At 47.7% G+C, this 69,774-nt stretch overlaps 2 protein-coding genes and 3 long non-coding RNA genes across 5 annotated transcripts; 3 read left to right on the top strand and 2 right to left on the bottom strand.

Annotated features, from left to right (window-relative positions):
• Positions 1 to 33,522: 33,522 nt before the first annotated feature.
• On the bottom strand, positions 33,523 to 36,767 carry LOC117004199 (melanocortin receptor 3-like). Its single transcript, XM_033074787.1, has 2 exons — positions 35,751 to 36,767; positions 33,523 to 35,253 (listed from the first exon to the last, which is right to left on the bottom strand). The coding sequence occupies exons 1-2, from the start codon at positions 36,093 to 36,095 to the stop codon at positions 34,309 to 34,311; spliced, it is 1,290 nt and encodes a 429-aa protein (XP_032930678.1). The 5' UTR covers positions 36,096 to 36,767; the 3' UTR covers positions 33,523 to 34,308.
• Positions 36,768 to 43,717: 6,950 nt separating this feature from the next.
• Positions 43,718 to 44,647, top strand: LOC117004201. Its single transcript, XR_004419599.1, has 2 exons — positions 43,718 to 44,198; positions 44,313 to 44,647. It is a non-coding gene; the product is annotated as an uncharacterized LOC117004201 (long non-coding RNA).
• Positions 44,648 to 44,656: 9 nt separating this feature from the next.
• Positions 44,657 to 47,179, bottom strand: LOC117004442 (melanocortin receptor 3-like). The gene is made up of 3 exons (XM_033075221.2): positions 46,695 to 47,179; positions 45,429 to 46,197; positions 44,657 to 44,706 (listed from the first exon to the last, which is right to left on the bottom strand). Exons 1-3 carry the CDS (start codon positions 47,037 to 47,039, stop codon positions 44,657 to 44,659), a joined length of 1,164 nt encoding a protein of 387 aa, XP_032931112.1. The 5' UTR covers positions 47,040 to 47,179.
• An 11,020-nt stretch (positions 47,180 to 58,199) lies between these two features.
• Positions 58,200 to 60,799, top strand: LOC117004202. Its single transcript, XR_004419600.1, has 2 exons — positions 58,200 to 59,887; positions 60,292 to 60,799. It is a non-coding gene; the product is annotated as an uncharacterized LOC117004202 (long non-coding RNA).
• Positions 60,800 to 65,080: 4,281 nt separating this feature from the next.
• LOC117004200 lies at positions 65,081 to 66,153 on the top strand. The gene is made up of 2 exons (XR_004419598.1): positions 65,081 to 65,705; positions 65,819 to 66,153. It is a non-coding gene; the product is annotated as an uncharacterized LOC117004200 (long non-coding RNA).
• Positions 66,154 to 69,774: the final 3,621 nt, after the last annotated feature.

Here is a 69,774-nt window from a genome sequence, read left to right as displayed (position 1 = left end):
GCTGGGTGCAGGTGCTGAGCGCAGGGCACAGAACAGACGGGCTCCTCCAGGGAGGATCTCGGGGCAGCAGAGGCAGAGCTGTGCTGGTGCTGAACGGATCTGTTCTGTCCCAGCAGCACTGCCACATCAGGGCTTCACACTGCCTCCAGTTCTTCATAAATCCAGCCCCTCTCTGCATGCTTTGGAATAGATAGTTTCTCAGAACACAATTTCAGTGTTTATTACTGCTCCAAAGTCTTGACAGAGGTTAGTTTTTTTTTTCTTCTGTCTTCACTCAGAGTCAGGATTGAATGCTCAAGAGACGGATTTCTTGTTCAGACTTGGCTGTTTATTAAATCTTATCTATAGTACAGAGAATTCTGCAACACTTCCAGATATCAAGCCAAAAATGAGAAAATGGAGGGGAATCTAGCTAGTTACAAGGTCTTTTAAAGGCTAACTATTCAATAAAAAACTACTATCTATATTATTTATATTTTTGACCCCGTGACCAAACACCTGTGACTCGCACTTGTTATCCAACCAAAAACTACTGCCTGAAACCAGGAAGAAGAAGGAAGAAAGAAAGAGACAACACCCAAGAACCCCCATCTTGTCCCATACCTATTATTATTCTAAAAATCCCAAATTCCAAACCCTTCACCATGTGAAATCACACACTTCTATTCTAACTACACACCTGTACTTTAACTCCATCACTCAAATTTGGAACCTTCTCCAAATCCAAAGCAGTGTTCTCCTGGGGTCAGTGCCAGAAAGCACAGAAAGTTTAAAACTCCCAGGCTCCTTGGTTCCAACACCAAAAGAGTTTGCTGTGTGTTTTCTGTGGCTGTTGACACCCCAACACCACCAGGGCAGACAGATGGTGTTGGCATGGCAGAGCACACCACAACTTTGCCCTTTTTCTTTCTGAATAATAAAAAAATCCCAGGAGTTCATTCTGGTCTCAGTGAAGGAGCTGCACAGGGACACTGAGCACTTCCCTGTGTCTGTCTGGCAGATCCATCAGAGCTGTTGTGGGACAGAAACCACGGAGCTGCTCTCCTGTGACAGATGTGCTGCTGCTGCTGGACATCCAAAAATCCTGGGCTAGTGCAGAAAGGAGTAGGAGGTCACTTAATGAGGCATGAAAGCATTAGGGCTGGCAGTTGTATGTGCACAGCCTGGCTGGCTGCTGCCTCCAAATCTCAGTGGGAGGTTTGGCTTGGAAGCAGGAAGGAACAATATGATAAACACCCAGTGATAGATGCTCAGTGAAAAAGGAGCACACAGCCAGGCTGGAGACACCTTAATGGGAAGATGGTTTGTAAGTGCAGCCACAAAGACATTAGCTCTGTCCTGCTCATTGGAACTAAAACAAGGGAGAAGGTACAGCTTTCAGAAACAGCTCAGCAAAAGGCTTCTGCACAGACACACGTATTTACAAACACATCTCCAAGTGTTTTGGTGTCTACACTGAATATGAGATAAACTGAAAAAAGGGGTGCTGCAAAATGCTATAAAATTACACAGATCTCAACAGTGTGTTCTGCAGTTCTGAAACAAGGGTGTGGAGATGTGAACCCCAAATCCAGATGGGCCAGGGATGTGTTATTTAAAAATAACCTGAATTACTGATGCACTTCATTTACTGCATTTGTTCTCTGTCTGAACCCCTGCTCCATCTCTCTGCCTGTCTCTACATAAATATACTCTTATTTTCCATTTGCAATTTTCCATCAGCCAGAGAGTGCTGCTCTGGTTTTGTGTTATTTGTGTTATTGCAGTCACTGTTTATCATCAGTAAGAGGAAAGCTGGGGATTGAGCTGAGAGCTATTGAAGAGGCAGCAGGTATAATGTCACCAGGAGATTCATTTGAATTCCTGTGAGGCAAAGTCTTTTCCATAATGACCATTCTCTATAATTTGTCAGAAAGGTTTGCCATGTTTTTATCAGAATGTCTATAATGTAGTGACATAGGGGGTACTCTTTATCAAGGTATCTATTATAAACCTCTTAGATAACCATTTCCCTTCCATAATTTGACTTTCTGAAGTCAAAATCTCTCTTTGACAGCACTGTAGGAACAGTGACAATACTGAAGTGTGCTCCAATGTGTAATTTCTGTAAGCAGAAATCCAGGATCAGAGTTGTTCAGTCTGTGGTTTGCTGAGAGCCCAAGCTAAATAGAACCACTGCTGCCTGGGGGACTCTGCAGTGAGCTGGTTTAGGAGTTAAATCCATTTGCAGGGATAAATGTGATCAGTAATTCAGTACCAGCTTGGGTGGATGGCTTAGCCAAACTACAAGGATATTTTGATGATGAAGAAATCTTAGAAGTCTGCTAAGTTTTCTAAATTGCATAAGAGAAGATTCATTACGTGTTTTCCAAATTATTTACGTAATCTACAATAATTCAGGGATTGTGAATTTGCTGCTACCAAAATTTAATGTCTTCTAATGGACATGTAGGAATTGGTTCCTGTGTGAGAGTGGGAGGCAATTTCTCCTTCGTGCTGGGAGCTGTGTCATTTAGCATTATTACAAATGTTGTAATGTCATGCACATAAATATAATGAGAGGAGCTGTGAACTGATCATGAACCTCATTTAGAACAGAAGCAAAGGTAAATTTTTTCATATTGTAGTAAATTAAGGGCATGGCATGTGAACTAGTTTTAAGTGGCCTTGTTCTTTAGTACATTGGCTTTTTCACATCATGTTCCAAGAGAGTTTGAATCATAAAGATGACATAATGGGGCTAGTCAATAAGATGAATAAGAATAAAAGTGATAGAAGGAAAGGAATATCCATATGCAGTTGATAAATGTATTTATTAGTGAATTCTGGGTCACAGATCCTCAAGTACATGCAATCAACTTTCAGGGATCTTTCTTCTCAAGCAAAACCAGTAGAAAGTCATTAAATCTTGATAAATTCTATTCAAGTGCTAGGACTGCTAAATCCAATTAAAGCCAGTCCAGGTATTTTCATTTCTGAGACGACTTCAGGGCAAGAAAAGTTTCTAAACAGGACAGCAAAGAAGGAATGACTCGTTTAATTTACCTGGAAATCCTTAAAGAATGGGGCTGTGTGGTACTGCCCTGGAGATGTGTGGGAATCTGTGATGGTCCAAGCAAGGGAACTTCGGGTTCAGCTCAAATCCTCCTTTACCAGGGAATTCATGTGGGAGCCTCTGCACAAAGGGGAATTTCCCCTCTGTAACTCCTTAGTCTGGATGGGCAAAAAGAGGCGCAAAGTCAGAAGAGAAGAGAACAGAAATGAGAATATCCATGTTGCTGGATGGGTTTTGCTGCTGATTCCCTGTGCATGTATGTGAGGGAGCAGGTTGGTGTTCCTCCCTTTCTGTGGAGGAAGCAGAATCCTTTCAGCAGCTTTTCCCTTTGTCACCGAAGCTTCAGGAAAAGCAAAGACCTTCCAACAATATTTGTAGTGTTAAAGATTGAAGGCATTACTTTATTTCTGACCAGGATCTTGTTCTGGCCAGGATGTACCACAGAAATAATTTCATTTACACATAGCCCGGGTATGGAGAGAAAAATCATTCCGTGACACACGGATTTTACTGGATTTTTCACAAATTTTATGCAGCCGAAACCCACAGAGACTCATTGGTTCAATGCTCATGGGTTCCAAGTTACACAGTTCATAGGATTTGGTTTCCTATGGGTGACAGATCGCTTCTGATGCTAATTAGATCCTCATTCTTATCTCTTCTTTCCCAGACCAGGTGTCTGCCACCGCTGCAGGGGTGTTGTTTGGAGCTGATGGCTCATTAATAGCCCTGGATTTTATCCTTTGAGTATCTGTGCTACTCTCGGTCTGTTCAGACAATGCCCTTGGAAAGAAACTCTAATTCCCTTCCCCCGGGGCAAAAGCAAACATAGGTTGGACTTGATGATCTCAAAAGTCTCTCCCAACCTAGTTCATTTTGTGATTCTGTGAACACTGACTAAAGTTATAAAATAAAAAAATGTTAAACTTGGTCTATTTTCCAGCACCTTGGTTGACACAAACCAGCAGCATTCATTCTCCTCTCCACAAGATCCTCCCCAGTGATCCTCTGATGAGATGTTTTTCCATTTGGCTGGTGTGATGTGCAGCTTTTTGGATGTGTGTGAGTGCAAATCACATCCTGCTGGGTGTGGGATTGATAGCCTGGGTTATTTCCTCACAGAGCAGCTGAGCTGCAGGAGTGACACAGAATCCTCTTCCTCAGCACCCACTGTGTGTGGCTCAGCTCCTGGTGCCCTGCCTGGAGCTCAGGGCACACAAAACTCCCTGCACCTTGCTCTAACCATCCACCTGGCTTGTGTTGGAGGAGCAATAATTGCTGCACCCATCGCTGCTTCCTTGAGATGTGTTTGTCCCACTGGAACACAGGTTTTAACATATAACTCATCTTTTGTGGTGCCCAGCAAAACTTCCTTAAGTCACGTCTGTGAAGAATTTATCATCTTCCACCCTTAGATTGATATTTATGTTGCAGTGAAGTGCAAACAGTCATTCCTGTACCTGGGGTTTGGCATTTGGAGAAGATATTTGATGGTTATTTATTTATCACTCAGTGCTGCCCACTCAGAGGAGAGGTGTCTGCTCCAGACCTGCAGCTCTGGAAAGGAGTTTCAAACTTCCACACCAGATAAAGCCGAGTAGCCCAGCAAAAGTGCAAACTCTTGTGCTGATGGTGCTGCAAATGGTGCTGTTTGCTGAGTTCTGTTCAACATACTCTACCACCAACATGGGTATTTTGAGGAGTGAAAAAAAGCCTTTCACACCTCATCTGATTCCCGTGGACTTTCAAATTTGCACAGAGATTCTTTACATTTAAGAACTTCTTATTTAGATTTAGGTTTTGATTCCTCTCACTACTGATGATAATTTAGCTTAATGAGAAGTTAGGAAAAATTAGTGAAAAAATGTTCCAGGCAATTAGGGAAGAGATTGTCCAAGGCTGGGTTGGAAGGGGTTTGGAGAAACCTGGGATAGTGGGATCAGTCCCGGATGATCCTGGAAGTCCCCTCCAATCGAAATCACTTTATGTGGTTTGTATTTATTTTTCTAAATGTCCAGCAATTTCAGATTGCTTTCACAGTATAAAAGCCAGTTGTCCTCTTCCCCTTCAGGCTTGAAAGCTGTTGTAAATAGTTGATAACATCCTCTTGTAGCAGCCCATAACTCCATTCCCAAGGGCAGATTTTGTGCCCTTTGCTCCTCACCAATATTGCTGTAAAGCCAATTGTCAGTCCATTTAGATGGAACAAGCAACAGCCAAGGCCAGACTCCCTCTTTTCCACCTCTCACTGCATAATGCCATAATGACATTCTGGTCAACCTCAGTGCAATGCAATATTCAATCTGCGCTCAGAAAAGGCTGCTGTGAATTGCTGGGCACGGTGATTAGCCCCTGTTTGTCCGAGGTTATTGCAAATTGTCACATCTTGCAGGTGGAGGAGTGACGCACACACTGAGGGCATGGAAGGGAACAGCTCCTGGTGGGAAAAATCCACCTGTGAACTGCCCTGGAGCAGGGAAAAGGGACCAAAAATCCTCAAATCCTGCTGGCTGTGTGCTCAGCAGAACAACCAGCAGGAGAGTTTTGCACAGGGGGTGTCCCCCTGCTTGCACCTTAGCTCTGTTCTTGCACCTGGCAGAGTTTAGATGGGATATTAGAAAAATATTCTTGTCTGTGAGAGAGCTGAGGCCTCAGAGAAGCTGTGGCTGCTCCTGGATCCCTGGAAATGCCCAGGGCCAGGATGGACAGGGCTTGGAGCAGCCTGGGACAGTGGAAGGTTCCAACCCAAACCATCCCCTGTTTCTCTGATTCTGAGTATCCTGACACCAGCAGGAGAGATGCCTCCTTTTGGTGTCTTCTTCTGCTCTTCTTTTCAGCCAGAATTTGAGATAACACCAGAATTTGTACTACTAGAATGACCAGACTTTAAATATTGATAATATTGCATCTATGCAGGCATTTCATAGATGTGAGTAGCTTATAATGAGACCATAGCTAGGGAACAATGTTGATTACAGCCACAGCTACAAGCAGATTTTTGGTCTGCTGATCTTTCTACCATTTAACAATGGGAAACATTCTTTTAAAGCATCCAACCTATCATTTATAAAATGTTTATGTCAGGTTTTCAAGTGTGAATTGGTGAAGTAGAACCACTATAAATAGAGTCATTGTGTCTGAGGTGGTCAGCTTTGAGATCTTACAAAACAAGGAATCTTTTTTGGTACTTGTGGTGCCCTGCTCCCAGCTGTGCTACAGTGCCAGGAGTGCCTGGTGCTGCTCCTGCTTTGTGGTGGTGGCTTTTGTATGATCTCAGGAGGAGGGAAGAGCCTGTTCTGTGCCTCTGGGAGTGTGACTTGCTGTGTTCTCTGGCACAAGGGCCAGCCCTCACCGTGGCTGTGAGCAGAGATGTCCTGTCTGTATCTGGGGTGATGTTCTGACTGTACCTGAGATGATGCTCTGTCTGTACCTGAGATGATGCTCTGTCTGTACCTGAGATGATGCTCTGTCTGTACCTGAGATGATGTTCTGTCTGTACCTGAGATGATGTCCTGTCTGTACCTGAGATCCTCAAACATACCTGACAGCCTGAGAGAAGCACTGCAGGAACTTGTTCCAGAGCAGGCTCTGCTCAAGGAGACTTTGCCAATCCCCTGCAGCAGCAGCAGGGCAGAGGGGAGGGATGCCAGCCTGCTGTTGGCATTTCTGCCCAGCCAGGCTCATGCCTTACATCCTTCAGTCAATGGATGGCACTGCTGGCTTGGCACACTGGGCAAAGTGGGGAGCTGCCTTCTCCAGGCAGCTGTGACTCATTGCTGGTTTAAAACCAGGCTGGTGGAACGGGATTCCTGCAGAGCCAGCTCCCAGAGGCTTTGGCCTGTGCCAGCGGGTTACTGGGCTCCAGGCAGCCCCATCCTCACTCCCCAGTTGGTGCTGGGAGCAGGGCTGAGCCAGCTGTGCACTCACAGCCCAAAGCACATCCTGCTGCTGGAGCTCAGCCTGCTTGGGCTCAGCCTGTGTGAGCAGATCTGGGAATGGCATGGGGTCACACCAGAGAATCATGCAGTGGTTTGGCTTGGGAGGGAACTTAAATCATCTCATGACACCCCTGTATGGCAGGGACACCCCCCTGTGCCAGGCTGCTCCAAAACTGTCCCCATCCAGCCTGGCCTGGGATCCAGGGGCAGCCACGGCATCTCTGGGCACCTGTGCCAGCAATTTTTCCCCAATATCCCATTATTCATTATTTCTTATTAATAATGAGTAACAGATTCTTCATTATTTGTTATCCCGTGGGATAGAGCATGAAAATTCACTTCTTATTCATGGATTTAGCAACTTTATTGGTTTGTCACAGACTTCTCACTTGAGCTTGCTGAGGCAAATTCTTAATTACACTGTTGTGGTCCCAGAATTGGTAAAATGGGGAAGAAGAGCAAGGAGATAGAGTAATGCGAATTTAAAAGGAGAATCAGAAGGTAGAGTTGAAAATTTGAAAGCTATAAGGACCTTGAATGTTGTACAAAGGTTGTTAAGCACAAAGCAAAGGAAGGGGAAGGTTAGAAGAAAAGCTCTCTGTGAACAGAACTTTTTCCAGCAGCCTGGGTAAGTCCTGAAAAATAACCTGATTCCTAAAGCTGCTGAAGAAACAGCCTGAAAACTCTCTTGGTTTAGCTGGGTACAGCTCAGAGCCGTGAGTAGTGCTACAATTACGAATTGGGTGTAAATCAGAGTGTTCTGTGCTTTAATTACCAGTCTGCCACAGCAGCAGATCCAGTCCTGTGGAAACCCCAAGAGCTTTCTGTGGTGTCTCACCCCACAGACTAATTGGTCACTTGCCTTCTAGAAAGGCTCTCAAGATAATTAAGAAAAACAATGAATTGGGAGAATATTTTGCTTCTAATTGGGTGTCAGATTTATTAAACCCTTGAAAATCTGAAGGTTCTGCTAATAACCAGAAACTCTCAGCTTTCTCTGGTGCTGCCTGCTTTGTTCTGAGTTGTTTGTGGAATAATCAGGTTTTAATGGATGTGACATTCACCAAGAGGCTTTGGTTTGGGAGAAGCTCTTGTGCTGACAAAGTGAGTCTCAATTTTGCTGGCCTGAAAAGAAAGAACTCCTCTTTTGGCATTACAAAACCCAATTTTGCCTGTTATTTGAAAAGCCTTCTGACAGTACTGCAGGCAAAGCAATTGTACTGGAGAAAAAGGCCTAAAATACACATTGTCAGCTCTAAACTTCTCTGGGTTAAGCAGCTCTGTTTTCTGCTGGCTTGGGAAGTAAATAAACATCAGTGTGCATCAATTGCTGGGAGTGGACCTCAGGAATTCAGTTTATTGATGCAGCCTTTGGGATCTGGAGTTCCTGGATGATGCTTGAACCCACAAACATCAGGCATGCACTTGTAAGTGGTTTCCATGGAAATAACATTAAAAGCTATTTAAAGAATGGAAGAGCAATGCACACATCTTTTAGGGATTTTTATGCCAAAATAATTCATTCTCAAAGCTGGTGTGAAGCAGTTCACACTCTGATGCAGTGAGGCTCAGAGCTGTTTAATTCTGCTTTTGTGAGGGCTGAAGTGCTTCCAAACACTCATGACAGGAAAATACTGTGCAGACAGAAGTTTGTAATTCTGTTTTATCTTCACTTTACTTGCAGGGGAGCTGTGCTGATGAACATGACAGTCTTTTGTAAGCCAGTGTTTAATATCAGTATTTCATTCTCAGTGAGCAGAAAGGGCTCAGATTCTGTTTTGTTTTCAGAATAAACTCTGAATTTAGGAGGAAATGATGAACTCCTTGGTCCATTTTGAAGCTGAGGAGATGGCACTGAAATGACAAACCAGAGCATTCAGCACTCACAGAAACCACAGAAAAATGACCTGGCATGTAGAGACAGTGAAAAAAGGAGGAAATCTGGAAAACTCTCTGCTTTTCCTGGGCAACTGCAGGGCCAGGGAAGGGAAAGGAGAGGGTGGAAATGGGGCAGAAGTGATTTGAGAAGCAGAATCCCAGTACAGCTTCCAGGGGCTACAAAAATACCCATTATTCATGCAACAAGAGTGGAAGTGCCTGGGCAGGGTTGTGTTGGGCTGGGTCACTGCTGCTCCAGTGTTACATCACCACAGGGCTGGAGATGATGAAATTAATAGAAACTGGGAATGTTAATTAAGAGCCAGGTCATCTGTCCTCAGCTCTTAGTGCCAGTGTCATCCAGCTGTGATACCTGAGTAATTTTCTCACCCACCAGTGGCAGACAGGAATTTTTAGCAGCTCACAGACCCCAGATCAATAACTTACATAAAGCAGCTCCTGAGTCACCTACAACAAGTGCACACATGTGAAATTGGGAAGAATTGAGCTTGTGCTCCTCTGGAATCACAGAGTGGGGGAGTTTGAGGGGGCTCACAGTGGCTCCTCTGCTGCAGTTCTTTATTCCAGTCTCCCACAGCTTCTCTTGGAATAGCATTTCTCCCCAGATGTGCCCACATCTGTTTCTATTGGAATAGGATTTATCCCCAGGGGTCTCCCACAGTTTCTTTGGGAATAGGATTTCTCCCCAGATGTCTCCACAACTGTTTCTCTCAGAACCAGATGTTCTCCCCAGATGTCTCCCACAGCTTCTCTTGGAATAGGATTTATCCCCAAATGTCCCCGCATCTGTTTCTCTGGGAATAAGATTTCTCCCCAGATGTCTCCCACAGTTTCTCTGGGAATAGGATTTCTCCCCAGACGTCTCCACAGCTGTTTCTCTCAGGTGTTGTCCCCAGATGTCTGCACAGCTGTTTCTCTCAGGTGTTGTCCCCAGATGTTGTCCCCAGATGTCTGCACAGCTGTTTCTCTCAGATGTTGTCCCAGGTGTTGTCCCAGATGTTGTCCCCAGGTGTCTCCACAGCTGTTTCTCTCAGATGTTGTCCCAGATGTTGTCCCCAGCACTGTGTCCCTTGTGCCACTCTGGCAGCACCTCCTGCCCCCCTGCTCTGTGCTGCCCTGAGCAGCAGCAGCCCTGCAGTTGGAATTTCCCTCTGCTCAGAAAGTTTCCCTTCCAGGCTGGAGCAGGTAGAAAATGTGACCCTGGAAGCACATGGCAACATTTGCCTCTGCCCACGCTGCCAAACACAGCTGAGCAGGGCCTGGCCTTGGAGCAAACCATGGTGTAAGCATGAAATGCTCAAAAAACCTTGAGACTTTTCAGATTTTTTAGTGGAAGGAATGAGAGGGTAATTAGTTCACAGAAAATACTTCTGTGAACAAAGCCAATCCAATTTCAGTTTTAAGGTGTGTATTCATGCTCAGCAGTAGATTATTTTTTTTCTCAAATGATGCAAAATGCCAGCTAGAAAAGTGTTTTCCATCTGGGTTGACAATAGGGGTTCTTGCATAAGCCACTGAAGCTTTCAAAAATTGCTTAAAAATAATTTCCTGCAAACTTTAAATTGATTGGGCTGAAGATAAATTTTTGAATCATTTTTGTTATGTTTAACTGTTGATATCAACATCTGGGTTGAGTTTCTAGGGCAGCAGCTAAAGGTGCTCACAAGTTAGGGTCTATATTACATGCTTTTATTTTAGTTGTGACAAATGCTCCAAATGAATGGAGGGACCTTTATTTTTAGGAAAAAAAATTCCTAATGCTAACTTAAAATCCTCACCTTGTCCAGCTTTTAATTTCCTGCTGTAGAATACCTGAGGCCAACTTTACATTTTTATTCTGTAGCTGGAGCATTTGTGTATTAGAAAGGTCAAGGATGCCAAATATTCAACTTTCTGGACATTTTTTGAAGATCATGGAACACTTCCAGCTTCTAAATAAACAGTTTTATTCCAAACATGCAGTTGTACATTGAATAAAGGTCACAGAATTTGTGACATTCCCATTCTCATATCTTTGTTACCATGAAAGGACCTGAAGGTTGCACATGAGAGTGCTCAGAGGTTGGCAACTAGAAATCAAACCCAGGTGAATAACCTGTGATCAACACTGGTTTTACTTTGGGTTTTTTGGGGTTTCTTGGGGTGTGTGAGCACGGGAAAAAATCTGATTAATAAATTTGGCTCTGATTTCCCAAAAATTCAGAGTTCTTCACTTTCTTTCTGAAAACACAGTGTAAGACTGTGAGCTCTCAGGCTTAATTGCACCTGAGAAGAATTTGGTGACTTTTTGAACATTCCTTGAAGCACATAAGATAAAAAGAATTCTGGTGGTGAGCAAATACTTTAAAGCCATATTTGGTGCCCTGTAAAAAACCCAAATTAAGATTTTCCTCTGTGCAGAAAAGTTTGATGGTAGCTGCTTCCTCATTCAGACGAAATTTTATTTTTATGGCAAAACTCCATCCTTTTGTAATGTATTTTCTAATGAGCACTGAGGGCTGTGTGTGGTGTGGCTGCTGCCACCCTGCTGACTGCACACAGGGGTGTGGGACAGCTCCTTGCTGGCCAGCTGCTTCCCAGCATTAATCCAATATGCAGATCTGAACCTTAATGAAGGGCTAATTAATGATCTGGCAGTGGCTGAGCCCGGCTGCACCTCCAGGCTCTCACTGTCACACTGGGTTTTACCTCCTGAGCTCCTGGCTCAGCTCAGTCACACCCTTGGTTCCAGCAGACCCAGAGGTGAAGGAGGAAAACATCAAATCCTTTAAATTCAGTTCAGTTCTGATGACCTGGAGGTGATTCATCCCTTCTCAGATAATGTGGATTTAGCTGAAGTGATTGAGGGGCTGAAGGCAAAACCCTCATCTCCTTGAACAAGAACTGCCCATAGAAACCAGCAAAGAATTTGATGATAACAACACTCTCAAAATTAAAAAACTCTGGCTGCTTTGGACTGCTCAGTGGAAGCAAAGCTGAAGGAAATCTGATTTCCCATGGCTTAAGATGGGTTTTCTGGGAATCTGGGATTCTCAGTAAGGCAGAGAAGAGGCTCACACACATTCTGGAATATCTGGGAGGGAACAGGTCGAGTGCCTGATCCTGTAACTGAGGTGACAGCAAAGCTCATATGAAATGCTGGCTTTTCCATGGATTCATAGTCTGGCAGAGTGCTAATAAGTAAATCAATCATCTCTTGGTTTTACAAAGCTGAGATCACTGCATGAGCAGTTCCATGTCTCATTTTATGTACCTGGATGAGAATGGAGCCTGGAAAGTGCTCTTAAAATTTTAATTACTTTTGTATTTGTAAAAGAGCACATGGATGAGACATGGTTTTGGAAGAAGCAGAGAATATTTAGAATTTTGTTTTGTTTTCCCAGGACATCTCTCTCATATGAATCACCCTCAGTCTGAAGTTAAGTAATACTGAAGATTTCTCCCCTGCATCACTCCTAGGTCATTTGTTTCTTTGTCTGTTTGTTTGATTTTCATCTCCCATTGATGGAACCTTGCACGAGCTCTCCAGGGTGGCTGCCCCAGCTCCCAGACTAACACAAACAACATTTGTCTCCCTCCCTTGTTTTCTTTGCCATTTTTTAATTTAAGCAGCCCCATCACACACAGGGCTGGGATTGAGCTGGTGATCACTCCCTGCCTCCTCCACATCCATTCTTTGTTTTCTTCTTCCCTTTCTGTGCTCCTGTAGCTTTGAACCCTGGGGTGACAGAACTGATCTCTGCAAGTTGCCACTTCTGGAAGAGTCCTTAAAAATGCTTTGTGTGACTAAAGAGAAATTCCTGCCATGAGCCCTGGATTACTTTTTTGTCAGCACAGAGCAGCAGGCTGAGTGTGGGATGCTGAAGTTGAGTGCCCTGGCTGTGCAGGAGGGAGTGAGGAGGGGCTGAAGAGGGATCCTTCCCATGGACACAGAATATTCCATGGCAGAGGGCAGGAAGGAATTTCACTCCACTTGAAACCATGGCTGTTTCTTTGAATCAAGTTGTGAAGTCACCCTTAGAGAGGAGGAGGAAAGAAGAAAGAAATAATCTGTGGGTTTCTTCCACCCACCTTGACCCCACAAACAGGGATTATTTTTTTTTGTGCTTTTAAAAACCAAAAACGAACAAAACAACATGAAGAACTTCTCAAACAATCTCCTCTACTAAAATAGCTCCTTTTTTGCTGTTATGCTTTGCTAGGGCTGAGATTAACTATGCAGCTGCCAAGCAACTGAGCAGCAGAGGTTTCAAATGTTCCACGTTATTTTCTCTATCACACCAAGGCAAAAGAACCATTTCACACCTTGGAGCGGTCCAGCTCCATCATTTGAGGATTAAGTGAAAGGTTAAATGATACAAGAAGCCACAGATGATGCAGAACAATCTCTTCTTCTGAATTCTTATTAACTCTTTGGAAATCTTGCCTTTTTGCCACAGATTGGCTCAAACTCTGAATTCCTGGCTCAGCCCTGCTGTGAGACTTTGTGGCTGTGTCCTGTTGAAGGTCTGCATCCCCCCAGCATCCAGCAGGATTCCTCTTCTCCCAGCCTTGCCTGCAATCTCAGCAGCTGAGAACAGACATTTAGGCCCTGGTAATTCCAGGCTGTATCAAGATGAACTCTGTACTTTCAATCTAATCTAATGTTTGATCTTGCTGACCCCAAATCAAAGCTATTTTCTGAAGCATTGCCATGGTGATGAACAACACCGGGTGTTGTCATTGCCAGGGCTTTCAGAGCTTTATTGAAATGCTTTTGAGCTGCAGAAAAAGATCTATGGGAGCTAATGGTACTTTATGTCAGAGATTGATTTACAATGGGCTGCTCTATAAAATATTTAATAGAATATCTAAAATTATATCAAGACAAGTTACCAGAAAATTAAAAATGCTGAAGTATATAGAGCTGCAGACATGGGCATTAGTGTGGGAGTACAACCAGGCCTCTCCTTCCAGAGCTTGGAAGATAAATATGTTTGCTGGCAAATTGAGTAATTGTTTCTGAAAATTGGCAGCTCCCTCGATGCTGGGCAAGCCTTCAGCATTACCTATTCCTAAGACACCTCTTTGTATTCAGAGTGCTTACTATTGTCAGGCTAATAGATATGTTTTTGATGAACACATTTTTCCATTTGAACTGTGAGAGCAGTAATCTTTAGTCATCCACAGACAAGATCATTTAAATTCGAGGCTCAGTGCAGCAAAATTGCTCAATTCAGAATCTGATATGCACATTGGCTTAATTATTTTTGAGTTTGGCTTTTTTTTTTATTGTAATGAATCTTATGTGATGTTTTAGTGAAGTTTATTTTACCTGTGTGACAAATTCATTTGTGAGTTTGTTTCTCCCCTTTTCAACCCTACTCTTTAAAAATACACAGGTTTGCTTTTATTGCTTTTTTCAGAGCATCCTTTGCAAGCATCACATTCTGTACATGCAACTGCATCTCTCCCAAAACCCAGCAATGGGTGTGGGATGTGAGATCCTGACCCTGCTGAGGATTCAGCAGAATCTTTCAGCATTACCAGGCAGTTCAGCCTCAGTGGGAATGAGAAGAACCAAACCCCATCCAATTCCCAGGTCAGGCCAGGCTCCCCCAGCTGCTCCTGAGAGGTGGGAGGTGATGAATCAGTGTCTGGGATTCAGGCTGCCAAAACAGCAGCCAGTGCTCTACCTTTCACCTTGCAGAGCATTAATTTGAACATATTCTGTCATTTCCTCTCAAACTTCATTAATGGCAATAGAAATGTTAAATTTGCATACATCAGTTACTGAGCAGTTATGTTAACCAGATTGTTAAGCTCATTAATACTGCTTGAAAGTGAGGCTAATTATATCCTGCTTCCCATTTGGGGCATTGTTTCTGTCTGAATTGTAATGTGACTAAATTATTATTTTGATTATGCTGATGAGTTAGTTCATTCTCATTTATCTCCTGATTCTTTTCCTTCAGAAACCTCTGAAATCTGCACAGATGCTGCAGTCTGAGCAGCCTCCCACTAAAATTCAAGCAATACAGCTCTGCTCTTCCCAGGACAGAGCTATTGGAAACTGGGAGAGGAAGAGAATGGGACATTCTCCATCCATAAGGATCTATTAGGTCATCATACTGGATTTCCTGAGTGAGTTTGGGCAAGTTATTACAAATCAATGCAAATTAGTTCAGCTCTGCATCCAAGCAGCCCAATAAATGGATTGGAGCAGCAGATTTGAACTTGCTTGTGCTAACAGTCACCCTTTTCCCTGCAGGCCCTCCCCAGGTCTGGAAAAATCCTCTTCCAAGGATCTTTGTTCTCCATTCCATGTGAAAATCCTCTTCCAGGGATCTTTGTTTTTCATTCCATGTGAAAAAACTCTTCCAAGGATCTTTGTTTTCCATTCTATGTGAAAAAACCTCTTCCAAGGATCTTTGTTTTCCATTCCATGTGAAAAAACCTCTTCCAAGGATCTTTGTTTTCCATTCCATGTGAAAAAACCTCTTCCAAGGATCTTTGTTTTCCATTCCATGTGAAAAAACCTCTTCCAAGGATCTTTGTTTTCCATTCCATGTGAAAATCCTCTTCCAGGGATCTTTGTTTTCCATTCCATGTGAAAGTCCTCTTCCAAGGATCTTTGTTTTCCATTCCTGTGTCATTTCCTGAGCCTGACGCTCTGCCCATCTGTAAAACGCTGAAGGAGGCACCTGACACATTCAGGGGCCATTTCCTAAATAATGGCAAAGATTGCACAAGTCCTTTGATGATTAACAAGAGCTCTCAGTGGAGGCTGGCAGAGCACTCCTGCCTGTCCTTGTTCTCTCCCTGGTGTCAGTGCAGCTCCAGGGGATCAGCAGGGAGCAGAGAATGAAACTCAGTGCCAGGACAGTCTCCAATCCAGCACACAGAGTTTGCCTTACCTGAAGAAGTGACACAACTTTTCCTTTCCCCATCCATGCACAAGGCTCACTAGCACTTGGTTTACTATGGAAAAATAAAATAAAGTGAAAGCAAAGCAATTAAGGAACAAATTGGGAATTATGGAGATGTGTCAGAGCCCTGGAGCTCACTTGGTCACTCGAGGGCTGTGGCTTTCCTGTTCTGGCTGTCCTGGGCTGGTGCCACTCTGCTTTTGCCACCTCTGGACATATCCCAGAACACCTGGATGTGGCACTCTGTGGGTGACAAGGTGGGATCAGGCACAGGTTGGGCTCTGGGAGGTTTTTTCTAACCTCAGTGATTCCATGATTTTGTAACACCAACAAAATTCTTCAGATACTGCTGAGCTTTGCCAGAGCTCTCTTGTTCCTGGCTGTGACATCCAGAGTAGCCACGAGCTACAGAAAAGTGCCACCAAAAAAAAAAAAAAAAAACAGTGCCACAGCCACCACAGCTGTGCTCCCACCCTGTGTCTGACCTGTGCATTTGTGCCATTGACTTCTCCATTCTCAGTGAACCATGAGGGCAAACCACCAGCCACGATAATATATTAATTAAACCAATAAATGGATTAAGCACTGCATTGCTTTATATGGAAAAAAAAAATAACAAAAACCTTCAGATTATCACAGAGTTTTTTGTGTGTTGGCTATCTTGAGCCCAGTCCTGCTGCCAGAGTAGTTGTAGCCAGGCATTCTGTGGTTGCAGGCTGTATCCTCCCCCAGGAAGACCCATTCCTATTCCTATTCCTATTCCTATTCCTATTCCTATTCCTATTCCTATTCCTATTCCTATTCCTATTCCTATTCCCATTCCCATTCCCATTCCCATTCCCATCCCCATTCCCACTCCCACTCCCATTCCCATTCCCATTCCCATTCCATTCCCATTCCCATTCCCATTCCCATCCCATTCCCATTCCCATTCCCATTCCCATCTCCATCCCCACTCCCATCTCCATCCCCACTCCCATTCCCACTCCCACTCCCATTCCCATTCCCATTCCCATTCCCATTCCCGTTCCCATTCCCATTCCCATTCCCGTTCCCATTCCCATTCCCATTCCCATCCCCATTCCCATCCCCATCCCCATTCCATTCCCATTCCCATTCCCATTCCATTCCCATTCCCACTCCCATCCCCATTCCCATTCCCATTCCATTCCCACTCCCATTCCCATTCCCATTCCCATTCCCATTCCCATTCCCATTCCCATTCCATTCCCATTCCCACTCCCATTCCCATCCCATTCCCATCCCATTCCCACTCCTTTGTTTTGCCCCTCACAGCTCCATGCAGCTGTGCTCCATCCCTGTGTCCCTTGGCAGGCTGGATAAATGCAGAGTAACTGAATTAAGGATGCTCTGGGGGGAGAAGCAGAGTCTGCAGCAGCCAGATGAGAGCACAACAAAGCAGAGCATCCTCTGCAGCTAAATGATCAGTTAGATGGCTCAAGGAATAACAGATTTCCTGGAAAAAAAGCAGTTTGGATAAACTCAGGGATGCCATGTGATGCTCAGGATCAGGACCCAGCTCGTTATAAAAAAGCAGAACAAGTGTTGTGCCTTGGTGCATGGCTTCATCTCTCTAACTGGGCAGTGACATCTAATGGAACTCTGATTTTCCCCCTCACTAACAATGCAAAATATTGAAACAGTGTGTAGCAGTGCTTTCAGAGGCTGTGCTGATCTTTTGTGTAGCTCGAGGCAGGGCTGGTTACCCTCGGTGAGTAAGAGCTCGTTCTGCCCATGCCATGCAGGTCAGAGGCTGCAGGGCTGCTGCAGGAGCATCTCCAGCTCTGTTTTAAGGAGCTCGTTCCTCCCAGGCTGTACAAACAGCTCTGCCACCCTGCCAGCAGTGTCCCTGAGTGTGGAGCCATCCTCCAGGAAAGCTTGGTGGGACTGCCCAGAGGTGTGGGCACGTCTTCCACCTTGGCATGGATTAACTCCTTTTCTTTTTAGGACTTTTATCTCTGTGTGTGGCACAGGATGGTGGGTCAGAGATTGAACAAGGCTCCATTTTGTTACTTAACTTCTCTCATAAAACTTCCTGATTCCCTGAGGCTTTTAGAGGGAGAAATGGCCTCTAACTTGTTTTTGGACAGAAAATAAAATGCCCACATTCTCTCAACGCTGCTTGAGGCATCGTTAAGGCATCTATAATTGGACTAATTTTAGTGGAAAGGAACCTACTTCAGTTCTGTCATTGCAGCAGGAGTTTTGAGATTGTTGTGATGCTGAAAAGGTTTTAAAAGTTGAGCACTGCAGCTGTTTCAGAATCTGGCTTTAAAAAACTGTAAATCCAAACTCATTCTGATGTTTATTGCACTGAACTACGTACTGAGCTAATTGAAAGCTTTTAGCTGTTCTGGTTGTCCATGCATTCCCCACTTCCTTGTTCAGAAGTCCCAAATTACATATAATGAAAAAAAATGAAAGCATTAAATGGTTGCTGCAAGTGCTTGGAGTGCAGTGTGCCATAACATCCACGTCACCAGCACAGGAAACAGCAAATGTTGTTGTCTGGAACATTTCCATTCATAAATGATTTGCTTTGAGAAGGAGCTTAAAGAAATCTCCACCCCTGCCATGGCAGGGACACTTCCACTGTCCCAGGTTGTTCCAAGCCCATCCAGCCTGGCCTTGGGCACTTCCAAGGATCAGGGGCAGCCAGAACTGCTCTGGGCACCCTGTGCCACCCCACCCTCTGAGTAAATCAAGAATTTTTTGTTTGTAATTAATTCCAGTCTGTCAGCTTGAAGCCATTCCTCTGTCACTCCCTGTCCTGTGAAAATCCTTCTCCAGCTCTCTTGAAGCCCCTTCAGGTACTGGAAAATAAAGTTCATCTACAAGACATGGGGAAGGATTTACACTTGTCTTTTACATGAAAAATTCTTTCATCTTTAGATACCACGAAACAAACAGAAAAAAAATTTCTTAGCATGTATTTGTGATTCTGGAAGGTTTCTGAAAGCTGCAAATTTACAGTTGAGGGCTGCAGATTCAGGAAAAAAAAAGCAAAAAGAAGTCTGAGAAAAATAACAGAAATTCCTCAGTGTTGGTGGTTAATATTGAAGCACCATAGAGAAAGGGGAGGCACAGCACGTTGTCCTTTCCAGTGCATCATTGCAAACTTTTAAGTGGCAGCATGGCTGAGGTAGAAATGTTATCAGGTTGGCACAGCCAGAGTAAATCAGGATGGTCTCTTGCCATTGCTCACAAACACCACTGCGAGCCTCACAGCTGCAATTTTTGGCTTTGCAGGAGCCCCCAGAGAGAGGACAATCATCTATTGTCCAAAAATCCCGCATTTTCTAACGAGAGCAGGGGAACCAGAGGCACGGATGTGGAATTGTGGCAGCGTGTCACAAACCAGAGCAGCCAGAGCACAAATCTGCTGCCCCAGGGAAGCAGGGCAGGAACAATTGGCATCATCCAAGACAATCAAAGCAGCACAAAGAATCACTGCTGATATAAGAGGTGCATTGGAAATGTCTTTCATTCATTCTCTCTGGCCATCAGCTGCTTAATTTTGTTTGGAGAGTGTAAATGGAGAATTGGGAGTTGTAAATATTCACATTTCAGAAGGCAGACTTTGGGAAATGGGGCCCTGGTGTGGATTGTGGCTGCTCCCATTCCCCCTGCTCCAGGTTCTGCTCCCAGTGAGGCTTCCAGCAGCCCTGAGCCCTCTGGGAATCTCTGACACATTTTGGGAGCAGTTTTTGGGCACTCCCAAGCATTTTTGTTATTGAAGTGGGCCAGTGTAACAAAGCACAGCTTGCCTTGGTTTTTATTATTTTTTTTTTCAGACTAGAAATCCCCTGCCAGTGTCTCACAGCGTGCCATCAAGAAAGCTTTCATTAGCATGTGCTTGACAGTAAGAGGTAATTGATTTGTAATTTGTCTTGGGTTTGTGGTTTGGTTTGGGTCTGGCTTTTAATGAGGAATTTCTCTAATTGCCATTTAATGTGCACTGATCCATCCAATGCTTATATTTTTCCACTTGATTGACTCTTCCCATAGTGGTGTGTGTTTAAAAGGAAGTTTTTTGTCAAAGCAAGATTTGTGGTGGGTCATAATCTTCCTCTCTTGAAAAAAAGCAATTATTCAGCCAAAATCTGTACACTCTGGTGATTATGTCTCTGTATCACTTCCTGCTGGGTATTAAACTGTATTATTTCTGCAGTCTGAACTGGGAATATGATTAATAACAGCTTCTGATACAGCAGATAGCAAATGAAGGCCGAGTAATAGTAATTTCTCATTTGAATCACAGCCAAATTGGCTGTTTTGCAGTACTTGTCTGTGGCAATTATTTGTTGTTCTGCTTCCTAATGCTGATTTCCTTCCAGAATTGATCAGCATGAATCTCAGGGAAACACTGGCACATTGCTGCTGCCTGTGAACACCTGTGGCCAGGTGGAGAAGGCAGAGCTGCTGCTCAGATCTGTCTGGATCCAGGCAGGACAGGGCTTTTTGGAGAGCCTGATCCTGGTCCTGGTCCTGGTACTGCTTCTGTTTCTGCTTCTGCTTCTGGTCCTGGTCCTGGATCTGGATCTTGTTCTGGATCTGGATCTGGATCTGGTTCTGGTCCTGGTCCTGTTCTGGTCCTGGTCCTGGATGTGGATCTGGTTCTGGATCTGGTTCTGGTTCTGGTCCTGGTCCTGTTCTGGTCCTGGTCCTGGTCCTGGATCTGGATCTGGATCTGGTTCTGGATCTGGTTCTGGTTCTGGTTCTGGTTCTGGTCCTGGTCCTGTTCTGGTCCTGGTCCTGTTCTGGTCCTGGTCCTGGATCTGGATCTGGTTCTGGATCTTGTTCTGGTTCTGGTTCTGGTCCTGGTCCTGTTCTGGTCCTGGTCCTGGTCCTGGATCTGGTTCTGGATCTGGTCCTGGATCTGGTTCTGGATCTGGTCCTGGTCCTGGTCCTGGTCCTGGTCCTGTCCTGTTCCTGGTCCTGGTCCTGGTCTTGGTCCTGGTCCTGGTTCTGGTTCTGGTTCTGGTTCTGGTGCTGGTTCTCGTGCTGGTCCTGGTCTTGGTTCTGTTTCTGGTTCTGGTCCTGGTCCCGATCCTGGTCCTGTCCTGGTGCTTGTCCTGGTCCTGGATCTGGTCCTGCTGTTCTGTTTCTGCTTCTGCTTATGATTCTGATTCTTATTCTGATTCTGATTCTGATTCTGATTCTGATCCTAGCCCTGGCCCTGGTCCTGGCCCTGGCCCTGGTCCTGGTTCTGGTCCTGGTCCTGTCTTGGATCTGGATCTGGTTCTGGTCCTGGTCCTGGTCCTGCTCCTGGTCCTGTCCTGCTCCTGCTCCAGCTGCTGCCCTGGCAGAGCAGTGTCCCCGTGCCCACACTGACCTCTCTGTGGTGATTTGGGCTGCTTGGGGTCAAGATCCTGTTCTCTTCCAGAGCTCAGTGTTCCCATTCTCTGAAGAAATTCCATAAAATCACTGAATTCTTCCAGTTGGAAGGAATTTAAAGCTCCTCTCATTCCATGCCATGGACAGGGACACCTTCCATGCCCCAGGCTGCTCCAAGTCCTGTCCTTGGGCTCTTCCAGGGATCCAGAGTTTAAGTACACAGAGAAATTAAAAGGGAGAAAAATAATTTAAAAAATAAAAAGTCACCTCCATTTTCTAATTTCTCCATCCAATTTCTCTAGCTGTGTTTTGTAGCTCCAGAAAATAAGATAAAAATCGTAAGGTTGGATTAAGTTGATAGAATGTCTACAAGAGAACCATTTGTTCATCTTTCTAAGTAAATTATAAATTGCTTTGTGCCAGTTTGTCTTCAAATGACCCTTGCAAATGTGTGGATCTTGTTTGTTTTCCACATTTTAATTGAAACTAGCTGGGTGTAAGACAGCAGAACGGAGGGTGCTTAAATTCTCATTAAAACAACATAAACAAAAACAACTTTCCCATGTGCAAGGACAAACGTGACTTCAAAACCCAGATAATTCCAGATTTTCTATGAATTATCAGCCACTGATTCTGAGTGTGGACCCAAAAGGAAAATGAAGCATGGCTTGTACATCTACAGGTATAAATGTATATTTATGTGTGTAAATATCTATAAATGCATCTATAACTCACGATGACTGGCAAGTTCTGAACAAGCTGCTGGTTTTGACTGTGAGCTACCAACTGCAGGATGTGGAAATTCCCATTTTGGCTGCTCAGAGCCCATGGAGGGCCAGCCAAAGGGGCTGTGATCGCCCAGCTTCCAGCACACTGGGCAAGGCGCTGCTGGATTCACAAAGGAAACAAAATGATGTTTGAAATCTATTCATTACAGCATTAACGTGAGCCTGCTAAGCAGTTTTTTGGGAACAATTACAACTTTTCAATCAGAAGAGGCTTTTTACCAGACTTTTCTCCCTTACAGAAATGACTCCTTGCTTTTAACACACTGATTATGCAGATGGCTTAATGACCTCGCATTCATTGCTGCTTCAATGGGGAGCTGTATTCTTAGTTAATTCACTCCTTGCCTTTATTTATAATATCAGATTGCTCCCAGTTCTTTGATGTGGTGGTTTTGATCATGCAGGGCTCTTGCTCACCATTTACAGAGCAGTCTTGATGTACTTATCTCTTCAGAAAAAGTAATATTAAACCTTGTGTTGCATGTCCTGCTCATTCCAGCTCCCAATAAAGCAGGGAAGGGGCAGTCCAGCAGTGATTTAATTTGCCAAACAGCAATATTTGTGTTTATGCCTCAGAAGTTATTTGCCTTTTCTGATCAGCAGTTAGTCAACAAATTGGTAGCAATTATCACATTAAAAGGAAAGCATTACTTCAGGATAGCTGAATAATTTTTCATTAAGGAGAACTTCCAAAGGGACAGCATTTAAGAAAACAAAACACAAAACTGTCACATAGCTCCAGCTCTCCCGGGGAATTCTGTTCCCTGGGCTAAACATCCTCCCTGCCAACTTTTCTGGTTTCATTATCTGATGTGATAAAGGCGTGGGGTCCCCTGCATGTTTTGTGATCCAGGATGAGAACTCCTGAGCAGCAGGTTTTGGTGGCTAAATAAGAAATCCTGCTCCTTTAGGAGCAGCAAGAGATGTTTCTGTCCTTGGTGTCACTGCAGTCCCATCCTGGTCTCAAGGCATCCACCAGAGCACAGCAAAGCCTTTCCTCCAGTTTTCCTGAAGAAAACCAAACCTGGGGAGCCCGGTGGGAAATCCAACACCTCTCCTCATATTGCTCTGCACATAATAATTGAGCTGGGCTTGAATATTTCTGCTACATTGAGCCTGTCAGTAATTTAACAGCTCTTAGGTTCTGCTAAGGAGCTGCTCGTAGGTCAAAAGATGATATTAAAAACCCACCCTGCCTGAGAAATAATGAGTTCCATTTTGAGGGAGAGCATTGATTTTCACTGTGCTTGTGCTATCACACAGAATTCAGATACCTGTTTGAAGATATTTTTTTTTGTTATTTGAACAAAAAAAAAATTAGTTTTTATTGAAATTTGTTATTTGGTCTTGGGTCCTTTGTTTTAAAGGACTATTGGCTCATTTATCATTTAACCCTTAAAAGAACAATATGCTTTTAGCTGACACAAATGAACAATACCAAAACAGAGAGGCCAAAGCCATGGGGCAAAACTTCCTGGAACTTTTTGGAGGTTTTCCTTTGGGGAATGAGCAGTGGTTGGGACTAATTCCCATCCAACCAACTGGAGGCTGGATAAAACAATAGAAAATCTTCTTGCTAAGAGAGCAGGGTGGGGGCAAATGTTCCCTTGTCTCATTTCTGTGTTTGCCTCTGGAAACAGCTGAGCATGGGAGGTGCAGCTGCTGGAGCTTTTTCTGTCATCCAGCAAAGGAAATATTTTAATACAAGAGACAAAACCCTTTAGAAGAAGTCACAGTGTTGTGTCAGCTCCAGGTGAAGCTGCAAAATAAACAAGCACAGAAGGCAAAAATCAAATCCAAACCAAGTTAGGGGAATATGAAATGAGAAAAGAAAGCAATGAACTGAAACTCGGAGAACATCATGTTTTTTCTGCTTGGTGAATTGGTTTTTAAATAGAATATTTGGTCATTTATGTGTGCCCTGTCTGATTCCATGTATGCCTGGTTTAATTTCAATTTTCTACATGTTTATTACCCACTCATAGAAATTCTGAAAAAGAAAGAAATGCAATCTTTTATCTCTTGATAAAAACCTACTGTTCTATGATGATTTGCTCATTTCCCATGTCATTCCCATTTTTCCAGCTTATTATTTAAGACAGGATTTAGTATTTATTATCTTTGTAATCGAATTTATGACATGTCTGGTTTCTATTTTAAAGAACAAAAGAACAAAAGAATCCATGGCTTTTGGGCAATAACAATGGGATAGACTTATCAAATCAGATCTCCCACAATAAAGCTGAATTCCATGAATCACTGATGGAAACAACTCTTGCACTGTTATTACACCCACAAGTCCACTCGTTCTCACTGTGATATAATTTCAGTTTCAACTTCTCTTGCTTAGTTAAAAGCAAAATCCCAGAGTTTTTTGATCTAACTGCAGGTAGCAGAAGAGAACAATTGCTCATTAGTAAGAGCTTTTTACCACTGAAATATGCAACTGTCCCTTTGTCTACAAATACAATTCCTGATTTAACATCCTCAGTGCACATTTTTCTGCTGCTTCTCCTTTTAATCAAAGGAAGATTTGATTTGATTTCACCAAGAATCCCCTATGGGGTCATGCTGCCTGACTGCATTTACCTGAGCTGGTTTAAAATGTTTATTCTGGACTCTCCAAAGTGGATTTGCCAAGAAGAAGTTGCTCAGAGCTCCTCCTGGGCACACATCTGCATTTTTTTGGGAGTAGGAATGACAGCAACAGGAGCCACACAGCTGCAGGTTTATTTATGGAATGGCAGGTTTGTGTACACATGGATGATTGATTTTTAATTTTTAGACTCCTTCCAGCATTAAACAGTGAAGCAAATAGTGCTAAGGGAATTATTTATCTGCTGAGTTTTGTTTGAGGAGTGCAGAGGAGAAGGATGAGAGATCTAGGGAGAGGCAGAACCCAAAAACCTCAGCAGCACCTCCCAGCCCTGGGGCTGGTGGCACTGTGGTGTCTCCCTAAGCTTAAACAAACCTGAGAGGAAAATTGATTTTAGACAATTGTAGCTGATTCTGCTTTGAAAAAAACAGATCTGTTTTGGTGTTCACTGATGGGCGCTCTGTCCATTTCTGCTGTTCCCTTCCCCTGGAGCTGAATGTTCAGGTCACAGCACAATGCAGGATTGGTATTTTCCCTTGATTTGTGCTTTTAAATAGCTCCTGCTTTCACTGAGACAGGCAGTTGTCCTTCAGAAGAAATAGATGGTCTGTTACATAAACATCAGAGATCATGCAGTTCACTTGGTGATGACAACAATCAAGTGCTTGGTTTAATTTTTATACATCAAGTTGGATATGCAAGCACATTAATTACTTTCTTAGAGATAAATTTTTTTCATGCCTCATATTTGGTCCTGCCTCCTTTCTGTTTTGTTTTGCCAAAAGTTTTGGATTCCCCAAGCCTGCCTCAGTCCCTTTCATGCAGAGAAATTTGAAAATGAAAGATGACATTTATTTACTGTCCCTGTACCATTTCAAAACCTGAAATTACGAGTCCTTGGTTTTGATTTAGACCTTTCCAAGTACATGCTGTACAATTTTGAGATTACTAAAGGCAGATCTCTTCACAAGTAACACATAATTGACTGCACATAGAGGCAATAAAAGCCTGCAAGTACAAGGTCTGGTGTTTTGCCCAAGTGAAAGAAAAGCTCAGAGTCGTTTTGAGACACAAGTGTTTTGTGAAGAGGTGCTTTGGTCTTGAAGGCTGAAGACAGGAGTAAGGTGTAGGCTTTGTGAAATCAGACAGGAACAAGGACCAAGCCTGTCCTAATTAGCTGCAGACTCTTGATTTCACACTCCTTGTCTCCTGATTGGCACCAGAGATTTCCCTCTCAGCCCTGATCCTCTCCCCATCTCAGACATCACCTCAGCACCCAGGGCTGTCTGCACAGCTGGCCAGGCTCTGTCCCCCTCCCAGCCTGCTCTGCCTCTTTTTTCACTGATGTTTCCTTAGAGGTGTTCACCCTGGGGTGAGGAAAATCTGCACTGCACTGCCAGGAGCAGCTCGTGTGTGTTAACATTCCATGGGATCATGGAATGGTTGGGGCTGGGAGGGACCTTAAATCCCACCCAGTGTCACCCTGCCATGGCAGGGACACCTCCCACTGTCCCAGGCAGCTCCAAACGCTGTCCTTGGACACTCCAGGGATCCAGGGGCAGCCACAGCTGCTCTGGGAATCTGTCCCATTCCCAGGGAATAATTCCTGCCCAATATCCCATCTAACCCTCCTCTCTGTCAGCCCCAGGTCTCCCAGGGTTTGGGCAGCCTTTGATCAGATTTTCTCTGGTGTTCAGAGGTGATGGCATAGCTGGAGGGATAGAGGTGCCTCTGCCTGACCCTTTCCATCACTTCAGAAAAAAACAATTTTTTTAGTCTCCTATCAATTTTGGGAAGGTCAAGGTCTACAATTGGACAGAAATCCACTGTCTTTCACTGAGGTAAAGATGAAAAGACTCCTTAGTCCTCAAACAAGTTACTTTTTAAAAAATCATTCTCCTTCTCTGCTTTTTCCTGAATGCAGAATTTTGTGTGACCCCTCACCTTGACAAAACCAGCAGTTAGGTAAAAACCTTTTAACCTTTAGGCAACAAACCTTCCTGCCCTGCTCTGTTAAGGAACCCCTGATGGACTGGGGGATAAAAGGCTCCCAGGCAGGAAAAGTGATTCCAGTGATCCTCCAGCACCTTTCCATGAGGTTATAGTGGAATGGCCCCTCTGGGAGAGGTTATTCCTGTGGTACAGCTTTGGGGAGAGGGTGGGATTGATGGGGAGAGGGTGAGATTGATGGGGAGGGTGGGATTGATGGAAGGAGGGTGGGATTGGTGGAGAGGATGGGATTAATGGGGAGAGGATGGGATTGATGGGGAGGGTGGGATTAATGGGGAGAGGGTGGGGTTGGTGGAGGGAGGGTGGGACTGATGGAAGGAGGGTGGGATTGCATGGAGAGAGGATGGGATTGATGGAGAGGTGGGACTGATGGGGAGAGGGTGGGATTGATGGGGAGAGGATGGGACTGATGGGGAGAGGGTGGGATTGACGGGCAGGGTGGGATTGATGGAGAGGATGGGATTGATGGGGAGAGGGTGGGATTGAATGGAGAGGGTGGGACTGATGGGGAGAGGGTGGGATTAATGGGGAGAGGGTGGGATTGATGGACAGAGGATGGGATTAATGGGGAGAGGGTGGGGCTGATGGGGAGAAGATGGGATTGATGGAGAGGGTGGGATTGATGGAGGGAGGGTGGGATTGAAGGAGAGAGGGTAGGATTGATGGGGAGAGGATGGGATTGGTGGAGGGAGGATGGGATTGGTGGAGAGGATGGGATTGATGGGGAGAGGGTGGGATTGATGAACAGAGGATGGGATTGATGGAGGGAATGATAGAAGGAGGGTGGGATTGCATGGAGAGAGGATGGGATTGATGGAGGGGATGGGATTGATGGAGAGAGGGTGGTGGGATTCATGGGGAGAGGGTGGGATTGCATAGAGAGGATGGGATTGATGGAAGGAGGATGGGATTGATGGAGAGGATGGGATTTCATGGAGAGGATGGCATGTGCAGCAGCACAATTCTGCTGTTGCTCTCTCTCACCTGCACTTTCTTGTCCCTCTGTGGATATCTAAGCCTAAAGAAGTGTTCATTCCTCAGGATGTCTCTAGGTTTGTACTTAGATGTTAATTCATACCTAATTACTGAGTTTAAATAGCTGGGAGTGCTCCTGATCCTCTGTGTGTGTTTATGTCACAAACCCACAAATTTTCATGCTGTTAATTTAAATTACACTCACTTTTTGCATCGATAAATAGCTGTTTATGCCATTTCTGTGTTCATACAGAGCAGTCCCACATCCATCAGGTTTGGCCTCTGGCTTTGTGGTTCAATTGCAGCTGGATTAACCCCAATGTTCACCCTGACAATTGCAGCAATCAGATCTCTTGTGCTGGGAGTGTTGTGCTGCCCGTGTTCCCCTTGCAGTGAACAAGGGCTGCTCTCTGTGCTTTAATTTCCTTTTAAAATGCCCATTCTTGGCCTTGAACCAGCAACAGGCACAGAACAAATCCGAGCTGCAGCAGTGAGGCTTGGAGGTGGATTCTGGCTGTTTGTAGCTAATGGAGACATTTGGAGCTGTAGAATTTGGGTTTGCAGATTTTCTGAGTAAATCTCACTCCAGCAGGGATTTTGTTTGTCATCACAAGGGATGGACAATCTTAAATAAAAGCTGTGTGGTTTTTTCATACACAAATAAGTGAAAAAACATAAAACAAGCCAAAAGAAGCTTGGAAATCACTAAGTGCTTAGGGCAGGGCCTTAACTGTGGGATTGTGAAGATGTCAGATTATTTATTTTGCCAGATAATAAATTTGCCTCCATCACCATCCCAGAACAAGGGGGTTTGTCCTGTTCTCGTGCAGAGCACGTGGATCTACATTCCATGAGTGTTTTCAGAATGATGGAATATTGTACAAATTTATCTTAACTCTCTGAAATCAGTTCAAGTTTTCTGATAAAATGCCAGCTCCTGCCCCACTGGCCACACCAAATTTCCATGTTCCAGTGTGATGGTTTCTGTTTCAGAGGCATTTCTGACTTGCCTGTGATATCCAACCCTGTCACACCAGGCAGGTTTAGGGCTGCTCTCTGTAGTGGGATGGAAAATGTGCCTTTTGTTCAAATCAACACCAGGAGCAAGGCCTGTGTTGGGCCAGGCCCAATGTTTTTAGGCTGAGTCTAACAGGTTTGTATTTGTGAGTGATGAATGAACAGAGCCCTGCGCTGCAATTTGAAATCCTTTTGAAATCTCTAATGACTGTGATGAAGAACAAAAAGATGTTTCTTTCCCAAGTGGATTTAAAGCATCAAAAGCTGTGTTTTTCTCTTTGGAGTGAGTCTGGCTGAGGTTGTTTCCATCATCAGTGAGGGCTGGCTGGAGCTGTGACCCCCCTGCCAGCCTGGCAAAGGACACAGGGCAGCACCACTGCCAGGGGTCACCTGTGGCTCTGGCCTTAAAAATCTGCTTTATCTTCCTTCCTCAATGCCTCTGCCCACTTAATGTGCATTTTGAACTGAAAATCCAGCCTGTGTTTGTATCTTCTAAACCTTAACCTCCAGAACTGAGCAGAACAGCACATCTGAAAGCTCTCCACAGAGATATTTACGGACAGGAATTTGTTTGAGTCTTTGCAGTGCTCTTTGAAAGCTCTTTCCTCCCTCTGCCTTCCACCTGAGAGAGGATTGATGGAGGGCTCTGTGTCACAGCTGTGATTGAAGAGCTGGGTTTGTGCCTGTGCTGGGAGCTGATCTGCAGGGAGTTTTGTGGGGCTCAGCTCAGCCCTGGCAGGGGCTGTGGGGCTGTTCCACGAGCTGGGTGAGCCCCTGCCCTGTGTCCTGCAGCTGAGTGCTGCCCAAATCCCTTGTTTAGCAGGGATAGGATGGAATGGTTAGGTTGGAAGGAGTCTTACAGATGATCTCATCTCACTTTCCACTGTCCCAGGTGTCCAGCTGGGCACTGCCAGGATCCATGGGCAGCCACAGCTGCTCTGGGAATTCCATTCCAGGGAACAATTCCTCCCCAGTATCCCTCCTCTGTTTCAGTCTGAAGCCTTGAATCACCCCACAGGGCTGGGTTTTGCCCCTGGGTGTGGGGCAGGGAGCAGTGGAGCAGCTGCTGTGCCCTGCTGGGTCTCAGTGTCCCTCGTGCTGTCCCAGGTGGAGCTGGCAAACACCAAAGGGGCTCCCAGTGTCCCTGGTTATGCTCCATTCCTTTGTGGATTCCTCACACATCTTAACTCTTTGAAATCCTGGTTGAAGTTTCCTGATAAAATGCCAACTCCTGCCCCACTGACCACACCAATTTCCACATTCCAGTGTGATGGTTTCTTGTCCCTCTGTGGATATCTAAGCCTGAAGAAATGTTCATTCCTCAGGGTGTCTCTAGGTTTGTGCCTGAATGTTAATTCATACCTAATTACTGGGTTTAAATAGCTTGAAACACTAATTTTAAAGAAATTAGGATTTTAGTTAAAAGAAACTGGGCTTGAGATAGTTACCTGAAATAATTAAATAATTGATTGCCTGTCAATTTATGTTTGCTCAGCTGTGCTTGCAATGGGAAGGGATGAATCTAGTAGGTTTGTATTTAAAACTCTCAATTTCGTTCTTAATATCTCAGTGAAATATGAGCAGGGAGTGCTCCTGGTCCCAAACCTCAGTGGTTCAGGTGCAGCCACCAAACAGCAAACCCTGCTCCCACCTCAGCCAACAGACACAACTCATTGCAGGGGGATGGAATGAAGCTGGTTCTACTAATGGCCCAAATAATGACCTGGTTTGGCTGCAGAGTTCTGTGCCTGGGCTCAGCTATTTGCCCATTAATGAAATGCTGTCAATTATAAAATATTTAGACATTTATTGATGGGAAAATTGCCTGCACGGTGCTGAATTTAATGTGAAAGAAACAAATCTGCCTCTAATTTGCAGAATCTGCTGTGTTGAGTTGACTTAGCTGGATAACTCATGTTCCTGTGAATTCAAATATTTGTCTTAAATATATGAGGATTTCCTGACACATCTTTGAGCAAATGGTAATCCTACTGTGTCTGTGAACTTCTTGATTTTCCTGCAGAAAAACTGACTCAATAAATCCATAGTAATGATACCTTTAGATGAAAAAGATATAATTTCATCCTGCCATTTCTTACACCATCTGGGCAAACTGCACATATCCAGCACATCCTCAAGGGAGAAACAATTCTTATTAAGAGCAGGTTATTTGCTGGTTTACAAGTGACAGCTGTGGAAGTGGTGGCATGTCCCTGCAGTCCTGCCCAGGGGCAGATTCCCAGCTGGAAATGCTGCTCTGCTTCCCAGCAGGTGAGAGGGGCCCTGCCTGGGCTGCTGTGCTGGGAAATGGGGCTGGGCTGGGCTCTGCCCCCGGGTTTGTGTCCCTTGGGTGAGTCCTGGCTGCAGTTCTGTCCCTGAGAACACCCTGGGCACACTGCCAGGGCTGCCCCCTCATCAGCTTTTCCTTTTCCTTTTTTCCTTTTCTCCTTTTCCTTTTCTCCTTTTCCTTTTCTCCTTTTCCTTTTCCTCTTCTCCTTTTCCTTTTCTCCTTTTCCTTTCCCATTTTCCTTTCCTTTCCCATTTTCCTTTCCTTTCCCATTTTCCCTTTCCCATTTTCCCTTTCCCATTTTCCCTTTCCCATTTTCCCTTTCCCATTTTCCCTTTCCCATTTTCCCTTTCCCATTTTCCCTTTCCCATTTTCCCTTTCCCATTTTCCCTTTCCCATTTTCCCTTTCCCATTTTCCATTTTCCCTTTCCCATTTTCCTTTCCCATTTTCCTTTCCCATTTTCCTTTCCCATTTTCCTTTCCCATTTTCCTTTCCCATTTTCCTTTCCCATTTTCCTTTCCCATTTTCCTTTCCCATTTTCCCTTTCCCATTTTCCCTTTCCCATTTTCCCTTTCCCATTTTCCCTTTCCCATTTTCCTTTCCCATTTTCCTTTCCCATTTTCCTTTCCCATTTTCCTTTCCCATTTTCCTTTCCCATTTTCCTTTCCCATTTTCCTTTCCCATTTTCCTTTCCCATTTTCCTTTCCCATTTTCCTTTCCCATTTTCCTTTCCCATTTTCCTTTCCCATTTTCCTTTCCCCTTTTCTTTTCCCATTTTCCTTTCCCATTTTCCCTTTCCTTTCCCCCTGGCTCTGTAGTTGTGAGCATTCACTCCCTGACTCCTGCTGTGGGGTTCATTCCCATTCCCATGGCCATTCCCTCTTTCCCTGCCCATCAGGGACAGGCTTGTTGTGATCCTGCACCAAGAATTCCAAAGCAGGGCTGAGAGCTGAGACTTGAACCTGGGGCTGAACAAACCCACTCCCCAACCCCTGGAATGTGGGGAGAGCCTGGGGCCAGAAGGGGTGAGAGATCTTTGGGGGGTTTTGGGTTCTCTTTCTGTTGTGTTTGCACATGGGACTGAAAATCTGGATTTTTTTCCCTCTTTTTTTGTGGAGCTCTGTGGGCAGAGTGTGGAATTCCAGGCCAGGAGCAGCCTGAGGAGTGGGAGATGTCCCTGCCCATGGCAAAGGTGCCTTCCAACCCAAAGCATTCCATGATCCTCTGAATTAAGAGGCTTTTGCCCAGTGTTAGACTCAGTTTCTGGCTCTGTGAGCCCCCAGGTTTGATGGGGTGTGATGCTCTGACAGAAGCAAACGTGATCCTCAGTGATCTCTCCAGATTTTATTCAGCACAGTATGTTTTGCTTAAAGGCAAAGCTCTGTATGAATCAGTCCTGTTCAAATTGCTTTTAAAAGAGGAAAAAGTAGGACATCAGAGAAATAAGTAGGACATCAGGTGCAACAAGAGCTAAATACACAATAATAACCTGAGGCAGAAGATCGTGGCAAACCATGCTCCAGAGTGTAGAGATACAGAACACTGAAAAAAAGCAGATTTTTTACAACAGGCAGGCACAGTCCTTGCACAGCACAAAAGTTGTGTGGTTCCCCTTGCTGATCCCACATCAGCTGCTGCAAAGTGTGACAGGCTGGGCTAACAGGACACAGCTTGAGCTGGGCTGGGTGGCACACACAGAAAGCTGAAAGCAGTTGGCTTTGCCAGCCAGTGGGGTTTTCTTTGGTCTCTTCTTGGAACAGGGAGAATTTCCATTTGTGCCTGTCCTGCTCCACTGTGACCTTGGTTTTGCTCTTTTTTATTTTATTTTATTTTTTAATTTAGCCTTTCTAAAATGAAGGGTTATAGGGTTAGGTAAGTGTTGGAGCAGAGGGAAGTCTGGAGGATGTGATTATGAGAGGAAGTGAGAACTCAATTAGGGAATTTGGGTGTGATCAGAGGGCAGGAGAAATAAGGAAATGAGTTTGGTTTGTGGTGGGGCAGGAGCACAGGGAGAGGTTCTGGGTGCCAGGGAAATGATACAGCCCATGGGATTGGGAAATGGGGCTGCTCCCTGAGCACCAAACACAGCTCAGGATGTGCAGAGTGGGAAATGGGGTGGGTCTGGAGCTGCTGAAACACCAGCACCAGTGTGGGGCAGAACTGGGGACACAGGGGAGTCCCAGAAAAAAACAACAATAGTAATAATAGTAATAATAATTTAAAAAAAATAATAATAGCAACCCAACAACTCCACCCAAAATAAGGAGGTGGGGGGAATAAAAGAGATTTAAGTCAAATGAGAGCTCTGAGGCAGCTCAGAGGCAGCTCAGAGGGTTTGGGGAAGCCTCCCCTCCTGAAGCAAGGCAGCAGGAAGGTGCTGAGCAGCCTCTGGGGTGGCTCAGGGGTTCTCAGCCTGCACTACCCTGTGAGCTGCAGGGGCTGCAGCAGCTCTGGGGCTCCCCTGCTCCAGCCCCTGAGTGCAGGGTAAAGCTGCAGCAAGCACAGACTGCCCAGGACATTCATTCCTCAATGGATAAAGTCCTCTCTGCCACACACCTCTGGTTTCTTCCAGCTGCTGAACTTACAGGTGGACATTTCCAAGGAATCCCTGCAGCTTTTACAGAGCTGCATTCAATGTATTTTGCATTTTAGCTCTTTCTGATGTTCAGATCCATGGATCTGAAATCTCATCAGAGGATTTATCAAAAGGAGACTTCTGTGAGTTTTTATAAACATAGCAATTACTACATTGATCAGGACATTCCAGCTTTAAAAAAATAATTAGAAATTCAAGGATATAATACTCTTATATCACAATAAATAATGTAAAAGCTTTCACATGAGTCAATCCTATCAGGCAGCTGTTGAAGCCACACTGTCACTGATACCATAGTGAAAACTGATTTCAGTGCAAGAGAAATGTTTGCTTTCACCCTTTGAAAATTGTACTCAGGCTGCTTTGTGGCAAGCAGCAAAATTATCAATCTATTCTTTCATTAAAAGGTGGAGGCATGGGTGCAGAGCAATGGTTCTACACCTGTTGGTGTTTGGAAAAACAGCTTTCCACAGAGGTTATGAATGAAACCTTTCAGAAAACACCGACCTGTTGGCATGGCACAGAGATAAAGCAACAGGCACAGACAAATGCTAGAGGGAATATTTGCTCAGTCTCTAGAAGGTGGCATTCCCTTTCAGGATTCACTTTCCCCAGTGCATTTTTGAAGCTGTTTTGTAAGTAAGCCACTCTGGATTTCCTTCCATCACAACTATTTAAAAAACTTTGAATAATTCAGTTGAAAGCTGGTTTTCACTCTAAAAAGTAGGAAACAAGGCATCATGTAGCAGGCTTTTGTCTTTCCTGCACCCTTCCTTCAGGCACTGCGTTTAAAGTGAGCTGCTCTTTATCTCCAGATAGACATAAATATATTTCTATTTATACACCTATGGCACGGTTTTTCCCACCCAGAGCCGGGTGTTTACAGCATGCACTGTCCCACACTCATGCCATAGCAGCAACAGACGATTTCTTTGAAAGTCTTCCTCATCTCCAGGCTCCTGAAGGCGTAAATGAGCGGGTCGATGACGGAGTTGCACATGATCAGCACCAGGTAGGTGTTGAAGTGCGCGGTGTAGCAGATGCAGTAGGGGTTCATGGGGCAGGAGATGATGAGGATGAGGTGGAGGAAGAAAGGCGCCCAGCAGACGATGAAGACCCCCAGGAGGATGGTGATGGTGACAGCCCCCTTCATGCAGGTGCGCTGGGGGGGCACGCCCTCGACGGGCAGCGCCGCGATGCGCTTGACGTGCAGGCGGGCAAACAGGAACATGTGCACGTACAGCGAGGCCATGAGCAGCAGCATGGTGAAGAACATGGTGATGAGACACACAATGACAGTTTTGCTCTCCGAGTAGGCAATGAAAATGATGCCACAGATGATGCAAGCCACCCAAATGAGCACAATGAGGGTCAGGGCTTTCTTCACCGTCATGATGCTGTGGTAACGGAGGGCATAGAAAATAGTGATGTACCTGTCGATGGCTATGGCCAGGAGGTTGCAAATGGAGGCCACCAGAGAAATGCAAATCATTGAGTCAAACACATTGTCCATGTGCTGGATGAAGCGGTCGTCGATGACCAGGTAGCCGTTGCTGAGGATGGCGATCATGACGGTCTCCAGCGCGTTGGACATGCTCACCAACATATCTGCCACAGCCAGGCTGCACAGGAAGAAATACATGGGGGAGTGCAGGTTGCCGTTCTTCAGCACTGCCAGGATGACAAGGATGTTCTCCAGCAGGCTGATGATCCCCAGGGTCAGGAAGACCTCGGCTTTGATGAAGACCTGCTCGCAAAACCCGTCGCCGCTGCGGTTGTTGGGGACGGAGTCGTTGAAGTCGTCGGTGGCGTTGAGCAGCACGGGCTGAAAGGAGAATGCAAAGTGTGTGGTGTTCATTGCCAACAAAGGAGCTGAGCTCACCTGTGCTTGTGCACCTGAGAGAGCACAGGTTGAAAAGAGAAAGGAAAAAAAAGAGAAAGGAAAACGAGTCCTTCCGAGCTGCTGCTGTGCTTGGTGGAACCAAGCAGGACTTTGGTCACTTTTACAAGTGCAAACATCAAACAACCTGCATTCACAGTGAGTTTTATGCCAGGCTGGCATGCAATTCTTTCCTTTAGAAGAAAGTCAGCTCCAAAGCCTGCGGGCAGCAAGCAGTTTTCTCTGCAGGGAGGAATCGGCAGCAGGACATGGCTGGGCTCAGCTCTCCTGGTGATGAAGAGCAGGGAGCTCTCCCGTCTGCCAGGGCAGCTCGGTCACAGCACGCTGCAGCTCAGCCAAGCATCTGCTGCTATTTCAGTGGCAAGAAAGGAGACGAGAACTAAGGGATTTATAGATGCAAGAAAGAAAAAACCAACTCCTACCTCACCCTGCGAGCAGAGCATTGGCCATTGGAGAGCGAGCACCTTAGTGAGTGACAGCTGGAGCACCTGGAGCCGCATCCCGGCACATCCCAAACTTGTGGCGCCCTCTGCAGATACCGGGCACGCCGGATCCGCCGGGAAATCCAGCTGCAAAACGGGCTTTTCACCCGCTAAAACTTTCTGCCCGCTCCGGACCTGCCCTGCGAGGTTTTGGGTTGGGCAGGATGCTCGAACACGCTCCGTGCAGCTTTGAGAAGCCACCAGGACTGGTTTTAACTGGGGTTGTACCCGTGGAACATCGGCAGGACTGAGATTTTCATTTATCACACACGAGCAGGCAAGCATAAGGTAGATTTTCCTTGCACTTCTTTCCTCCTGTATTTCTGTGGTGCGATTTTCTTAGTTTGATCTTTAAAAAGCACTTGCTGGTGTCTGAACTCTCCCCACCTCATATTTTTGCAGAAAGACTTTGGAATCAAGTGCAATGCCACTTATATTAATGTTTGAGGCTCCTGTTGCAGGTTTGTGAGCTTAAAAAAGTCACAAATCTCTCCCATTTGCATTCTGAGCCTGCAGAATTATTGTCTTGCACCCATAATTCAATACCAACAGGCAACACTTCTCAGTTTTAACCTCCAGGTGACAATTTTACAAGGACAGCATTCAGTGCAGAAGTTTTAAGTGAATGAATAGCTGGGGATTTGCCCACCAAGTTGCACAGGCAATGTTTTAAAGATCTTGTTTTCTCCCCTAAATTTTCAGTGATGTCTAGGAGCAGATATTAAACCAGCAAGCTGTCAGTCCCGTGGTGGGGAGCAGATGTTCCCTCCATCTGCAGCAACCTCTGCTTTGTGCAGAAGCCCCAGCAGTTCCTGCCAGCTTTGTGGGGCCCATGAGTGCACCCAGGCTGTGATTTCTGGGCACAAAATGCCCTTGGCAATGTTGTTTGTCCAGGTGAGCAGGAGCCCATCTTGCAAGGCTCCCTGGCAGCCTGAGGCTGTGTCCAGGGTGAGGACAGGACCCAAAGGCAAAGCACCTTCTTGGGCTGGGCTCTGCATTTCCTGCTGTTTTCAGCACCCACAATTAAAGCTGTTCCCAGGAGAGCTGGGCCCTTCCCATCCCAGCAGTGTCTGTGTTTGTCCTGGCAGTGCTCACTCCAGAATGCTCCATCCCTCTGTGCCACGCTGCTCCCAAAGCCAAGCAGAATTCCTCACCTCTCAGCTGGCATGGGGAGTCATTCAGTGTGTGCATCATGGATTTCTGAGTGTGTGTGACAGCAGGACAAGCCTCCATTTGCACTGAGGTGCAATTTCAAGTGGAAATGGAAAGTTGTACACCCAAGTGGATTAATGGCACTATCAGCTTTGCCATTAAGTACTAAAAATAGTGGGCTAGAGCCTCCTGTGTGATAGAAAACTCTGTGGCCTGTGCTGAGAGGGGAAGAAGCTGTGTCTGCACAAAAGACAGCAACATGTGAGCCCTTATTTTCCAAAGGATTTCTTTGTTCAGAACTGGAAAACCTCCTCGGTCTGAAAAGACACAAAATATTTTGTATTCTCCTTATTCTCTGAAGGATTTCTCTGCTCAGCACTGGAAAACCTCCATGGTCTAAAATGTCATAGAATATTTTATATTCTGTAAGCTCCTGCTTCATGTCCAGGGGTGCAGGGATTGATTATTGCAGGGCAGAGCAGGCAGGATGCTCTCACCTCCACCCCAGAGTGCTACAGAGGATTTGTGTCCTGGCAATGCTGCTCTGCACCTGAGCAGTGGAAAATTCCCCAAAATTTCACACATTCCTGTCCTCAGTCTGCTGGGCAGTGGAGTGCACTCATCTTGGAGAGGAGGGCAGAGTAAGGGCAGAGCACTGCTCCAATCCCTGGTGTAGAAAATGAAAGAATGGCTTGGTTTGTGTCCCCTGCTGGCTGTGCTCTCATGCCACGTTTTAATCCAACAGCACCGGGGCCAGAGGCCAGGGGAGATGAGTTCTAGGGAGGAAAAACATCCCTTGCACCATTGTTCGTTCCCTCTGTGTTTCCCCCATCAAGAATATTGTATCTCCTTCCCATGTTTTATTCTTTTGGTCTCCAGGCCACAATCCCTGACCTGTTTTGTTCCCTGCAGATGGAGAGGAAATGTGAATTTCAAACCCCTGGCGTGACTCAGGCTCTCCCAGCTGTGCTGATCAGACAGGTGGTAAAGAAATCTCTGTGGGACTGGCCACGAGAATCGCCCTCTTCTGAGCATTTCTGAGGATTGGGAGGAGCTCTCAGATCCCCAGGAGTTTACAGAGACAAGGGGTGATTTTTATGCTTGTTCTGCTTGACCCCCTAGGCTGATTCTGAGTGCAGAAGAGCTTTTCATCCTCCAGAGTGATTTACTGGGGAGGTTCTGGAGAGGGGCTTCAGGGTCTCACTGAGCTGAGGAACACAAAACTTTGGGGATGGATCTCGAGTTCATAACTTGTGCTGGCTCTGTGTGCAAACCCCAGCACTGCAGTTAAACCTGTTCTCTGACTAGGACAGCTTGTCCTGGGGAAAACACCCCCTGTGCTCCTGGAATGATTATTTAAACCCCATAAAATGATGTTCAAACAGGTGCAGGTTTGACAATATTTATCAGCAGCCTCATCCTTTTAGAGCGTGTTCAAAGGAAAATCCTCTGTGCTGCTCTGTGTTCTGGGCCACTGCTCTCTGCTCTCACCAGGGATGTGCAAGATTCCTTTCTTGGCCAGGGAAAATGAGAGTTGCCGAGCACAAAGCTGGATTTGTCAGGGTTTGCACTGCCAGACCTTCCCTTCAGCAGCAGCCTCTGATCCAGCCCTGCCATCTCTGCTTATCTGCCCGTGCCAGAGCTGGCTGAGCCTTCCAAACCTGAAATTATTATCTAGCCCGAGAATCTCTCATCAAGGTTTTGTGTGCTTCAGTCACAGCAGGTGGATCCTTTAAAGAATCATGAGCAGCAATTAAAAAAATATCAGGACAACCCACCCCGAGCCCACAAAGATGCAATGGGTTAAATGTGGAAATTAGATTTATTGTGATGTTTCTTACATTACTTTCATTGGTGTTCTTTCCTAAAATAACTCACTTTCTGAGAAAAATAAGCTGCAAATAAGAGGATGTCAGCAGAGTTAATGAAATATTGGCTGTGATGAAAGCAAAGCAAAGGTTTGGCTGCTTGAGCTACCAGCAGAAATGAAGAATTTTCCCAGGTAAAAACCTCTGCCATGTTTTACAAAGCATGACTGGTTTATTTTTTTTAAATGGTGTTATTGCTCAGTTGTTTCTTCACTAGTGAAATTATCTATTCTATTCTTTATTCTATTTAATCTTCAGGAAAAGGTAAAGAGGAAATAACATTTCCTGCTAAATGTGGATCATGGAGTTTTCTAAGAGAATTCCCCTGTGATGTTGAATGAAAAATTTTAAGTTTAATGCTTGGCATGAGATTAAGCTGATAATGGCTGATAAATATGTATCACTTTCCTTTATTTTCACTCTTTTTCAGCAACAGTTTCTGCCAGACAAAAGTGGGACTTCTAAAAGAAATAAGGGGATAATAAGCAGATGGTTCCTCCCATGCAGCAGGGAATTATTGTTGTCCTGAAGTTTCAAGCAGCCAAACCAGCGAGAGAAAAACTCTTGAAGATCTCTTGTCTATTTTATTCTTTATAGAGAAGGACTTCAAAGATGAAATATTTTCTCTTAGCAAAGCAAACTGGTTTTGAATTCTGTGCACATTTCTGGCTATGATTGGGAATTTCTGTGGACAAAGGCTGGAATTCATCCCCTGGCACTTCCAGAGGTTGTTCAGTGCTCAAGAGCTGCCTCAGTAGAATTTCAGTTTTTGATAATGGAATACCTGACAAAACAAATGAAACTTCAGGTCTGACTCAGCACATGGCTTGGAGAACAGGAGCTGCTTGACTACTGACTTAATTAAAGGAAAAAAGATCTTTACTAATTTTCACTGAAACATGGAGAGATCACTTGTTAAAATAAAGAGCACAAACAGACTTTGGGGAATTTTCTATGATTACATAAAACCATTATGAAAGATAGAAAATAATATAAAATTATTTCTAATTCATGATTATAAAACTCAAAAAAAATCTGGGATTAGAAACCTCACAAGAGCTTGGCACGTGAGGAAACTGAAGTAAAGCCACAGGTGATTAAGTTCTGACTGCTGAAGTGAGGTGTTTGCAGGAGTGTGCAGGTGAGTACAGGTGAGCACAGGTGAGCCCAGGTGCGCACAGGGTCGCTGGGTGGCCGCGCACACGCGGGTGCCGCCGTGCCGCTGTCGCTGCCGTGTCGCCGCTGTCGCGGCCGTGTCGCCGCTGTCGCTGCCGTGTCGCCGCTGTCGCGGCCGTGTCGCCGCCGCTGTGCTGGCGCTGTGCGCGGCGCTGGCGCTGCTGCCGCTGCGGCCCCGCGCGGCCCCGGCCCAGCCCGAGTGCCCCGGGCACGACGCGGCCGTGGAGGAGCTGCTGCGCTTCTGCAGCGCCCCGCAGCAGCAGCTGAACGCGGTCACCCGCCCGCGGGGAGCGCTGCCCTGTCCCCGCTGTCCCCAGGCGCACGAGCGGCCGGAGGAGCGGCAGCTGGAGGCGGTGCGCGGGGACAAGCTGGCGCTGGTGCCGGAGATCCTGCGGGACATCGGGCGCCTGGCGCGGGCAGCGGCGGCGGAGCTGGCCCGGATCCTGCGGGACCGAACGGACCGGGGGGGGGGGGGGGGGGCGGCGGGACCCCGGCACGTGGCGGTCGCGTGCCGGTCGCGTGCCAGTCGCGTGCCGGTCACGTGCCAGTCGCGTGCCGGACACGTGCCAGTCGCGTGCCGGACACGTGCCAGTCGCGTGCCGGACACGTGCCAGTCGCGTGCCGGTCGCGTGTCGGTCGGTCTTGTAGGGTCACCTGGGTTTGCCTGGGGGTCCCGTGGGGTCCCGTGGGGTCGCGTGGGTTTGCGTGGGGTCGCGTGGGGTCACCTGGGGGTCGCGTGGGGTCGCGTGGGGTCACGTGGGGGTCGCGTGGGGTCGCGTGGGGGTCGCGTGGGGTCCCGTGGGGTCGCGTGGGGTCGCGTGGGCGTCGCGTGGGGTCCCGTGGGGGTCGCGTGGGGTCACGTGGGGGTCGCGTGGGTTTGCGTGGGGTCGCGTGGGGTCCGCGTGGGGTCGCGTGGGGTCGCGTGGGGTCGCGTGGGTGTCGCGTGGGGTCTCGTGGGTTTGCGTGGGTGTCGCGTGGGGTCACGTGGGGGTCGCGTGGGTTTGCGTGGGGTCACGTGGGGGTCGCGTGGGGTCGCGTGGGGTCGCGTGGGTGTCCCGTGTCCCCCTGCAGAACACCGCGGTGCCCGCCCGTGTGTCCCAGTCGCTGCTGCAGACCCACGACTCGGTGGCTGCCCAAAGCTCCGCCCCCCCCGCGAGCAGCCCCGGGCCGGAGCCGTCCCTGCGCTCCCAGCCCGTGCGCAGGGTGGGGATCCGCAAGGCAGCGGGGGAGAACCTGCTCCTGTAACCAACCCTGAACCCCGCCTGCATCCCAACCCTGAATCCTGCCTGCATCCCAACCCTGAATCCCGCCTGCATCCCAACCCTGCATCCCGCCTGCATCCCAGCCCTGCATCCCGCCTGCATCCCAGCCCTGCATCTAACCCTGCATCACACCCTGTATCCCTCCTGCATCCCGCCCCGCCAGGTACCGCCCTATAACCAACCCTGCATCCTAACTCTGCATCTGACCCTAAATCCCGCCCCGAATCCCGCCCCGCATCCCGCCCCGCATCCCGCCCCGCATCCCGCCCCATTCCCTCCTTCCGTCCCTCCCCGCATCCCGCACTCCCCGCCCTGCCCGCAGCTCCCCCTGCCCGCTGTCCCCACCCCCGTGCTGTCCCCTGAGCCCCACGAGCCGCTGTCCCCCTGTCCCTGTCCCCGTCCCCGCTCGGTGACAGCCGGGCTCCGGGCAGCCCCTCATTACCCCACTAGCGGTGATTAACGGGCTCATTAATGAGCGGCCGCCTGGCACTGCCGCGCACGGAGCCGCGGAGGGTCCCGCTGGGGATGGGGGGTCCGGGTGGGCTCTGGGGGACACCGGGAGGGGGGACACGCTGGACCCCGGCCCAGCCCGGCCCGGTTGGGGGGTCCCGAATTCTTTGGGGGGTCCCGGATGTCCCAACACCGGAGGAATTGGTGCAGGAATTACTGCCGGAATTCTTGCAGGAATTTTCCCAGGAATTTCTCCAGGAATTCCTGAAGGGATTGTTACAGGAATTTTTACAGGAATTGCTGCAGGATTGTTACAGGAATTTCTCCAGGAATTGCTGCAGGGATTGCTGCAGGGATTGTTGCAGGAATTGCTGCAGGGATTGCTGCAGAACCCCGAGCTCACAGAGGGCTGAACGAGAGGAACCCTGCAGCTCAGGATGGTTTCCATTCCCCTGGCACAAGGCAATCCACCTGATTCCAATTAAACCACGACTTTCCCTCTAAAATCTCCACTAAAAACCTAAATCCCACAAATTCTGTCTTTTCAAGTCATGAAGAAGCAGGGCTTATCCCAGGCGTGGTGTACGGGAAGTGATCCCCCAATAATGGGGTACAGGGGAGTGATCCCCCAGAAATGGGGTATGGGGTTATTCCCCAATAATGGGGTACAGGATGGATGGATGGATGGATGGATGATGGATGATGGGTGGATGATGATGGATGATGGATGGATGATGGATGATGGATGGATGGATGGATGGATGATGGATGGATGGATATTGGCCCCAATTATTCTGCTGATTCTCAAAGCTCCTCAGTTTGTTGCAGTACTTGCAGTGCTGTGTTGCTGCTTTCCAGACAAGAAGGACAGAAAGAACCCCACAACCAGACCCAACCCTTGAATTTTATCCACCTGTTAGGTCTGACTTCTGCCTTTCTAATTTTATCCAAGGGTTTCCTGCTGTATTCTTTTTGTGTGTGGAAGATGGTGTCCTATGGTTATAAAAATTCCAACTTCTGGGCTTTTGTCTGCGCTGTTTTTGCAAATAACTTCTAGAACAGAGAGAAGCTGATTATTTGTTATGATTTGGGATTAACAAAATGTTGCTCCACAAGGGAAAAATGGGATTTAAATGCTCTTTGGGGTTAGAGAGATTCCCTTTTCCAGATTCTGCAGTTTGTAAAGTGAGCCAGCTCTTTTGAGTGATGTCAAACTACAGGGTGTCAATACAGAATATTTTCTGTCAGAAACAGAACTGTCTTGATTTAGAAAGCAAAATAGATTTGGAAAACCAATATGATTCATGTAACCTTGTATGATTTAATTATGGAAAACAGAAGTGACAACTAGTTATTCTGCCATTTCTTTCATTTTTTTTCTTTGCAGTTGAAGTGTACAAGGTTATTTACACATGTTTGAGTTTAATAATAACCTGTAGTCAGGTGTTTCTGAACAGCACATTCTCCTGTTTGGCACAAAAGAAGAAGCTGAGGTTTAAGGTTTTGTTTGCTCTGAATATCGTCTCGAGAAGAAACAGGGTTGTCATGAAAAGGTTCCATCTGTCCCTGCTCCTGCACCACTTCTGCAGGCAGCAATAATGGGATTGCAGCTGATTTCACACTTTTGTGGCTGCTTGGAAAGTTCCCTGAGTGTTTTGCAGTTTTGTTCCTGCAGGCGGTGCCGAGGAGGACGCAGGTGCAATCAATGCTGAGCTGAGGAGCTCCCTGGCTCACAGGAGGGTTTTGTGTCCCTGCTCAACGATTGCAGAGGGGCAGAGTGACCTTCAGCGCCCTCCTGCTCTCCTCAATCCCCTCTTTGACCCTTCAGCCCCCTCCTGCTCTCCTCAATCCCCTCTTTGACCCTTCAGCCCCCTCTGCTCTCCTCAATCCCCTCTTTGAACCTCTTCTCTGTTATCATCCTCTCTGGATTAGTTATTAATGAGTTTTGGATATGTAGAGATATATTTTAGCATAAGAGATGTTGTGTGGAAGCAGAAAGTCTGTGCTAGCAGAGGCTGCCACTGCTGTAAATTCACCCCCTGCCTCCTGGGTCATTGTTCCTTCCCTGGCTAATTAAGAGTCAGACCATAAAATACTGATTTTAGCATTGTGCAGAGCTGAGATTTGAAGTCAGGGGACATCATTCCTTTATCTTAATTACAGGGTATGATTTTTTCCTCCTCAATTTAGTTCTGGGGATTTTTGGGAGTGCTTGGACTTTGTGTTTGCAGCACTCCTGAGTGTGGCCAGCAATAGAATTCATTCCTGTGCAGGGGCACAGATGGATGAGGAGCCCCAGTGACAGCACTGACCTGGGACACAGTGGCTGTGTGGGCAACCCTTTGCTTTATTCTCATCTTTATTCTGATATTTATTCTGATCTTTATTCTCATCTTGCTGCCCAAGACTGAAAACAGAGGCAGGAACTGGAGCAGAGCTGTCCCAGTCTGTGCTGTCAAGACCAGGCAAATAAGGAGAAGGTGAGGAGGCAGCTGCAACCTCCTGTCATATTTTTAATTTTTTGTCATATTTAAAGAAAAATATTTTAACATTTTGTTTGCCAAAACCAGCGTATCTGTTTTTAATGATGACAGGATTGAAGTTTCCAAAGGAGGTTGCAGAAGTCCTGGAGCTCGTTGCAGGAGTTAAAAACCCTCCTGGAGTGTGGATTCTGTCCTTGTTAAAGGTGCTGCTGATTCCCAGCCTTCAGAAGATGATCCAGCTCCCCTCAGGATTGCTTTTGCTCTCTCCTTGATTTTCCAATTCCTGTTTCAAACCTCTCAGCACTCGCTGCTTGCCCCTGCTGTGCCCAGCCATTCCACAGCCCGTGCTTTTCTGACTCCTCTCATTTAAACCCACAAACTCCTCCAAGTTTTTGCTTTGTGGCCCAGTTTTCACAGGCTGAAATTAAAGGCAGTTTCTGGTGCCACCTTGTGTCTCAGAGGAGCAGATCTGTGGGGCTGCAATAATCTGGGTTTAACTTCTTGCCTTCAGAATTAACAAGGTGAGACCAGCAGGGAGGTTCAGAGGGCGAGACTTCTGCATGAAACGAGTTTTAAACAGCTGAAAAATTAATTAAATTGTGAATTGGTGCTTTGGCTTTTCCTGGAATTGTTCAAGGCCAGGTTGGAGCCCTGGGATGGTGGCAGGAGTCCCATGGCAGGGGATGGAATGAGATGAGCTTCACATTTCTATTCCAACCCAGGGCATTCTGTGATTCCATGATTTCCTTGGTTGCTGTTTGCTGCTCACAGCGAGGAGCTCAAAGGAAACTGCTCAGGCAGATGAAGAATTATTATTTTTATAAAGATGGACTGTTCCTTTCCTTGGTGCTGACCATGAGCCACTGTCAGAGGCACAGAGCTGCTGGAAACATTTTTATTGTTCAGAATTCAGCAGCTGAGCAGCTCCTGCATTATCAATCAAGGGAATTGCTAATAGCTCCATTGCTAATTACTGATTTGCTTTGTGCATAAAGCCGCCACTGTCCTTTGCAGATATACAAAAAATGTGAAGAATAAGAAAAGAAGCAAAAAATGACATTTCCATCAATCAGACCTCATGAGCCAACTTCTTCACTGTAATGTACTTTCTCTGCCTCCAAGTTCCTGCTTTTATTATTATTTTTTAATGGATTCTCCCATTATGCATTCAAAATACTGAATTAATTAAAAAATTAACTCATATTACCTGAAAAAAATTAAACTCACATTTTATGGGGATGATGAGGATGAGGTGGAGGAAGAAAGGCGCCCAGCAGACGATGAAGACCCCCAGGAGGATGGTGATGGTGACAGCCCCCTTCATGCAGGTGCGCTGGGGGGGCACGCCCTCGACGGGCAGCGCCGCGATGCGCTTGACGTGCAGGCGGGCAAACAGGAACATGTGCACGTACAGCGAGGCCATGAGCAGCAGCATGGTGAAGAACATGGTGATGAGACACACAATGACAGTTTTGCTCTCCGAGTAGGCAATGAAAATGATGCCACAGATGATGCAAGCCACCCAAATGAGCACAATGAGGGTCAGGGCTTTCTTCACCGTCATGATGCTGTGGTAACGGAGGGCATAGAAAATAGTGATGTACCTGTCGATGGCTATGGCCAGGAGGTTGCAAATGGAGGCTACCAGAGAAATGCAAATCATTGAGTCAAACACATTGTCCATGTGCTGGATGAAGCGGTCGTCGATGACCAGGTAGCCGTTGCTGAGGATGGCGATCATGACGGTCTCCAGCGCGTTGGACATGCTCACCAACATATCTGCCACAGCCAGGCTGCACAGGAAGAAATACATGGGGGAGTGCAGGTTGCCGTTCTTCAGCACTGCCAGGATGACAAGGATGTTCTCCAGCAGGCTGATGATCCCCAGGGTCAAGAAGACCTCGGCTTTGATGAAGACCTGCTCGCAAAACCCGTCGCCGCTGCGGTTGTTGGGGACGGAGTCGTTGAAGTCGTCGGTGGCGTTGAGCAGCACGGGCTGAAAGGAGAATGCAAAGTGTGTGGTGTTCATTGCCAGCAAAGGAGCCGAGCTCACCTGTGCTTGTGCACCTGAGAGAGCACAGGTTGAAAAGAGAAAGAAAAAAAAGGAGAAAGGAAAACGAGTCCTTCCGAGCTGCTGCTGTGCTTGGTGGAACCAAGCAGGACTTTGGTCACTTTTACAAGTGCAAACATCAAACAACCTGCATTCACAGCGAGTTTTATGCCAGGCTGGCATGCAATTCTTTCCTTCAGAAGAAAGTCAGCTCCAAAGCCTGCGGGCAGCAAGCAGTTTTCTCTGCAGGGAGGAATCGGCAGCAGGACATGGCTGGGCTCAGCTCTCCTGGCGATGAAGAGCAGGGAGCTCTCCCGTCTGCCACGGCAGCTCGGTCACAGCACGCTGCAGCTCAGCCAAGCATCTGCTGCTATTTCAGTGGCAAGAAAGGAGACGAGAACGAAGGGATTTATAGATGCCAGAAAGAAAAAACCAACTCCTACCTCACCCTGCGAGCAGAGCATTGGCCATTGGAGAGCGAGCACCTTAGTGAGTGACAGCTGGAGCACCTGGAGCCGCATCCCGGCACATCCCAAACTTGTGGCGCCCTCTGCAGATACCGGGCACGCTGGATCCGCCGGGAAATCCATCTGCAAAACGGGCTTTTCACCCGCTAAAACTTTCTGCCCGCTCCGGACCTGCCCTGCGGGGTTTTGGGTTGGGCAGGATGCTCGAACACGCTCCGTGCAGCTTTGAGAAGCCACCAGGACTGGTTTTAACTGGGGTTGTACCCGTGGAACCTCGGCAGGACTGAGATTTTCATTTATCACACGTGAGCAGGCAAGCATAAGGTAGATTTTGCTTGCACTTCTTTCCTCCTGTATTTCTGTGGTGCGATTTTCTTAGTTTGATCTTTAAAAAGCACTTGCTGGTGTCTGAACTCTCCCCACCTCATATTTTTGCAGAAAGACTTTGGAATCAAGTGCAATATCACTTATGTTAAGGTTTGAGGCTCCTGTTGCACGTTTGTTAGCTTAAAAAAGTCACAAATCTCTCCCATTTTCATTCTGAGCCTGCAGAATTATTGTCCTGCACCCATAATTCAATACCAAGAGGCAACGCTTCTCAATTTTAACCTCCAGGTGACAATTTTACAAGGACAGCATTCAGTGCAGAAGTTTTAAGTGAATGAATAGCTGGGGATTTGCCCACCAAGTTGCACAGGCAATGTTTTAAAGATCTTGTTTTCTCCCCTAAATTTTCAGTGATGTCTAGGAGCAGAAATTAAACCAGCCAGCTGTCAGTCCCGTGGTGGGGAGCAGATGTTCCCTCCATCTGCAGCAACCTCTGCTTTGTGCAGAAGCCCCAGCAGTTCCTGCCAGCTTTGTGGGGCCCATGAGTGCAGCCAGGCTGTGATTTCTGGGCACAAAATGCCCTTGGCAATGTTGTTTGTCCAGGTGAGCAGGAGCCCATCTTGCAAGGCTCCCTGGCAGCCTGAGGCTGTGTCCAGGGTGAGGACAGGACCCAAAGGCAAAGCACCTTCCTGGGCTGGGCTCTGCATTTCCTGCTGTTTTCAGCACCCACAATTAAAGCTGTTCCCAGGAGAGCTGGGCCCTTCCCATCCCAGCAGTGTCTGTGTTTGTCCTGGCAGTGCTCACTCCAGAATGCTCCATCCCTCTGTGCCACGCTGCTCCCAAAGCCAAGCAGAATTCCTCACCTCTCAGCTGGCATGGGGAGTCATTCAGTGTGTGCATCATGGATTTCTGAGTGTGTGTGACAGCAGGACAAGCCTCCATTTGCACTGAGGTGCAATTTCAAGTGGAAATGGAATGTTGTGCACCCAAGTGGATTAATGGCACTATCAGCTTTGCCATTAAGTGCTAAAAATAGTGGGCTAGAGCCTCCTGTGTGATAGAAAACTCTGTGGCCTGTGCTGAGAGGGGAAGAAGCTGTGTCTGCACAAAAGACAGCAACATGTGAGCCCTTATTTTCCAGAGGATTTCTCTGCTCAGCACTGGAAAGCCTCCATGGTCTGAAATGTCATAGAATATTTTATATTCTGTAAGCTCCTGTTTCATGTCCAGGGGTGCAGGGATTGATTATTGCAGTGCAGAGCAGGCAGGCTGCTCTCACCTCCACCCCAGAGTGCTACAGAGGATTTGTGTCCTGGCAATGCTGCTCTGCACCTGAGCAGTGGAAAATTCCCCAAAATTTCACACATTCCTGTCCTCAGTCTGCTGGGCAGTGGAGTGCACTCATCTTGGAGAGGAGGGCAGAGTAAGGGCAGAGCACTGCTCCAATCCCTGGTGTAGAAAATGAAAGAATGGTTTGGTTTGTGTCCCCTCCTGGCTGTGCTCTCATGCCACGTTTGAGTCCAACAGCACCGGGGCCAGAGGCCAGGGGAGATGAGTTCTAGGGAGGAAAACATCCCTTGCACCATTGTTCGTTCCCTCTCTGTTTCCCCCATCAAGAATATTGTATCTCCTTCCCATGTTTTATTCTTTTGGTCTCCAGGCCACAATCCCTGACCTGTTTTGTTCCCTGCAGATGGAGAGGAAATGTGAATTTCAAACCCCTGGCGTGACTCAGGCTCTCCCAGCTGTGCTGATCACACAGGTGGTAAAGAAATCTCTGTGGGACTGGCCACGAGAATCGCCCTCCTCTGAGCATTTCTGAGGATTGGGAGGAGCTCTCAGATCCCCAGGAGTTTACAGAGACAAGGGGTGATTTTTATGCGTGTTCTGCTTGACCCCCTAGGCTGATTCTGAGTGCAGAAGAGCTTTTCATCCTCCAGAGTGATTTACTGGGGAGGTTCTGGAGAGGGGCTTCAGGGTCTCACTGAGCTGAGGAACACAAAACTTTGGGGATGGATCTCGAGTTCATAACTTGTGCTGGCTCTGTGTGCAAACCCCAGCACTGCAGTTAAACCTGTTCTCTGACTAGGACAGCTTGTCCTGGGGAAAACACCCCCTGTGCTCCTGGAATGATTATTTAAACCCCATAAAATGATGTTCAAACAGGTGCAGGTTTGACAATCTTTATCAGCAGCCTCATCCTTTTAGAGCGTGTTCAAAGGAAAATCCTCTGTGCTGCTCTGTGTTCTGGGCCACTGCTCTCTGCTCTCACCAGGGATGTGCAAGATTCCTTTCTTGGCCAGGGAAAATGAGAGTTGCCGAGCACAAAGCTGGATTTGTCAGGGTTTGCACTGCCAGACCTTCCCTTCAGCAGCAGCCTCTGATCCAGCCCTGCCATCTCTGCTTATCTGCCCGTGCCAGAGCTGGCTGAGCCTTCCAAACCTGAAATTATTATCTAGCCCGAGAATCTCTCATCAAGGTTTTGTGTGCTTCAGTCACAGCAGGTGGATCCTTTAAAGAATCATGAGCAGCAATTAAAAAAATATCAGGACAACCCACCCCGAGCCCACAAAGATGCAATGGGTTAAATGTGGAAATTAGATTTATTGTGATGTTTCTTACATTACTTTCATTGGTGTTCTTTCCTAAAATAACTCACTTTCTGAGAAAAATAAGCTGCAAATAAGAGGATGTCAGCAGAGTTAATGAAATATTGGCTGTGATGAAAGCAAAGCAAAGGTTTGGCTGCTTGAGCTACCAGCAGAAATGAAGAATTTTCCCAGGTAAAAACCTCTGCCATGTTTTACAAAGCATGACTGGTTTATTTTTTTTAAATGGTGTTATTGCTCAGTTGTTTCTTCACTAGTGAAATTATCTATTCTATTCTTTATTCTATTTAATCTTCAGGAAAAGGTAAAGAGGAAATAACATTTCCTGCTAAATGTGGATCATGGAGTTTTCTAAGAGAATTCCCCTGTGATGTTGAATGAAAAATTTTAAGTTTAATGCTTGGCATGAGATTAAGCTGATAATGGCTGATAAATATGTATCACTTTCCTTTATTTTCACTCTTTTTCAGCAACAGTTTCTGCCAGACAAAAGTGGGACTTCTAAAAGAAATAAGGGGATAATAAGCAGATGGTTCCTCCCATGCAGCAGGGAATTATTGTTGTCCTGAAGTTTCAAGCAGCCAAACCAGCGAGAGAAAAACTCTTGAAGATCTCTTGTCTATTTTATTCTTTATAGAGAAGGACTTCAAAGATGAAATATTTTCTCTTAGCAAAGCAAACTGGTTTTGAATTCTGTGCACATTTCTGGCTATGATTGGGAATTTCTGTGGACAAAGGCTGGAATTCATCCCCTGGCACTTCCAGAGGTTGTTCAGTGCTCAAGAGCTGCCTCAGTAGAATTTCAGTTTTTGATAATGGAATACCTGACAAAACAAATGAAACTTCAGGTCTGACTCAGCACATGGCTTGGAGAACAGGAGCTGCTTGACTACTGACTTAATTAAAGGAAAAAAGATCTTTACTAATTTTCACTGAAACATGGAGAGATCACTTGTTAAAATAAAGAGCACAAACAGACTTTGGGGAATTTTCTATGATTACATAAAACCATTATGAAAGATAGAAAATAATATAAAATTATTTCTAATTCATGATTATAAAACTCAAAAAAAATCTGGGATTAGAAACCTCACAAGAGCTTGGCACGTGAGGAAACTGAAGTAAAGCCACAGGTGATTAAGTTCTGACTGCTGAAGTGAGGTGTTTGCAGGAGTGTGCAGGTGAGCACAGGTGAGCACAGGTGAGCCCAGGTGCGCACAGGGTCGCTGGGTGGCCGCGCACACGCGGGTGCCGCCGTGCCGCTGTCGCTGCCGTGTCGCCGCTGTCGCGGCCGTGTCGCCGCTGTCGCTGCCGTGTCGCCGCTGTCGCGGCCGTGTCGCCGCCGCTGTGCTGGCGCTGTGCGCGGCGCTGGCGCTGCTGCCGCTGCGGCCCCGCGCGGCCCCGGCCCAGCCCGAGTGCCCCGGGCACGACGCGGCCGTGGAGGAGCTGCTGCGCTTCTGCAGCGCCCCGCAGCAGCAGCTGAACGCGGTCACCCGCCCGCGGGGAGCGCTGCCCTGTCCCCGCTGTCCCCAGGCGCACGAGCGGCCGGAGGAGCGGCAGCTGGAGGCGGTGCGCGGGGACAAGCTGGCGCTGGTGCCGGAGATCCTGCGGGACATCGGGCGCCTGGCGCGGGCAGCGGCGGCGGAGCTGGCCCGGATCCTGCGGGACCGAACGGACCGGGGGGGGGGGGGGGGGGCGGCGGGACCCCGGCACGTGGCGGTCGCGTGCCGGTCGCGTGCCAGTCGCGTGCCGGACACGTGCCAGTCGCGTGCCGGACACGTGGCGGTCGCGTGCCGGTCACGTGCCAGTCGCGTGGCGGTCGCGTGCCGGTCGCGTGCCGGACACGTGCCGGTCGCGTGCCGGTCACGTGCCGGTCGCGTGTCAGTCGCGTGCCGGACACGTGCCAGTCGCGTGCCGGACACGTGCCAGTCGCGTGCCGGACACGTGCCAGTCGCGTGCCGGTCGCGTGTCGGTCGGTCTTGTAGGGTCACCTGGGTTTGCCTGGGGGTCCCGTGGGGTCCCGTGGGGTCGCGTGGGTTTGCGTGGGGTCGCGTGGGGTCACGTGGGGGTCGCGTGGGGTCGCGTGGGGTCACGTGGGGGTCGCGTGGGGTCGCGTGGGGGTCGCGTGGGGTCCCGTGGGGTCGCGTGGGGTCGCGTGGGCGTCGCGTGGGGTCCCGTGGGGGTCGCGTGGGGTCACGTGGGGGTCGCGTGGGTTTGCGTGGGGTCGCGTGGGGTCCGCGTGGGGTCGCGTGGGGTCGCGTGGGGTCGCGTGGGTGTCGCGTGGGGTCTCGTGGGTTTGCGTGGGTGTCGCGTGGGGTCACGTGGGGGTCGCGTGGGTTTGCGTGGGGTCACGTGGGGGTCGCGTGGGGTCGCGTGGGGTCGCGTGGGTGTCCCGTGTCCCCCTGCAGAACACCGCGGTGCCCGCCCGTGTGTCCCAGTCGCTGCTGCAGACCCACGACTCGGTGGCTGCCCAAAGCTCCGCCCCCCCCGCGAGCAGCCCCGGGCCGGAGCCGTCCCTGCGCTCCCAGCCCGTGCGCAGGGTGGGGATCCGCAAGGCAGCGGGGGAGAACCTGCTCCTGTAACCAACCCTGAACCCCGCCTGCATCCCAACCCTGAATCCTGCCTGCATCCCAACCCTGAATCCCGCCTGCATCCCAACCCTGCATCCCGCCTGCATCCCAGCCCTGCATCCCGCCTGCATCCCAGCCCTGCATCTAACCCTGCATCACACCCTGTATCCCTCCTGCATCCCGCCCCGCCAGGTACCGCCCTATAACCAACCCTGCATCCTAACTCTGCATCTGACCCTAAATCCCGCCCCGAATCCCGCCCCGCATCCCGCCCCGCATCCCGCCCCGCATCCCGCCCCATTCCCTCCTTCCGTCCCTCCCCGCATCCCGCACTCCCCGCCCTGCCCGCAGCTCCCCCTGCCCGCTGTCCCCACCCCCGTGCTGTCCCCTGAGCCCCACGAGCCGCTGTCCCCCTGTCCCTGTCCCCGTCCCCGCTCGGTGACAGCCGGGCTCCGGGCAGCCCCTCATTACCCCACTAGCGGTGATTAACGGGCTCATTAATGAGCGGCCGCCTGGCACTGCCGCGCACGGAGCCGCGGAGGGTCCCGCTGGGGATGGGGGGTCCGGGTGGGCTCTGGGGGACACCGGGAGGGGGGACACGCTGGACCCCGGCCCAGCCCGGCCCGGTTGGGGGGTCCCGAATTCTTTGGGGGGTCCCGGATGTCCCAACACCGGAGGAATTGGTGCAGGAATTACTGCCGGAATTCTTGCAGGAATTTTCCCAGGAATTTCTCCAGGAATTCCTGAAGGGATTGTTACAGGAATTTTTACAGGAATTGCTGCAGGATTGTTACAGGAATTTCTCCAGGAATTGCTGCAGGGATTGCTGCAGGGATTGTTGCAGGAATTGCTGCAGGGATTGCTGCAGAACCCCGAGCTCACAGAGGGCTGAACGAGAGGAACCCTGCAGCTCAGGATGGTTTCCATTCCCCTGGCACAAGGCAATCCACCTGATTCCAATTAAACCACGACTTTCCCTCTAAAATCTCCACTAAAAACCTAAATCCCACAAATTCTGTCTTTTCAAGTCATGAAGAAGCAGGGCTTATCCCAGGCGTGGTGTACGGGAAGTGATCCCCAATAATGGGGTACAGGGGAGTGATCCCCCAGAAATGGGGTATGGGGTTATTCCCCAATAATGGGGTACAGGATGGATGGATGGATGGATGGATGATGGATGATGGGTGGATGATGATGGATGATGGATGGATGATGGATGATGGATGGATGGATGGATGATGGATGGATGGATATTGGCCCCAATTATTCTGCTGATTCTCAAAGCTCCTCAGTTTGTTGCAGTACTTGCAGTGCTGTGTTGCTGCTTTCCAGACAAGAAGGACAGAAAGAACCCCACAACCAGACCCAACCCTTGAATTTTATCCACCTGTTAGGTCTGACTTCTGCCTTTCTAATTTTATCCAAGGGTTTCCTGCTGTATTCTTTTTGTGTGTGGAAGATGGTGTCCTATGGTTATAAAAATTCCAACTTCTGGGCTTTTGTCTGCGCTGTTTTTGCAAATAACTTCTAGAACAGAGAGAAGCTGATTATTTGTTATGATTTGGGATTAACAAAATGTTGCTCCACAAGGGAAAAATGGGATTTAAATGCTCTTTGGGGTTAGAGAGATTCCCTTTTCCAGATTCTGCAGTTTGTAAAGTGAGCCAGCTCTTTTGAGTGATGTCAAACTACAGGGTGTCAATACAGAATATTTTCTGTCAGAAACAGAACTGTCTTGATTTAGAAAGCAAAATAGATTTGGAAAACCAATATGATTCATGTAACCTTGTATGATTTAATTATGGAAAACAGAAGTGACAACTAGTTATTCTGCCATTTCTTTCATTTTTTTTCTTTGCAGTTGAAGTGTACAAGGTTATTTACACATGTTTGAGTTTAATAATAACCTGTAGTCAGGTGTTTCTGAACAGCACATTCTCCTGTTTGGCACAAAAGAAGAAGCTGAGGTTTAAGGTTTTGTTTGCTCTGAATATTGTCTCGAGAAGAAACAGGGTTGTCATGAAAAGGTTCCATCTGTCCCTGCTCCTGCACCACTTCAGCAGGCAGCAATAATGGGATTGCAGCTGATTTCACACTTTTGTGGCTGCTTGGAAAGTTCCCCGAGTGTTTTGCAGTTTTGTTCCTGCAGGCAGTGCCGAGGAGGACGCAGGTGCAATCAATGCTGAGCTGAGGAGCTCCCTGGCTCACAGGAGGGTTTTGTGTCCCTGCTCAACGATTGCAGAGGGGCAGAGTGACCTTCAGCCCCCTCCTGCTCTCCTCAATCCCCTCTTTGACCCTTCAGCCCCCTCCTGCTCTCCTCAATCCCCTCTTTGACCCTTCAGCCCCCTCCTGCTCTCCTCAATCCCCTCTTTGACCCTTCAGCCCCCTCCTGCTCTCCTCAATCCCCTCTTTGACCCTTCAGCCCCCTCCTGCTCTCCTCAATCCCCTCTTTGACCCTTCAGCCCCCTCCTGCTCTCCTCAATCCCCTCTCTGAACCTGTTCTCTGTTATCATCCTCTGTGAATTAGTTATTAATGAGTTTTGGATATGTAGAGATATATTTTAGCATAATAGATGTTGTGTGGAAGCAGAAAGTCTGTGCTAGCAGAGGCTGTCACTGCTGTAAATTCACCCCCTGCCTCCTGGGTCATTGTCCCTTCCCTGGCTAATTAGGACTCAGGCCATAAAATACTGATTTTAGCATTGTGCAGAGCTGAGATTTGATGTCAGGGGACATCATTCCTTGATCTTAATTACAGGGTATGATTTTTCTCCAATTTAGTTCTGGGGATTTTGGGGAGTGCTTGGACTTTGTGTTTGCAGCACTCCTGAGTGTGGCCAGCAATAGAATTCATTCCTGTGCAGGGGCACAGATGGATGAGGAGCCCCAGTGACAGCACTGACCTGGGACACAGTGGCTGTGTGGGCAACCCTTTGCTTTATTCTCATCTTTATTCTGATATTTATTCTGATATTTATTCTGATCTTTATTCTCATCTTGCTGCCCAAGACTGAAAACAGAGGCAGGAACTGGAGCAGAGCTGTCCCAGTCTGTGCTGTCAAGACCAGGCAAATAAGGAGAAGGTGAGGAGGCAGCTGAAACCTCCTGTCATATTTTTAATTTTTTGTCATATTTTAAAAAAATATTTTAATATTTGGTTTGCCAAAACCAGCGTATCTGTTTTTAATGATGACAGGATTGAAGTTTCCAAAGGGGGTTGCAGAAGTCCTGGAGCTCGTTGCAGGAGTTAAAAACCCTCCTGGAGTGTGGATTCTGTCCTTGTTAAAGGTGCTGCTGATTCCCAGCCTTCAGAAGATGATCCAGCTCCCCTCAGGATTGCTTTTGCTCTCTCCTTGATTTTCCAATTCCTGTTTCAAACCTCTCATGATGCAAGCCACCCAAATGAGCACAATGAGGGTCAGGGCTTTCTTCACCGTCATGATGCTGTGGTAACGGAGGGCATAGAAAATAGTGATGTACCTGTCGATGGCTATGGCCAGGAGGTTGCAAATGGAGACTACCAGAGAAATGCAAATCATTGAGTCAAACACATTGTCCATGTGCTGGATGAAGCGGTCGTCGATGACCAGGTAGCCGTTGCTGAGGATGGCGATCATGACGGTCTCCAGCGCGTTGGACATGCTCACCAACATATCTGCCACAGCCAGGCTGCACAGGAAGAAATACATGGGGGAGTGCAGGTTGCCGTTCTTCAGCACTGCCAGGATGACAAGGATGTTCTCCAGCAGGCTGATGATCCCCAGGGTCAGGAAGACCTCGGCTTTGATGAAGACCTGCTCGCAAAACCCGTCGCCGCTGCGGTTGTTGGGGACGGAGTCGTTGAAGTCGTCGGTGGCGTTGAGCAGCACGGGCTGAAAGGAGAATGCAAAGTGTGTGGTGTTCATTGCCAGCAAAGGAGCCGAGCTCACCTGTGCTTGTGCACCTGAGAGAGCACAGGTTGAAAAGAGAAAGGAAAAAAAAAGGAGAAAGGAAAACGAGTCCTTCCGAGCTGCTGCTGTGCTTGGTGGAACCAAGCAGGACTTTGGTCACTTTTACAAGGGCAAACATCAAACAACCTGCATCCACAGCGAGTTTTATGCCAGGCTGGCATGCAATTCTTTCCTTTAGAAGAAAGTCAGCTCCAAAGCCTGCGGGCAGCAAGCAGTTTTCTCTGCAGGGAGGAATCGGCAGCAGGACATGGCTGGGCTCAGCTCTCCTGGTGATGAAGAGCAGGGAGCTCTCCCGTCTGCCAGGGCAGCTCGGTCACAGCACGCTGCAGCTCAGCCAAGCATCTGCTGCTATTTCAGTGGCAAGAAAGGAGACGAGAACGAAGGGATTTATAGATGCAAGAAAGAAAAAACCAACTCCTACCTCACCCTGCGAGCAGAGCATTGGCCATTGGAGAGCGAGCACCTTAGTGAGTGACAGCTGGAGCACCTGGAGCCGCATCCCGGCACATCCCAAACTTGTGGCGCCCTCTGCAGATACCGGGCACGCTGGATCCGCCGGGAAATCCATCTGCAAAACGGGCTTTTCACCCGCTAAAACTTTCTGCCCGCTCCGGACCTGCCCTGCGGGGTTTTGGGTTGGGCAGGATGCTCGGACACGCTCCGTGCAGCTTTGAGAAGCCACCAGGACTGGTTTTAACTGGGGTTGTACCCGTGGAGCCTCGGCAGGACTGAGAATTTCATTTATCACACGTGAGCAGGCAAGCATAAGGGAGATTTTCCTTGCACTTCTTTCCTCCTGTATTTCTGTGGTGCGATTTTCTTAGTTTGATCTTTAAAAAGCACTTGCTGGTGTCTGAACTCTTCCCACCTCATATTTTTGCAGAAAGACTTTGGAATCAAGTGCAATGCCACTTATATTAATGTTTGAGGCTCCTGTTGCAGGTTTGTGAGCTTAAAAAAGTCACAAATCTCTCCCATTTTCATTCTGAGCCTGCAGAATTATTGTCTTGCACCCATAATTCAATACCAAGAGGCAACACTTCTCAATTTTAACCTCCAGGTGACAATTTTACAAGGACAGCATTCAGTGCAGAAGTTTTAAGTGAATGAATAGCTGGGGATTTGCCCACCAAGTTGCACAGGCAATGTTTTAAAGATCTTGTTTTCTCCCCTAAATTTTCAGTGATGTCTAGGAGCAGATATTAAACCAGCCAGCTGTCAGTCCCGTGGTGGGGAGCAGATGTTCCCTCCATCTGCAGCAACCTCTGCTTTGTGCAGAAGCCCCAGCAGTTCCTGCCAGCTTTGTGGGGCCCATGAGTGCACCCAGGCTGTGATTTCTGGGCACAAAATGCCCTTGGCAATGTTGTTTGTCCAGGTGAGCAGGAGCCCATCTTGCAAGGCTCCCTGGCAGCCTGAGGCTGTGTCCAGGGTGAGGAGAGGACCCAAAGGCAATGCACCTTCCTGGGCTGGGCTCTGCATTTCCTGCTGTTTTCAGCACCCACAATTGAAGCTGTTCCCAGGAGAGCTGGGCCCTTCCCATCCCAGCAGTGTCTGTGTTTGTCCTGGCAGTGCTCACTCCAGAATGCTCCATCCCTCTGTGCCACGCTGCTCCCAAAGCCAAGCAGAATTCCTCACCTCTCAGCTGGCATGGGAAGTCATTCAGTGTGTGCATCATGGATTTCTGAGTGTGTGTGACAGCAGGACAAGCCTCCATTTGCACTGAGGTGCAATTTCAAGTGGAAATGGAATGTTGTACACCCAAGTGGATTAATGGCACTATCAGCTTTGCCATTAAGTACTAAAAATAGTGGGCTAGAGCCTCCTGTGTGATAGAAAACTCTGTGGCCTGTGCTGAGAGGGGAAGAAGCTGTGTCTGCACAAAAGACAGCAACGTGTGAGCCCTTATTTTCCAAAGGATTTCTCTGCTCAGCACTGGAAAACCTCTGTGGTCTGAAACGTCACAAAATATTTTGTATTCTCCTTATTCTCTAAAGGATTTCTCTGCTCAGCACTGGAAAACCTCCATGGTCTGAAATGACACAAAGTATTTTGTATTCTCCTTATTCTCTGAAGGATTTCTCTGCTCAGCACTGGAAAACCTCCATAGTCTGAAATGTCATAGAATATTTTGTATTCTGTAAGCTCCTGTTTCATGTCCAGGGGTGCAGGGATTGATTATTGCAGTGCAGAGCAGGCAGGATGCTCTCACCTCCACCCCAGAGTGCTGCAGAGGATTTGTGTCCTGGCAATGCTGCTCTGCACCTGAGCAGTGGAAAATTCCCCAAAATTTCACACATTCCTGTCCTCAGTCTGCTGGGCAGTGGAGTGCACTCATCTTGGAGAGGAGGGCAGAGTAAGGGCAGAGCACTGCTCCAATCCCTGGTGTAGAAAATGAAAGAATGGTTTGGTTTGTGTCCCCTCCTGGCTGTGCTCCCATGCCACGTTTGAGTCCAACAGCACCGGGGCCAGAGGCCAGGGGAGATGAGTTCTAGGGAGGAAAAACATCCCTTGCACCATTGTTCATTCCCTCTCTGCATCCCCCATCAAGAATATTGTATCTCCTTCCCATGTTTTATTCTTTTGGTCTCCAGGCCACAATCCCTGACCTGTTTTGTTCCCTGCAGATGGAGAGGAAATGTGAATTTCAAACCCTGGCGTGACTCAGGCTCTCACAGCTGTGCTGATCAGACAGGTGGTAAAGAAATCTCTGTGGGACTGGCCACGAGAATCGCCCTCCTCTGAGCATTTCTGAGGATTGGGAGGAGCTCTCAGATCCCCAGGAGTTTACAGAGACAAGGGGTGATTTTTATGCTTGTTCTGCTTGACCCCCTAGGCTGATTCTGAGTGCAGAAGAGCTTTTCATCCTCCAGAGTGATTTACTGGGGAGGTTCTGGAGATGGGCTTCAGGGTCTCACTGAGCTGAGGAACACAAAACTTTGGGGATGGATCTCGAGTTCATAACTTGTGCTGGCTCTGTGTGCAAACCCCAGCACTGCAGTTAAACCTGTTCTCTGACTAGGACAGCTTGTCCTGGGGAAAACACCCCCTGTGCTCCTGGAATGATTATTTAAACCCCATAAAATGATGTTCAAACAGGTGCAGGTTTGACAATCTTTATCAGCAGCCTCATCCTTTTAGAGCGTGTTCAGAGGAAAATCCTCTGTGCTGTTCTGTGTTCTGGGCCACTGCTCTCTGCTCTCACCAGGGATGTGCAAGATTCCTTTCTTGGCCAGGGAAAATGAGAGTTCCCGAGCACAAAGCTGGATTTGTCAGGGTTTGCACTGCCAGACCTTCCCTTCAGCAGCAGCCTCTGATCCAGCCCTGCCATCTCTGCTTATCTGCCCGTGCCAGAGCTGGCTGAGCCTTCCAAACCTGAAATTATTATCTAGCCCGAGAATCTCTCATCAAGGTTTTGTGTGCTTCAGTCACAGCAGGTGGATCCTTTAAAGAATCATGAGCAGCCATTAAAAAAATATCAGGACAACCCACCCCGAGCCCACAAAGATGCAATGGGTTAAATGTGGAAATTAGATTTATTGTGATGTTTCTTACATTAGTTTCATTCGTGTTCTTTCCTAAAATAACTCATTTTCTGAGAAAAATAACCTGCAAATAAGAGGATGTCAGCAGAGTTAGTGAAATATTGGCTGTGATGAAAGCAAAGCAAAGGTTTGGCTGCTCGAGCTACCAGCAGAAATGAAGAATTTTCCCAGGTAAAAAACCTCTGCCATGTTTTACAAAGCATGACTGGTTTATTTTTTTTTAATGCTGTAATTACTCAGTTGTTTCTTCCCTAGTGAAATTATCTATTCTATTCTATTCTTTATTCTATTCTATTCTATTCTATTCTATTCTATTCTATTCTATTCTATTCTATTCTATTCTATTCTATTCTATTCTATTCTATTCTATTCTATTCTATTCTTTATTCTATTTAATCTTCAGGAAAAGGTAAAGAGGAAACAACATTTCCTGCTAAATGTGGATCATGGAGTTTTCTAAGAGAATTCCCCTGTGATGTTGAATGAAAAATTTTAAATTTAATGTTTGACATGAGATTAAGCTGATAATGGCTGATAAATATGTATCACTTTCCTTTATTTTCACTCTTTTTCAGCAACAGTTTCTGCCAGACAAAAGTGGGACTTTTAAAAGAAATAAGGGGATAATAAGCAGATGGTTCCTCCCATGCAGCAGGGAATTATTGTTGTCCTGAAGTTTCAAGCAGCCAAACCAGCGAGAGAAAAACTCTTGAAGATCTCTTCTCTGTTTTATTCTTTATAGAGAAGGACTTCAAAGATGAAATGTTTTCTCTTAGCAAAGCAAACTGGTTTTGAATTCTGTGCACATTTCTGGCTATGATTGGGAATTTCTGTGAACAAAGGCTGGAATTCATCCCCTGGCACTTCCAGAGGTTGTTCAGTGCTCAAGAGCTGCCTCAGTAGAATTGAAGTTTTTGATAATGGAATACCTGACAAAACAAATGAAACTTCAGGTCTGACTCAGCACATGGCTTGGAGAACAGGAGCTGCTTGACTACTGACTTAATTAAAGGAAAAAAGATCTTTACTAATTTTCACTGAAACATGGAGAGATCACTTGTTAAAATAAAGAGCACAAACACACTTTGGGGAATTTTCTATGATTACATAAAAGCATTATGAAAGATAGAAAATAATATAAAATTATTTCTAATTCATGATTATAAAACTCAAAAAAAAAATCTGGGATTAGAAACCTCACATGAACTTGGCACGTGAGGAAACTGAAGTAAAGCCACAGGTGATTAAGTTCTGACTGCTGAAGTGAGGTGTGTGCAGGTGTGTGCAGGTGTGTGCAGGTGTGTGCAGGTGAGCACAGGTGAGCACAGGTGAGCCCAGGTGCGCACAGGGTCGCTGGGTGGCCGCGCACACGCGGGTGCCGCCGTGCCGCTGTCGCAGCCGTGTCGCCGCTGTCGCTGCCGTGTCGCCGCTGTCGCTGCCGTGTCGCCGCTGTCGCGGCCGTGTCGCCGCCGCTGTGCTGGCGCTGTGCGCGGCGCTGGCGCTGCTGCCGCTGCGGCCCCGCGCGGCCCCGGCCCAGCCCGAGTGCCCCGGGCACGACGCGCCCGTGGAGGAGCTGCTGCGCTTCTGCAGCGCCCCGCAGCAGCAGCTGAACGCGGTCACCCGCCCGCGGGGAGCGCTGCCCTGTCCCCGCTGTCCCCAGGCGCACGAGCGGCCGGAGGAGCGGCAGCTGGAGGCGGTGCGCGGGGACAAGCTGGCGCTGGTGCCGGAGATCCTGCGGGACATCGGGCGCCTGGCGCGGGCAGCGGCGGCGGAGCTGGCCCGGATCCTGCGGGACCGAACGGACCGGGGGGGGGGGGGGGGGGGGCGGGGGGGGCGGGACCCCGGCACGTGCCAGTCGCGTGCCAGTCGCGTGCCGGACACGTGCCGGTCGCGTGCCGGTCGCGTGCCGGTCGCGTGCCAGTCGCGTGCCAGTCGCGTGCCGGACACGTGCCAGTCGCGTGCCGGACCCGTGCCAGTCGCGTGCCGGACACGTGCCGGTCGCGTGCCGGTCACGTGCCAGTCGCGTGCCGGTCGCGTGCCAGTCGCGTGCCAGTCGCGTGCCGGACACGTGCCGGTCGCGTGCCGGTCGCGTGCCGGTCGCGTGCCGGTCACGTGCCAGTCGAGTGCCGGACACGTGCCAGTCGCGTGCCGGTCTTGTAGGGTCGCCTGGGTTTGCCTGGGGGTCCCGTGGGGTCCCGTGGGGTCGCGTGGAGGTCCCATGGGGTCGCGTGGGTTTGCGTGGGGTCACGTGGGGGTCGCGTGGGTTTGCGTGGGGTCGCGTGGGGGTCGCGTGGGTTTGCGTGGGGTCGCGTGGGGTCGCGTGGGGGTCGCGTGGGGTCCCGTGGGGGTCGCGTGGGTTTGCGTGGGGTCACGTGGGGGTCGCGTGGGGTCGCGTGGGGTCACCTGGGGGTCGCGTGGGTTTGCGTGGGGTCACGTGGGGGTCGCGTGGGGTCGCGTGGGGTCACCTGGGGGTCGCGTGGGGTCGCGTGGGGTCCCGTGGGGGTCGCGTGGGTTTGCGTGGGGTCGCGTGGGTTTGCGTGGGGTCACGTGGGGGTCGCGTGGGGTCGCGTGGGGTCGCGTGGGGTCCCGTGGGTGTCCCGTGGGGTCGCGTGGGTTTGCGTGGGGGTCCCGTGGGGTCTCGTGGGTGTCGTGTGTCCCCCTGCCGGACACCGCGGTGCCCGCCCGTGTGTCCCAGTCGCTGCTGCAGACCCACGACTCGGTGGCTGCCAAAAGCTCCGCCCCCCCCGCGAGCAGCCCCGGGCCGGAGCCGTCCCTGCGCTCCCAGCCCGTGCGCAGGGTGGGGATCCGCAAGGCAGCGGGGGAGAACCTGCTCCTGTAACCAACCCTAAATCCTGCCTGCATCCCAGCCCTGAATCCCGCCTGCATCCCAGCCCTGAATCCCGCCTGCATCCCAGCCCTGAATCCTGCCTGCATCCCAGCCCTGAATCCCGCCTGCATCCCAGCCCTGAACCCCGCCTGCATCCCAGCCCTAAATCCTGCCTGCATCCCAACCCTAAATCCTGCCTGCATCCCAACCCTAAATCCCGCCTGCATCCCAACCCTAAATCCTGCCTGCATCCCAGCCCTGAATCCCGCCTGCATCCCAGCCCTGCATCCCAGCCCTGCATCTAACCCTGCATCACACCCTGTATCCCTCCTGCATCCCGCCCCGCCAGGTACCGCCCTATAACCAACCCTGCATCCTAACTCTGCATCTGGCCCTAAATCCCGCCCCGCATCCCGCCCCGCATCCCGCCCCGCATCCCGCCCCATTCCCTCCTTCCGTCCCTCCCCGCATCCCGCACTCCCCGCCCTGCCCGCAGCTCCCCCTGCCCGCTGTCCCCACCCCCGTGCTGTCCCCTGAGCCCCACGAGCCGCTGTCCCCCTGTCCCTGTCCCCGTCCCCGCTCGGTGACAGCCGGGCTCCGGGCAGCCCCTCATTACCCCACTAGCGGTGATTAACGGGCTCATTAATGAGCGGCCGCCTGGCACTGCCGCGCACGGAGCCGCGGAGGGTCCCGCTGGGGATGGGGGGTCCGGGTGGGCTCTGGGGGACACCGGGAGGGGGGACACGCTGGACCCCGGCCCAGCCCGGTTGGGGGGTCCCGAATTCTTTGGGGGGTCTCGGATGTCCCAACACTGGAGGAATTGGTGCAGGAATTACTGCCGGAATTCTTGCAGGAATTTTCCCAGGAATTTCTCCAGGAATTCCTGAAGGGATTGTTACAGGAATTTTTACAGGAATTGCTGCAGGATTGTTACAGGAATTTCTCCAGGAATTGCTGCAGGATTGTTACAGGAATTTCTCCAGGAATTGCTGCAGGGATTGTTGCAGGAATTGCTGCAGGGATTGCTGCAGAACCCCGAGCTCACAGAGGGCCCAACGAGAGGAACCCTGCAGCTCAGGATGGTTTCCATCCCCCCTGGCACAAGGCAATCCACCTGATTCCAATTAAACCACGACTTTCCCTCTAAAATCTCCACTAAAAACCTAAATCCCACAAATTCTGTCTTTACAAGTCACGAAGAAGCAGGGGTTATATCAGGCGTGGTGTACGGGAAGTGATCCCCCAATAATGGGGTACAGGGGAGTGATCCCCCAGAAATGGGGCACAGGGGTTATTCCCCAATAATGGGGTACAGGATGGATGGATGGATGGATGGATGATGGATGATGGGTGGATGATGATGGATGATGGATGGATGATGGATGATGGATGGATGGATGGATGATGGATGGATGGATATTGGCCCCAATTATTCTGCTGATTCTCAAAGCTCCTCAGTTTGTTGCAGTACTTGCAGTGCTGTGTTGCTGCTTTCCAGACAAGAAGGACAGAAAGAACCCCACAACCAGACCCAACCCTTGAATTTTATCTACCTGTTAGGTCTGACTTCTGCCTTTCTAATTTTATCCAAGGGTTTCCTGCTGTATTCTTTCTGTGTGTGGAAGATGGTGTCCTATGGTTATAAAAATTCCAACTTCTGGGCTTTTGTCTGCGCTGTTTTTGCAAATAACTTCTAGAACAGAGAGAAGCTGGTTATTTGTTATGGTTTGGGATTAACAAAATGTTGCTCCACAAGGAAAAAATGGGATTTAAATGCTCTTTGGGGTTAGAGAGATTCCCTTTTCCAGATTCTGCAGTTTGCAAAGTGAGCCAGCTCTTTTGAGTGATGTCAAACTACAGGGTGTCAATACAGAATATTTTCTGTCAGAAACAGAACTGTCTTGATCTAGAAAGCAAAATAGATTTGGAAAACCAATATGATTCATGTAACCTTGTATGATTTAATTATGGAAAACAGAAGTGACAACTAGTTATTCTACCATTTCTTTTATTTTTTTTCTTTGCAGTTGAAGTGTACAAGGTTATTTACACATGTTTGAGTTTAATAATAACCTGTAGTCAGGTGTTTCTGAATAGCACATTCTCCTGTTTGGCACAAAAGAAGAAGCTGAGGTTTAAGGTTTTGTTTGCTCTGAATATTGTCTCGAGAAGAAACAGGGTTGTCATGAAAAGGTTCCATCTGTCCCTCCTCCTGCACCACTTCTGCAGGCAGCAATAATGGGATTGCAGCTGATTTCACACTTTTGTGGCTGCTTGGAAAGTTCCCCGAGTGTTTTGCAGTTTTGTTCCTGCAGGCGGTGCCGAGGAGGACGCAGGTGCAATCAATGCTGAGCTGAGGAGCTCCCTGGCTCCCAGGAGGGTTTTGTGTCCCTGCTCAACGATTGCAGAGGGGCAGAGTGACCTTCAGCCCCCTCCTGCTCTCCTCAATCCCCTCTTTGAGCCTTCAGCCCCCTCCTGCTCTCCTCAATCCCCTCTTTGACCCTTCAGCCCCCTCCTGCTCTCCTCAACCCCCTCTTTGACCCTTCAGCCCCCTCCTGCTCTCCTCAATCCCCTCTCTGAACCTGTTCTCTGTTATCATCCACTGTGGATTAGTTATTAATGAGTTTTGGATATGTAGAGATATATTTTAGCATAATAGATGTTGTGTGGAAGCAGAAAGTCTGTGCTAGCAGAGGCTGCCACTGCTGTAAATTCACCCCCTGCCTCCTGGGTCATTGTCCCTTCCCTGGCTAATTAGGACTCAGGCCATAAAATACTGATTTTAGCATTGTGCAGAGCTGAGATTTGAAGTCAGGGGACATCATTCCTTTATCTTAATTACAGTGTAGGATTTTTTTCCTCCTCAATTTAGTTCTGGGGATTTTGGGGAGTGCTTGGACTTTGTGTTTGCAGCACTCCTGAGTGTGGCCAGCAATAGAATTAATTCCTGTGCAGGGGCACAGATGGATGAGGAGCCCCAGTGACAGCCCTGACCTGGGACACAGTGGCTGTGTGGGCAACCCTTTGCTTTATTCTCATCTTTATTCTGATATTTATTCTGATCTTTATTCTCATCTTGCTGCCCAAGACTGAAAACAGAGGCAGGAACTGGAGCAGAGCTGTCCCAGTCTGTGCTGTCAAGACCAGGCAAATAAGGAGAAGGTGAGGAGGCAGCTGCAACCTCCTGTCATATTTTTAATCTTTTTTCATATTTTAAAAAAATATTTTAACATTTGGTTTGCCAAAACCAGCGTATCTGTTTTTAATGATGACAGGATTGAAGTTTCCAAAGGAGGTTGCAGAAGTCCTGGAGCTCGTTGCAGGAGTTAAAAACCCTCCTGGAGTGTGGATTCTGTCCTTGTTAAAGGTGCTGCTGATTCCCAGCCTTCAGAAGATGATCCAGCTCCCCTCAGGATTGCTTTTGCTCTCTCCTTGATTTTCCAATTCCTGTTTCAAACCTCTCAGCACTCGCTGCTTGCCCCTGCTGTGCCCAGCCATTCCACAGCCCGTGCTTTTCTGACTCCTCTCATTTAAACCCACAAACTCCTCCAAGTTTTTGCTTTGTGGCCCAGTTTTCACAGGCTGAAATTAAAGGCAGTTTCTGGTGCCACCTTGTGTCTCAGAGGAGCAGACCTGTGGGGCTGCAATAATCTGGGTTTAACTTCTTGCCTTCAGAATTAACAAGGTGGGACCAGCAGGGAGGTTCAGAGGGCGAGACTTCTGCATGAAACGAGTTTTAAACAGCTGAAAAATTAATTAAATTGTGAATTGGTGCTTTGGCTTTTCCTGGAATTGTTCAAGGCCAGGTTGGAGCCCTGGGATGGTGGCAGGGGTCCCATGGCAGGGGATGGAATGAGATGAGCTTCACATTTCTATTCCAACCCAGGGCATTCTGTGATTCCATGATTTCCTTGGTTGCTGTTTGCTGCTCACAGCGAGGAGCTCAAAGGAAACTGCTCAGGCAGATGAAGAATTATTATTTTTATAAACAAGGACTGTTCCTTTCCTTGGTGCTGACCATGAGCCACTGTCAGAGGCACAGAGCTGCTGGAAACATTTTTATTGTTCAGAATTCAGCAGCTGAGCAGCTCCTGCATTATCAATCAAGGGAATTGCTAATAGCTCCATTGCTAATTACTGATTTGCTTTGTGCATAAAGCTGCCACTGTGCTTTGCAGATATACAAAAAAGGTGAAGAATAAGAAAAGAAGCCAAAAAATGACATTTCCATCAATCAGACCTCGTGTACCAACTTCTTCACTGTAATGTACTTTCTCTGCCTCCAAGTTCCTGCTTTTATTATTATTTTTTAATGGATTCTCCCATTATGCATTCAAAATACTGAATTAATTAAAAAATTAACTCATATTACCTGAAAATAATTTAACTCATACTTTATGGGGAAATATTTTTTATGTTGTATCTGGTGAAAATTTAAATTTTCTTCATGAGTGAGGGTGTTGCAAAAATGGGCAGAATTTGTGCTGAGCATCACTAGATGTCACCCTCGACCTGGATTTGTTTCACAGAAGTTTTAATTTTAAATTTCAAATCTTCTGTTCTCAAACTTCCCCCTCTCTCTCCCCACCCTTGCATTTAATGCATCTTCCAGTTCAGTGTAGCACAAACTGTTATGCATCAATATTTTCCTTGCTTAAAACCAGAATCAAAATTAGGCCAAATGGAAATGGCTGGAATTTGCAATACCATCAATTTCTGTGCTAGATCAGCTCTGAGGAAACAGAAAAGCAAATCCTCCTTAATAGGTTTTTTTGGTTTTTTGGTTTTTTTTTTCTTTCTAAGGTGTCTGGTTGGATTTTGTTCAGGTCTTGTTGGAATCCCCATCATGTGAGATGAAGAGAAATGCTGAGGTCAAACCCCCATGAAGTCACGAGGAGCTGTGACTTCCTCTCTGTATCAGGGAAAAAAAAAGAAAAAGAGAAAAAAAAAAAGAAAAATAAGAAGAGAAATAAAGAGCCCTTTTATAAAACAGGTTCAGGCAGGTTTAATTTTCAGGTGAAGCGAGTTTTCAGGGAAAGGCTTTGTTTTTCAACTCTGAAATACTTTGGGAGAGCATTCCAGCCCTGCTGGGACATTCATGCTTGAATGAGAGGCAAAAATGTGTCTGTGAAGTTCAGGCTGTATTTATTTATTTATTTATTTATTTATTTATTTATTTATTTATCTATCTATTTATTTATTTATTTATTTATTTTAAGGATCATTTAATTTAGGTCTCCTTTTTTTAACCTGAACTAACTTATTTCATAATGTTCTGGCGTCTGCTGGAATCGATTCACTGAGAGCAAAGAGAAGGAAATGACAGCACAGCCTTGATTAAAGGAAGGTGTAATTAACAGCTGCAGGTTAATTGGAAATATTTGCTCCTAGAGCAGCAGTGGAGCTCCATTCTGGTGAGCTGCTGTGTCCCCTGTCCCCTCCCTGCAGAGCCTGTGACACAAACCTGGCATTTCCCATTCTGAACTGTCTGTGCTGCCACAATCGTGTCCTAAAGAGAAGTTCCTCGGGATTTTTAATTTAAAATCGTTCCTCAAGGGCTGAGGATTCTAACAGGGAACAGGCCAGCACTGGAAATGTGATTCTGAGTGAATTAGTTGCTGTTTTATTTTAATCAAATGGCTTCAGATAGCTGTCAAAGAAATGTGTTTCCCATTAATCCTTTTCTAGTTTAGTGAAAAATTTCCATGTCACTGGACATGGAGCAGTCAGGACTGAGGGCACTGAAAGACATTCTTTTATTAAATATTCCTTTAGAAGACCTGGATTTAGTCAGGCCCTTTTCCATGGTTGGCTGTGTTAAGCTAACACTCCATCCAAGACTTTTAATCAGTTCAGATGATGAAACCCTGTTTATATCAGCACATATTGAGCTTCCATTTAATTTCCAGTGCCCTGAGTGATCTGGGGGAGCTCAGTGCTGATCCTTCCTCTCCCACTCCTCACCCCAGAGCTCTGATCTGTGGGATTTGTGCCTGTGGGGCTCAGGGTGATCCAGGGACACTGCTCTGCCCCCATCTCAATTTCCTGCCTTGCTTCTGTTCAAAAGCTGCTTTTAGAGCAGCAGAGGAAGGAGACCCGTCATCAACCCCAAATGTTTTCAATTCCTGTTGCTTCTCAAACACTCTGCTGTGCAGGTGATGTTTTTGAGCTTTTGATTTTCCCCTCTGTCTCTGCTTTGGGGGAGAAAAAAATTCAAAATGTGAAGAGTTCACCTTGCAGCTGTGTCTGTTCAGAACTTTGAGTCTCCAGATCGGTTCTGACACAGGTTTGTGATGTTGAAGGAGTCACCAATAAAGGTGGGGAAGCCAAGTTGTGTTTTCCCTGCAGCTGCTGAACGATTTTTGTCAGGGCTGTTGGATTTCAGGAACGCTTTTCAGAGGGTAATTCCCTCTCCTAACCACAATTCTCTCCTGCAGTACAGGCAGCAAAGAAAAAGTTCCAAGTGCTGTTTCTCTTTAGAGGAATGTGTGCATTGAGCTGCAGGTGCCTTGGTGCTCCCATCCATTCTGCAGATATTCGTGCTGCACTTTGGAGATGTGTGAAAATTGGTGCTGAGCATAAAAACACTGCTGGGAACATTGAGCACTGTGTTTGCAGCTCCTGAGAAAACTCCCTCACATTTAGCACGGGATTTATTTGGGAGCTAACACATGTTGGGTGTTCAGACAGATGCATTGTAATAAATCATAATAAATAGTAATAAATAATAATTTCAGTACTCAGGGCTCGGTGATTTCAGGAAGTCTCTGGAAGATAAATATCAGTCCAGGGAAAGCAAACAGCTTCTACATTTTTTTGGGTCTTTCCACAGAGCTGCCATAAGGAAGCACAGCATCATTATTGCTTCTTTCAGTTCTCAGCATAAAAGGAAGTAACACTTAATAAAAGCCATTGGCTGCAAGATTTCATAAGAGAGAGAGGCAGAGAGAGAAGGAGCAGCGTGCTGTGCAGGAGCAGGTGTGAGCCATGAATCAACTGCTCCTTGCCACCCTGTAGGACACTGATGAAACAAATAGAATCTCCCCAGACATGGATAACACAAGAACAGCAGATGCTTTCTCCCAGGTAAAGGCAGAAATTGTCGTGGCTGGTGGGGAAGTGCTGCTGGTTGGAGATGGTTTCTCAGGAGCTGGGGATGCCTTGGTGCTTTATTGGTGAGCAGTTTGCAGCAGGGTTTGATGTAATGGACTATTATGTGATGTGAGCTCAG

The sequence above is a fragment of the Catharus ustulatus genome, chromosome 17 (genome assembly GCF_009819885.2).
Source record: "Catharus ustulatus isolate bCatUst1 chromosome 17, bCatUst1.pri.v2, whole genome shotgun sequence".
In the NCBI taxonomy this organism is placed as follows: Eukaryota; Metazoa; Chordata; class Aves; order Passeriformes; family Turdidae; genus Catharus; species Catharus ustulatus.
This window is presented reverse-complemented; position numbering and strand designations above follow the sequence as displayed.

Coding starts and splice junctions, on each gene's coding strand:
- LOC117004442 (XM_033075221.2), bottom strand. CDS start 47,039: ATGCTTGCCTGCTCACGTGTGATAAATGAAAATCTCAGTCCTGCCGAG. Junction 46,198..46,694: donor TGCTCTGCTCGCAGGGTGAG/GTAGGAGTTGGT, acceptor TTCTCCTTTCAG/CCCGTGCTGCTCAACGCCAC. Junction 44,707..45,428: donor CCTCATCATCCCCATAAAAT/GTGAGTTTAATT, acceptor TTAATTCTGAAG/GCAAGAAGTTAAACCCAGAT.
- LOC117004199 (XM_033074787.1), bottom strand. CDS start 36,095: ATGCTTGCCTGCTCGTGTGTGATAAATGAAAATCTCAGTCCTGCCGAT. Junction 35,254..35,750: donor TGCTCTGCTCGCAGGGTGAG/GTAGGAGTTGGT, acceptor TTCTCCTTTCAG/CCCGTGCTGCTCAACGCCAC.